At 49.1% G+C, this 72,089-nt stretch overlaps 1 protein-coding gene across 2 annotated transcripts; it reads left to right on the plus strand.

The window, feature by feature from the left end:
• Positions 1-22,481: 22,481 nt before the first annotated feature.
• On the plus strand, positions 22,482-50,518 carry LOC133339574 (eosinophil peroxidase-like). Of its 2 annotated transcripts, none has more exons than XM_061547684.1 (17): positions 22,482-22,604; positions 24,002-24,185; positions 28,334-28,487; positions 30,922-31,088; positions 32,237-32,369; positions 33,558-33,687; positions 35,452-35,667; positions 36,855-37,218; positions 38,207-38,367; positions 39,650-39,908; positions 40,263-40,433; positions 43,568-43,805; positions 44,892-45,097; positions 45,769-45,963; positions 46,530-46,673; positions 48,152-48,245; positions 49,924-50,518. In XM_061547684.1, exons 1-17 carry the CDS (start codon positions 22,542-22,544, stop codon positions 50,000-50,002), a joined length of 2,958 nt encoding a protein of 985 aa, XP_061403668.1. In that variant the 5' UTR covers positions 22,482-22,541; the 3' UTR covers positions 50,003-50,518. The 2 variants fall into 2 exon arrangements, with proteins under 2 accessions (XP_061403668.1, XP_061403669.1); XM_061547685.1 differs by having other exon boundaries at positions 22,501-22,608.
• Positions 50,519-72,089: the final 21,571 nt, after the last annotated feature.

Consider the following 72,089-nt stretch of genomic DNA (forward strand, 5'->3'; position numbering starts at 1 on the left):
CACCCCTCCCCCCATCATCCCCCACCCCTCCCCCCATCATCCCCCACCCCTCCCCCCCATAATCCCCCCCCCACCCCTCCCCCCATCATCCCCCACCCCTCCCCCCATCATCCCCCACCCCTCCCCCCATCATCCCCCACCCCTCCCCCCAATCCCCCCCAACCCCCCCAACCCCCACTTCTACCCCTCCTCTCACTCGCCCCAGATCAGTGAAGGGGCAATTGCCTCAAGGGGCAATTGCCTCAAGGGGACATTTCCTCCAGGGGCAATTGCCCCTATTGCGACAAAAGACGTTTATTACCCACAACCGCCACAATCTGCAGGGCAAATTTTTGAAAACGAAATTTGCATCTTGCGTCTTGAAAGGGGTTTGTCTGTGTGTGTGAGTGTGTGTGAGTGTGTGTGAGTGTGTGTCTGTGTGTGTCTGTGTGTGTGTCTGTGTGTGTCTGTCTGTGTGTGTGTGAGTGTGTGTATGTGTGTGTGTCTGTGTGTGAGTGTGAGTGTGTTTGTGAGTGTGTGTGAGTGTGTGAGTGTTTGTGTGTCTGTGTGTGTGTGTGTGTCTGTGCGTGTGTGTCTGTTTGTGTCTGTGTGTGAGTGTGTTTCTGTGCGTGTGTCTGTGTGTGTATGTGTTTGTGTCTGTTTGTGTGAGTGTGTGTGTGTTTGTGAGTGTGTGAGTGTGTGTGAGTGTGTGTGTGTCTGTGTGTGTGTGTCTGTGTGTGAGTGAGTGTGTGTGTGTCTGCGTGTGTCTGTGTGTGTCTGTGTGAGTGTGTGTGAGTGTGTGTGTCTGTGTGTGTCTGTGTGTGTGAGTGTGTGTGAGTGTGTGTGAGTGTGTGTCTGTGTGAGTGTGTGTGAGTGTGTGTGTGAGTGTCTGTGTGTGAGTGTGTGTGTGTCTGTGTGTGTGAGTGTGTGTGTGAGTGTGTGTGAGTGTGTGTGTGTGTGAGTGTGTGTCTGTGTGTGTGTCTGTGAGTGTGTGTGAGTGTGTGTGTCTGTGTGTGTGTCTGTGTGTGTGTGTGTCTGTGTGTGTGTGTCTGTCTGTGTGTGTGTCTGTGAGTGTGTGTGTCTGTGTGTGTGTGTCTGTGCGTGTATGTCTGTTTGTGTCTGTGTGTGAGTGTGTTTCTGTGCGTGTGTCTGTGTGTGTATGTGTTTGTGTCTGTTTGTGTGAGTGTGTGAGTGTGTGTGAGTGTGTGTGAGTGTGTGTGTGTGTCTGTTTGTGTTTGTGTCTGTGTGTGTTTGTGAGTGTGTGAGTGTGTGTGTGTGTCTGTGTGTGAGAGTGAGTGTGTGTGTGTCTGCGTGTGTCTGTGTGTGTGTGAGTGTGTGTGAGTGTGTGTCTGTGTGTGTGTGAGTGTGTGTGAGTGTGTGAGTGTCTGTGTGTGAGTGTGTGTGTGTCTGTGTGTGAGTGTGTTTATGTGCGTGTGTCTGTGTGTGTGTGTCTGTTTGTGTGTGAGTGTATGTGTATGTCTGTGTGTGTCCGTGTGAGTGTGTCTGTGTGTGTGTCTGTGTGTGTGTTTGCGTGTGTCTGTGTGTGTCTGTGCGTGTCTGTGTCTGTGTGTGTGTCTGTGTGTGTCTGTGCGTGTCTGTGTGTGTGTCTGTGTGTGTGTGTGTGTGTCTGTGTGTGTGTGTGTGTCTGTGTGTGGGCCTGTGTGTGTGTCTGTGTGTCTGTGTCTGTGTGTGTGTGTCTGTGTGTGGGCCTGTGTGTGTCTGCGTGTGTGTGTTTGTGTGTCTGTATGTGTGTCTGTGTGTGTCTGTGTGTGTGTGAGTGGTAGGGTCGTGGTTAGCGCTACGAACCCGGCGACCCGAGTTCGATTCCCGCTCACGGCCACCACCACCAGTGACAGCGATTATCCGAACCGGTCCTGGGCCTTCTCCCCTAGGTCGACTCAGCCTCAAATGAGTAGCTCGTGTAGCGGTGTGGTGTAGTAAAGATCGCCATTGGAGAGACAAAGGCGGCCGGGCGTGGTACTGGCCACTAGGGCTGAACGATTAATCGATTTAAAATCGAAATTGCAATATGAAACTACGCGATTAGCAAATGGCAAAGGCTGCGATTTTTTGCGATTTGAAAAGCCCTATTACTAATTCGAATTGTTTTATTATATTAGTATTACAACTTTACGTATTTAACTTAACAATTGTTCCATATTTGATTGTTCTATTTCGATTAAAGCATTTTAATAAAGACATGTCGTAATCAATTAATATCTTTGAATTTCTCATCCTTTGCATTAGAATATCTAGAGTCGTTCATATGTTGATGGAACCACGTGGCAATGCTTCATCACGTGTTTTAAATCTATTACGCAGTCAATATTGAACCAAATCGCAATCGATCTGTCAGAAACAAAAAAACATCGCAATTTGATATTTCCCTCGGAATCGATAATGATTATTTTACCCTTTTACCTGGCAACAAAACTGACACCTTTTGTACAAGGAGTCATGTTTGCATAGACCACAATACCTGCAGCCATAATGCAAACAAAAAACACAACTCTGATAATGTATGTGCACTGTCCTTGAAGTTGATTGGTCCACACCCGAGACAGCTTTCCTTAGAGCCTAGTCTCACATGGTGTTGGACCAGATGACGCCAAAAGGCGCACAACTCAAAGACAATGCACCATCAGAGCATGAGAGCTCGGGGAAAGCATTTACACCATTGGAACCTCATTTGCCAGTAGCAAAATATGATAATTGTTTTTTTACCCTTCTATCTGGCAACAAAACTGACACCTTTTGTACAAGGAGTCATGTTTGCATAGATCACAATACCTGCAGTCATAATGCAAACAAAAAACACAACTCTGATAATGTATGTGCACTGTCCTTGAAGTTGATTGGTCCACACCCGAGACAGCTTTCCTTAGAGCCTAGTCTCACATGGTGTTGGACCAGATGACGCCAAAAGGCGCACAACTCAAAGACAATGCACCATCAGAGTATGAGAGCTCGGGGTAAAGCATTTACACCATTGGAACCTCATTTGCCAGTAGCAAAATATGATTTATTTTGCATTGTCTTTGAGTTGTGCGCCTTTTGGTGTCATCTGGTCCAACACCATGTGAGACTGGGCTCGAAGAAAAGCTGTCTCGGGTGTGGACCATTCAACTTCAAGGACAGTGCATATCATTATCAGAATTGTTTCTTGTTTGCATTTTGACCGCAGGTATTGAGGCCAATGCAAACATGACTTATTGTAAAAAAAAGTGTCAGTTTTGTTGCCAGATAAAATGGTAAAAAAAAAAACAATTATCATATTTTTTACTGGCAAATGAGGTTCCAATGGTGTAAATGCTTATCCCCGAGCTCTCATACTCTGATGGTGCATTGTCTTTGAGTTGTGCGCCTTTTGGCGTCATCTGGTCCAACACCATGTGAGACTAGGCTCTAAGGAAAGCTGTCTCGGGTGTGGACCAATCAACTTCAAGGACAGTGCACATACATTATCAGAGTTATGTTTTTTGTTTGCATTATGGCTGCAGGTATTGTGGTCTATGCAAACATGACTCCTTGTAAAAAAGAAAAGGTGTCAGTTTTGTTGCCAGATAAAAGGGTAAAAAAAAACAAGTATCATATTTTGCTACTGGCAAATGAGGTTCCCTCCGAATCGTTCAGCCCCACGATGTTGGTAGCTGCCAATCGCGATCAGCACTTGTCCCCCAAAACATCTTCTTGGTTCTTTCGGTAAAATCACGTAGAAGGGAAGTAAATAAAATAATTGTATTTTTATTATTTTATTACTTCCCTTCTACGTGACTTTTCCGAAAGAACCAATAAGATGAATAAATAAAATAATTGTATTTTTATTATTTTATTACTTCCCTTCTACGTGACTTTACCGAAAGAACCAAGAAGATGAATAAATAAAATAATTGTATTTTTATTATTTTATTACTTCCCTTCTACGTGACTTTTCCGAAAGAACCAATAAGATGAATAAATAAAATAATTGTATTTTTATTATTTTATTACTTCCCTTCTACGTGACTTTTCCGAAAGAACCAATAAGATGAATAAATAAAATAATTGTATTTTTATTATTTTATTACTTCCCTTCTACGTGACTTTTCCGAAAGAACCAATAAGATGAATAAATAAAATAATTGTATTTTTATTATTTTATTATTTCCCTTCTACGTGACTTTACCGAAAGAACCAATAAGATGAATAAATAAATAATTGTATTTTTATTATTTTATTATTTCCCTTCTACGTGACTTTACCGAAAGAACCAAGAAGATGAATAAATAAAATAATTGTATTTTTATTATTTTATTATTTCCCTTCTACGTGACTTTACCGAAAGAACCAAGAAGATGAATAAATAAAATAATTGTATTTTTATTATTTTATTATTTCCCTTCTACGTGACTTTACCGAAAGAACCAAGAAGATGAATAAATAAAATAATTGTATTTTTATTATTTTATTACTTCCCTTCTACGTGACTTTACCGAAAGAACCAAGAAGATGAATAAATAAAATAATTGTATTTTATTATTTTATTATTTCCCTTCTACGTGACTTTACCGAAAGAACCAAGAAGATGAATAAATAAAATAATTGTATTTTTATTATTTTATTATTTCCCTTCTACGTGACTTTACCGAAAGAACCAAGAAGATGAATAAATAAAATAATTGTATTTTTATTATTTTATTACTTCCCTTCTACGTGACGACTTTACCGAAAGAACCAAGAAGATGAATCCCTGCTGCAGTCACGAAAGCTTTGAATCGAAATTTAATTACGTTTCATTTTTATTATTTTATTATGTTTAATTTTTATTATTTTATTACTTCCCTTCTACGTGATGACTTTACCGAAAGAACCAAGAAGATCATTGGCACCTTAATCACAACAGACGCTACAGTCCCCAAACTATCTTCATCCTGCACTTGATCCTACGGGCCTACGGAGGCTACACAGGAGTGGGGTAGAGGATTGGGGGGCAACCTTTGTCTGTGTGATGATCTTGGCGAGTTGATTCCACATCTCTGACTGCAGGGCAAGGTCGTAGGGAGGGGGGCAAATCATCCAGAGGGACCCCGCACCCCCTCCCAGAAAAAAAAAAAATCTAAATTTGAAAACAAAATTCCTGCCTGAAATATTTAAAAAATTCACTAACGCATAGGATGGACTATTTATCTTCTTGGTTCTTTCGGTAAAGTCACGTAGAAGGGAAATAATAAAAGAATAAAAATAAAACATAACAAAATAATTGTTTATTTTATAATAATAAAATAATTGTATTATGTTTAAATTGTATTATTTTATTAAAAGATTTGAATAATTTTATTATTTTATTATTTCCCTTCTACGTGATGACTTTAACGAAAGAACCAATAAGATGAATCCCTGCAGTCACGAAAGCTTTACATCGAAATGGACTATGTATTTATTTGTTACAATAATGTCTAATAGTGTGTAATGTATCATTACATTACTCTGTTTGATTTCTTTCTTAACCTTTTCTCGTTTCATTTGTATGTAACGGCAGAGATTAGGGATTCATAAGGTACAACCATAACCACCATCGCATCAACAGAAATCTAGAGACGTGGACACTAACAACAACAACAACAAAAAGGCTCGAAGCTTTCGACATGTGGCTGTATCGAAGAATTCTGAAAATCCCATGGACAGCCAAAACCACCAATACACCGAAAAAACCTAAGAATATGAATCCTTGCAGTCACGAAAGCTTCAAATCTGGCACCAATACACACGTTTTGCAAGATATGGACACTCACAGGCAACTGCTGAAGACCATCATTAGCAGGAAGTGTTACTACCTAGGCCACATTGCCCGAAACGACCAAAAATACCAGCTATTAAAGCAAATCCTGGAAGGAAAAATCGAAGGGAAATAAGTATAACGCGTAAAAACAAAGTTTTTCACTCTAAATCCTTTATATGCGTGGCGGCTAGAGTCCTCTCGTCCTCTGGCTTGAGATGGCTGCCACCTATGGGTCAGATGATTGTCTGCCAGTATTAAGCAATTGGTAATTAAATATTTAATTTGTTTTCCCTAAAAAGTGTAAAATTTTGGAGAAAAAAAATTTCACGAACATTAATTGTCTCGCACAACGAGTCTGTGTGCAAAATGTCAGCTCGATTGGATCACGGGAAGTGGGTTAAAAAACGACCGAAAGATTTGCACGGTCGTAAGCAAGCAAGCAAGCACGCAAGCACGCAAGCACGCAAGCACGCAAGCACGCAAGCAAGTGAACTTAATATAAAGGATTTAAAAAACGACAAGGACCGTCAAAAACGACACGGCTCAGTAACATCAAGACATGGTTACAATTAACAACAGCGGCACATACTCTACACGCCGTGCTAGACCGGGACCAATATCATCGTGAAGTCGCACACGCCGTTAGGCAGCACTCAAGAAGAAGCGATATTACAGTATTGGGGGAGGGAGACATTTTGAGCATATTTGAATATTGGGGGGCAGATGTGCCCCCTCCAATTTATATTACAATTACAGCCTCGCTACAGGGGGTGGGTTTCAAGAGGTCTCGAATTCCCCCCCCCCCCCCCCCCCCCCCATTTGAATGGGATTTCAATTGATCGCTTTAGCGGCCAGAATTTGGGGTAATGGGCATCATCGCCTGCACCCCAATCATCGCCTGCAGCTTTCAACAACCTCAACTCCCCATGCCCCCGAGACTTGGATGAGGTCACGGGCTATTAAGGGGTGCGTGTGGTAAAACGTGGCCGGGTAACACCCGGTTATGACCTTAAAAAAAGTTTATTGTATAGGGGTCACACACACACACAGATATCTATATAAAAGGTTTTTTTAGGATTAGTCGAATGCAAATTTGTCGATGGACGCCGTCACCAGCGCCAGACACGTCAGGGTTTTTCACACGAGCCGAACACGCGAGCCCCCGATTGAGTTATCAGTTGCAAAGTTCGGCAACGCACCGGTTTGCGACAGTGAAACTCACTACGACATTTTCAACGATTTGCCTAAAATTATTTGGCCGGATAACGCGACGTTTTTTTTTTATTTCAGCCTATCGACATGGCTTGACCGATAGACCCAAAGAATATGAATTCCTGCAGACACAAAGCCTTGAAGTCAACATTTATTCACTTGATTTTTTCACCAGGTAAGGCCCCATTATTGAGCTGCAACGCAGCAATTTTTTTTCTTCCCAGAAGCCACCTGGCCCATCACAAGTGTAGCCTGGCTATTAAGCTGGGTGAGTGTACTGGCAGTCTATAATGTAGACTGTAGCCTGGTTATTTAGCTGGGTGAGTGTACTGACAGTCTATAGTGTAGACTGTAGCCTGGTTATTGACCTGGGTGAGTGTACTAACAGTCTATAATATAGACTGTAGCCTGGTTATTAAGCTGGGTGAGTGTACTGACAGTCTATAATGCAGACTGTAGCCTGGTTATTAACCTCGGTGAGTGTACTGTCAGTCTATAATGTAGACTGTAGCCTGGTTATTAAGCTGGGTGAGTGTACTGTCAGTCTATAATGTAGACTGTAGCCTGGTTATTAACCTCGGTGAGTGTACTGTCAGTCTATAATGTAGACTGTAGCCTGGTTATTAAGCTGGGTGAGTGTACTGGCAGTCTATAATGTAGACTGTGGCCTGGTTATTAAGCTGGGTGAGTGTACTGACAGTCTATAATGTAGACTGTAGCCTGGTTATTGAGCTGGGTGAGTGTACTGACAGTCTATAATGTAGACTGTAGCCTGGTTATTAAGCTGGGTGAGTGGTACTGGCAATCTATAATGTAGACTGTAGCCTGGTTATGCAGGTGAGTGAGTGTACTGCCAGTCTATAATGTAGACTGTAGCCTGATTATTAAGCTGGGTGAGTGTACTGGCAGTCTATAATGTAGACTGTAGCCTGGTTATTAAGCTGGGTGAGTGTACTGACAGTCTATAATGTAGACTGTAGCCTGGTTATTAACTTGGGTGAGTGTACTGGCAGTCTATAATGTAGACTGTAGCCGGGTTATTAAGCTGGGTGAGTGTACTGTCAGTCTATAATGTAGACTGTAGCCTGGTTATTAACCTCGGTGAGTGTACTGTCAGTCTATAATGTAGACTGTAGCCTGGTTATTAAGCTGGGTGAGTGTACTGGCAGTCTATAATGTAGACTGTAGCCTGGTTATTTAGCTGGGTGAGTGTACTGACAGTCTATAGTGTAGACTGTAGCCTGGTTATTGACCTGGGTGAGTGTACTAACAGTCTATAATATAGACTGTAGCCTGGTTATTAAGCTGGGTGAGTGTACTGACAGTCTATAATGCAGACTGTAGCCTGGTTATTAACCTCGGTGAGTGTACTGTCAGTCTATAATGTAGACTGTAGCCTGGTTATTAAGCTGGGTGAGTGTACTGTCAGTCTATAATGTAGACTGTAGCCTGGTTATTAACCTCGGTGAGTGTACTGTCAGTCTATAATGTAGACTGTAGCCTGGTTATTAAGCTGGGTGAGTGTACTGGCAGTCTATAATGTAGACTGTGGCCTGGTTATTAAGCTGGGTGAGTGTACTGACAGTCTATAATGTAGACTGTAGCCTGGTTATTGAGCTGGGTGAGTGTACTGACAGTCTATAATGTAGACTGTAGCCTGGTTATTAAGCTGGGTGAGTGGTACTGGCAATCTATAATGTAGACTGTAGCCTGGTTATGCAGGTGAGTGAGTGTACTGCCAGTCTATAATGTAGACTGTAGCCTGATTATTAAGCTGGGTGAGTGTACTGGCAGTCTATAATGTAGACTGTAGCCTGGTTATTTAGCTGGGTGAGTGTACTGACAGTCTATAGTGTAGACTGTAGCCTGGTTATTGACCTGGGTGAGTGTACTAACAGTCTATAATATAGACTGTAGCCTGGTTATTAAGCTGGGTGAGTGTACTGACAGTCTATAATGCAGACTGTAGCCTGGTTATTAACCTCGGTGAGTGTACTGTCAGTCTATAATGTAGACTGTAGCCTGGTTATTAAGCTGGGTGAGTGTACTGTCAGTCTATAATGTAGACTGTAGCCTGGTTATTAACCTCGGTGAGTGTACTGTCAGTCTATAATGTAGACTGTAGCCTGGTTATTAAGCTGGGTGAGTGTACTGGCAGTCTATAATGTAGACTGTGGCCTGGTTATTAAGCTGGGTGAGTGTACTGACAGTCTATAATGTAGACTGTAGCCTGGTTATTGAGCTGGGTGAGTGTACTGACAGTCTATAATGTAGACTGTAGCCTGGTTATTAAGCTGGGTGAGTGGTACTGGCAATCTATAATGTAGACTGTAGCCTGGTTATGCAGGTGAGTGAGTGTACTGCCAGTCTATAATGTAGACTGTAGCCTGATTATTAAGCTGGGTGAGTGTACTGGCAGTCTATAATGTAGACTGTAGCCTGGTTATTAAGCTGGGTGAGTGTACTGACAGTCTATAATGTAGACTGTAGCCTGGTTATTAACTTGGGTGAGTGTACTGGCAGTCTATAATGTAGACTGTAGCCGGGTTATTAAGCTGGGTGAGTGTACTGACAGTCTATAATGTAGACTGTAGCCTGATTATTAAGCTGGGTGAGTGTACTGACAGTCTATAATGTAGACTGTGGCCTGGTTATTAAGCTGGGTGAGTGTACTGACAGTCTATAATGTAGACTGTAGCCTGGTTATTAAGCTGGGTGAGTGGTACTGGCAATCTATAATGTAGACTGTAGCCTGGTTATGCAGGTGAGTGAGTGTACTGGCAGTCTATAATGTAGACTGTAGCCTGGTTATTAACCTCGGTGAGTGTACTGTCAGTCTATAATGTAGACTGTAGCCTGGTTATTAAGCTGGGTGAGTGTACTGATAGTCGATAATGTAGACTGTAGCCAGGTTATTAACCTCGGTGAGTGTACTGTGAGTCTATAATGTAGACTGTAGCCTGGTTATTAAGCTGGGTGAGTGTACTGACAGTCTATAATGTAGACTGTAGCCTGGTTATTAACATCGGTGAGTGTACTGTCAGTCTATAATGTAGACTGTAGCCTGGTTATTAAGCTGGGTGAGTGTACTGATAGTCGATAATGTAGACTGTAGCCTGGTTATTAACCTCGGTGAGTGTACTGTGAGTCTATAATGTAGACTGTAGCCTGGTTATTAAGCTGGGTGAGTGTACTGATAGTCGATAATGTAGACTGTAGCCTGGTTCTTACGCTGGGTGAGTGTACTGGTAGTCTATAATGTAGACTGTAGCCTGGTTATTAAGCTGGGTGAGTGTACTGACAGTCTATAATGTAGGCTGTAGCCTGGTTATTAACCTCGGTGAGTGTACTGTCAGTCTATAATGTAGACTGTAGCCTGGTTATTAAGCTGGGTGAGTGTACTGATAGTCGATAATGTAGACTGTAGCCTGGTTATTACGCTGGGTGAGTGTACTGGTAGTCTATAATGTAGACTGTAGCCTGGTTATTAAGCTGGGTGAGTGTACTGACAGTCTATAATGTAGACTGTAGCCTGGTTATTAACCTCGGTGAGTGTACTGTCAGTCTATAATGTAGACTGTAGCCTGGTTATTAAGCTGGGTGAGTGTACTGATAGTCGATAATGTAGACTGTAGCCTGGTTATTAACCTCGGTGAGTGTACTGTCAGTCTATAATGTAGACTGTAGCCTGGTTATTAAGCTGGGTGAGTGTACTGATAGTCGATAATGTAGACTGTAGCCTGGTTATTACGCTGGGTGAGTGTACTGGTAGTCTATAATGTAGACTGTAGCCTGGTTATTGACCTGGGTGAGTGTACTGACAGTCTATAATGTAGACTGTAGCCTGGTTATTAACCTCGGTGAGTGTACTGACAGTCTATAGTGTAGACTCTAGCCTGGTTATTAACTTGGGTTAGTGTACTGTCAGTCTATAATGTAGACTGTAGCCTGGTTATTACGCTGGGTGAGTGTACTGACAGTCTATAATGTAGACTCTAGCCTGGTTATTAACTTGGGTTAGTGTACTGGCAGTCTATAATGTAGACTGTAGCCTGGTTATTACGCTGGGTGAGTGTACTGACAGTCTATAGTGTAGACTCTAGCCTGGTTATTAACTTGGGTTAGTGTACTGGCAGTCTATAATGTAGACTGTAGCCTGGTTATTAACTTGGGTTAGTGTACTGGCAGTCTATAATGTAGACTGTAGCCTGGTTATTAACTTGGGTGAGTGTACTGTCAGTCTATAATGTAGACTGTAGCCTGGTTATTAAGCTGGGTGAGTGGTACTGGCAATCTATAATGTAGACTGTAGCCTGGTTATGCAGGTGAGTGAGTGTACTGGCAGTCTATAATGTAGACTGTAGCCTGGTTCTTTCAGTAATTAAAATATAGCTACACAGTTCAGAGGAGTCTTGCCTGGTTGAAATAAAAACACTCAACGTAGTTTTAGCTTAGTAGCTTACGTATCTCTCTGTGTGTCTATGACCTTCAATAACAAGTTACCGCCACCATCATCATCATCACGCTGAACAGTTGTGTTGTTGTTACTACTTCAGCTGTATTATTTTTATTGCAGCCGCAAAAAACACCAACATGTCATCGTGAAATTTCGGTCACAGTTCCTATGATCGCTTTTACGTTGCTTTTATGGCTTTATTTTTGGTGATTTCGAAAACGTTTTTTTTGTTTGCCCATGTTTTGTTTGTTGTAGTACGGTGTTAGACTGATGGCTTTATTCTAAGTTGCCTTGTGGTTATTGTTGTTGTCATAGGGGTTTACCCTTTTATTCTGACTGCAAAATGCATTTTGACTGTTTGTGTTGTGGTTATTGCAAACATGATCCCTTGTATAAAGGTGTCAGTTTTGGTGCCAGATAAAAGGGTAAAACCCTATTAGCTATTACTATATTATGCTACTGGCAAAGGAGGTCTCATAATGTTGTTGTTTGACTTGCATCCCACTGGGGATTTTTACACACAACGTTGGTGTGCGGTGCTTTTTTTCTGGAAGACTTTGAGGTTTTTTTCCTGGATTTTTCTGTTTGTGCGAAGTCATTTTAAGATAATAATTGGTTTTTTTATCCTTCTATCTGGCAAAAAAACTGACACATTTTTTATAAGGAGTCATGTTTGCATAGACCACAATACCTGCAGTCATAATGCAAACAAAAAACACAACTCTGATAATGTATGTGCACTGTCCTTGAAGTTGATTGGTCCACACCCGAGACAGCTTTCCTTAGAGCCTAGTCTCACATGGTGTTGGACCAGATGACGCCAAAAGGCGCACAACTCAAAGACAATGCACCATCAGAGTATGAGAGCTCGGGGTGAAGCATTTACACCATTGGAACCTCAGTTGCCAGTAAAAAAATATGATAATTGGTTTTTTACCCTTCTATCTGGTAACAAGATGTTTTCTTGTTCATGTTTTTAAATCCTTTATATTAAGTTCACTTGCTTGCGTGCTTGCGTGCTTGCTTGCTTGCATACGACCGTGCAAATCTTTCGGTCGTTTTTTAACCCACTTCCCGTGATCCAATCGAGCTGACATTTTTCACACAGACTCGTTGTGCGAGACAATAAAACATTTTTTTACACTGTTTAGGGAAAACAAATTAAATATTTAATTACCAATTGCTTAATGGTGCCAGCCATTCATCTGACCCATAGGTGGCAGCCATCTCAAGCCAGAGGACGAGAGGACTCTAGCCGCCACGCATATAAAGGATTTATAGTGAAAAACTTTGTTTTTACGGGTTATACCTATTTAAATCCTTTATATTAAGTTCACTTGCTTGCTTGCTTGCTTAGGACCGTGCAAATCTTTCGGTCGTGTTTTAACCCACTTCCCGTGATCCAATCGAGCTGACATTTTGCACACAGACTCGTTGTGCGAGACAATTAATGTTCGTGAAATTTTTTTCCAAAATTTTTCACTTTTTAGGGGAAAAAAAATTTCACTAACACAATCATATATTTTTCCTAAACACGGAAAATTATTCAAGAAAACAACAAAAATGTACAATATAAACAATCATACAAAACTGAAAACCTTATAATCCTTATATACGACTTTCCTTATATTTAATTTAAAATATCAATGTGATAAAAATGAAACTCTTACTGAAGAAAAACAGAAATGAATAATAAAAAAAAAACCGATGCCACGCATATAAAGGATTTATAGTGAAAAACTTTGTTTTTACGGGTTACTTTTTTTGTTTGTTGCGGTTGCACCCGATTCAAGAGCCGCATGGCACACAGGGCTATCTATAAACCCCACCTGACTGATCACACTCCTCCAAAAAATGACAAACAGAAAGGTTCTATCTTCTTGGTTCTTTCGGTAAAGTCACGTAGAAGGGAAATAATTAAAGAATAAAAATAAAACATAATAAAATAATTTCCACGACGTTTCGGCCACAACGCAAGCAGCCGTCCTCAGGTGATGAACAGGTCTGTCGGACAGACCTGTTCATCACCTGAGGACAGACCTGTTCATCACCTGAGGACGGCTGCTAGCGCTGTGGCCGAAACGTCGTCAGAATTGTATTTTATTAGACAAAAACTGATGCCAGATTTGGAATCGGCACCCAAAATTACATTAAAACCAATGGAAATCACTTATGCCAGAAAAAGTGTGTTGACCAGTATAACAGAGGTCGCAACCGGGTACCCGATACCCGTACCCTACCCGATACCCGTACCCTACCCGATACCCGGCTACCCGTACCCGGCCGGGTACGGGTACCCGTTTGCGACCCTGGTGCGGCCGGGTACGGGTACGGGTAGGCCGTGAGTCACTGGTGAGTCACCGTTTGTCGCTTATTTCGGGTAGGGTACGGGTATCGGGTAGGGTACGGGTATCGGGTAGGGTATGGGTATCGGGTAGGGTACGGGTATCGGGTAGGGTATGGGTATCGGGTAGGGCACGGGTACGGGTAGGGTACGGGTACGGGTAGGGTACGGGTATCGGGTAGGGTACAGGTATCGGGTAGGGTACGGGTATCGGGTAGGGTACGGGTACGGGTAGGGTACGGGTATCGGGTAGGGTACGGGTATCGGGTAGGGTACGGGTACCCGTTTGCGACCCTGGTGCGGCCGGGTACGGGTACGGGTAGGCCGTGAGTCACTGGTAAGTCACCGTTTGTCACTCATTTCCCAACGTCTTGTCTCTTCTCACAATTCAAGTTCCTAGAATCAACCCACCCGCGCCTGCAACATGGCTTCATCCCAGAGGTCGCAATCGGGTACCCGATACCCGTACCCGGCAGGGTACGGGTGTAGGGTACGGCCGGGTACGGGCACCCATTTGCGACCCTGGTGCGGCCGGTTACGGGTACGGGTATGGAATCAAAACCCGTTTGCGACCTCTGCAGTGTAATAAAGTGTTAAGATTTTCTTTTTAAAGCTAAACAAAAATGTTGACACTCCATGTGTTGAGAATTTGCCACGATGACCACATAGAAGCGGGGGTGGGGGGGGGGCTCTGGAAGGAGCCCTGTGGGGAGATCCCAGGGCGAGTGGGACCTTTTGAAACCATTAAAAGCTATAGTCCCATAAAAAAAAGTGTTAAAACTGATTTTGAAGCTTCAAAAACAATGTTGACGCTCCATGCTGAGAATTTGCGACGATGACCACGACTTTTCAAAGCCATTGACATTGAATTAGTACTCGTTGGTGCTGTCGTCAAGTAGATATAAAATAAATGTGATAATAAAATTCGACGTTTCGATGGCGACACAAGCAACCGTCATCGGTGAAACAGCAGAGAATTGTGTCAAGATGTTCACACCGCAAACATAAACTTTATTGACCCGCAGAGACTCACAGAGACTCATAGATACCCATAGAGACCCATAGACTCATGTAGACTCATAGACCTGCAGAGACTCACAGAGACTTATAGATACCCATAGAGACCCATAGACTCATGTAGACTCATAGACCCACAGAGACTCACAGAGACTCATATATACCCGTAGAGACCCATAGACTCATGTAGACTCATCGAGCTGCAGAGACTCACAGAGACTCATAGATACCCATAGAGACTCACATAGACTCATAGATACCCATAGAGACTCACAGAGACTCATAGATACCCATAGAGACCCATAGAGACTCACAGAGACTCATTGAGACCCACAAAGACTCACAGAGACTCATATACGTATACCCATACAGACCTGCAGAGACTCACAGAGACTCATATATATCCACAGAGACCCACAGAGACTCATATATACCCATAGAGACTCACATAGACTCATAGATACCCATAGAGACCCATAGACTTATGTAGACTCATAGAGCTGCAGAGACTCACAGAGACTCATAGATACCCATAGAGACCCATAGACTCATGTAGACTCATAGAGCTGCAGAGACTCACAGAGACTCATAGATACCCACAGAGACTCACAGAGACTCATAGATACCCACAGAAACTCACAGAGACTCATAGAAACCCATAGAGACCCATAGACTCATGTAGACTCATAGAACTGCAGAGACTCACAGAGACTCATAGATACCCACAGAGACTCACATAGACTCATAGATACCCATAGAGACTCACAGAGACTCATAGATACTCACAGAAACTCACAGAGACTCATAGATACCCACAGAGACTCACATAGACTCATAGATACCCACAGAGACCCATAGACTCATATATACCCATAGAGACCTGCAGAGACTCACAGAGACTCATAGATACCCACAGAGACTCACAGAGACTCATATATACCCATAGAGACCTGCAGAGTCTCACAGAGACTCATAGATACCCATAGAGACCCATAGACTCATGTAGACTCATAGAGCTGCAGAGACTCACAGAGACTCATAGATACCCACAGAGACTCACAGAGACTCATAGATACCCACAGAGACTCACAGAGACTCACAGAGACTCATAGATACCCACAGAGATCCATAGGTGGTACGTGGGTGGTAGGTGGGTGGGTAGGTGGGTAGGTGGGTGGGTGGTAGGTGGGTGGTAGGTAAGTGGGTAGGTGGGTGGGTAGGCAGGTGTGTGGGTGGGTAAGTGGGTGGGTGGTAGGTGAGTGGGTGGGTAGGTGGGTGGGTGTGTGGGTGGGTAGGTGGGTGGGTAGGTGGGTAGGTAGGTGGGTGTGTGGGTAGGTGGGTGGGTAAGTGGGTGGTAGGTGGGTGTTTGTGTAGGTAGGTAGGTGGGTAGGAGGGTGGGTTGGTAGGTGGGTGGGTGGTAGGTGGGTGTGTGGGTACGTTGGTAGGTGGGTGGGTAGGTGGGTGCATTGGTAGGTGGGTGGGTGGTAGGTGGGTGTGTGGGTAGGTGGGTGGGTGAGTGAGTGAGTGGGTGGGTGGGTAGGTGGGTGTGTGGGTAGGTGGGTGGGTAGGAGGGTGGGTGGGTAGGTGGTGGGTGGTAGGTGGGTGGGTAGGTGTGTGGGTAGGTGGGTGCTAGGTGGGTGGGTAGGTGGGTGGGTAGTTAGGTGGGTGGGTGGGTAGGTGGGTGGTAGGTGGGTGGGTAGGTGGGTGGGTGGGTAGGTGGGTAGGTAGGTGTGTGGGTAGGTGGGTGGGTAGGTGTGTGGGTGGGTAGGTAGGTGGGTGGGTAGGTAGGGTAGGTAGGTGGGTAGGTAGGTAGGTGGGTGGTAGGTGAGTGTGTGGGTAGGTAGGTGGGTGGGTAGGTAGGTGGGTGGGTGGTAGGTGTGTGGGTGGTAGGTGGGTGGGTGGGTAGGTGGGTGGGTGGGTAGGTCCGTAGGTGGGTGGGTAGGTGGGTGGGTAGGTATGTGGGTGGGTAGGTAGGTGGGTGGGTGGGTAGGTGTGTTGTAGGTGGGTGGGTAGGTGGGTGGGTGGGTAGGTGGGTGGGTGGTAGGTAGGTGGGTATGTGGGTGGGTAGGTGGGTGGGTGGGTCGGTAGGTGGGTAGGTGGGTGGGTAGGTAGGTAGGTGGGTGGGTGGGTAGGTAGGTGTGTGGGTGGGTGGTAGGTGGGTAGGTGGGTAGGTAGGTGGGTTGGTGGTAGGTAGGTGGGTGGGTAGGTGGGTGGGTAGGTAGGTGTGTGGGTAGGTGGGTAGGTGGGTAGGTAGGTGGGTGGTAGGTGGGTGGCCTTCATGTGCGGTGCTGCTTACCGGCTAACAGCCCCTTGCCCCACAAAGACCCTCAAGGCTACACGGGGGAGCTTTGCATGTGCCCTTCATAGTTGCTGCTGCTGCTGCTGCTACTCACCCAGATATATAAAAAAAATCAAACAAAATAAAACCCATCTAGCCTGTTACATCTCTTCTGTGTGTTTACATGAACTCAGCAATTTTTTTTGTATTGTAACCAGGAATGTGAAATGATTCGTGATGGATTTTTTAAAAAAATTATTTATCCGAAGCCGGCGCCTGGTCATGCGACAAATGTTGTCAGATCAGCGACGACTTCTAATGCCACCGTGTGGACGCAGAGTGACCCACAGAGACACACAGAGACACGTAGAGATACACACAGACACATAGAGACACCTAGAGATACATAGAGATACATAGAGATACATAGAGACACACGGAGACACGTAGAGATACATAGAAACACGTAGAGATACATAGAGATACATAGAGACACCTAGAGATACATAGAGATACATAGAGACACACAGAGACACGTAGAGATACACAGAGACACATAGAGACACACGGAGACACATAGAGATACATAGAAACACACGGATACACATAGAGATACACAGAGACACGTAGAGATACATAGAGACACACGCAGATACACGGAGATACACGGAGATACACAGAGACATACTGAGACCCACAGAGACTCACAGAGACTCACAGAGACACACTGTGGTGGTGGTGGAGGTGGTGGTGATGGTGGTGGTGGGGGTGATGGGGGTGGTGATGGTGGTGATGGTCGTGGTGGGGGTGGTGGTGGTGGTGGTGATGGGGGTGGTGATGGTTGTGATGGTGGTGGTGGGGGTGATGGGGGTGGTGGTGGGGGTGGTGGTGGTGGTGGGGGTGGTGGTGGGGGTGATGGGGGTGGTGATGGTGGTGATGGTCGTGGTGGGGGTGGTGGTGGTGGTGGTGATGGGGGTGGTGATGGTTGTGATGGTGGTGGTGGGGGTGATGGGGGTGGTGGTGGGGGTGGTGGTGGTGGTGGGGGTGGTGGTGGGGGTGATGGGGGTGGTGATGGTGGTGGTGGTGGAGGTGGTGGGGGTGGTGGTGGTGGTGGGTGTGGTGATGGTGGTGGTGGTGGAGATGTGGCTAGTGGTGATGTTAAGGCTACACGGGGGATCTTTTTCTCGTCTAAGTGTTGGTGTGTACCTGTTGTTTGTGTGTCTGTTTGTTTTTAGGGAGACAAAGGCGGCCGGGCGTGGTGGTGCTGGCCACCCACCCCCCTCTGTCAGTGCCACAGTGCCGGTAGCCTTCATAGGTAGCGCTGCTACACGCTAACAGCACTTGCCCCTGCAGCCTGGTACGGGCTACACGGGGGATCTTTGTCTTGTTTGTGTGTGTCTGTGTGTGTCTGGGTGTCTGTGTCTGCGTGTGTGTGTGTCTGTGTGTGTGTCTGTGTGTGTGTGTCTGTGTGTGTGTCTGTGTGTGTCTCTGTGTCTGTGTGTGTGTGTCTGTGTGTGTGTCTGTTTGTCTGTGTGTGTGTGTCTGTGTGTCTCTCTGTGTCTGTGTGTCTGTGTGTGTCTGTGTCTATGTGTCTGTGTGTGGGGGGGTGAAGGTCTGTGTGGTGGCGGTGTGGGTAGAGAGGGGGGTTCCACATTTCGCAAGAGTACCCCAACACACACAAGCGCGAACACACACACAAAGACACACACACAGACATACACACACAGACACACACACACACAAACACACAGACACGCACACAGACACACAAAGACACACAGACATACACACACAAACACACACAGACACACACAAACACACACAAACACACACAGACACACACACAAACAGACACATACACACACAGACACACACAGACACACAAAGACACACACACAGACATACACATACAGACACACACAGACACGCACAAACACACACAAACACACAAAGACACACATACAGACACACACAAACACACACAAACACACAGACACGCACACAGACACACAAAGACACACACACAAACACACACAGACACACACACAGACACACACACAAACACACACACACAGACACACACACAGACATACACACACAGACACACAAAGACACACACACAGACACACACAGACACACAATCACACACAAACACACAGACACGCACACAGACACACAAAGACACACACACAGACATACACACAAACACACACAGACACACACAAACACACACAAAGACACACACACAGACATACACACACAGACACACAATCACACACAAACACACAGACACGCACACAGACACACAAAGACACACACACAGACATACACACACAAACACACACAGACACACACAAACACACACAGACATACACACACAGACACACAAACACACACAGACACACACAGACACACAAAGACACACACAGACATACACACACAGACACACGAACACACACAAACACACAGACACGCACACAGACACACAAAGACACACACACAGACAGACACACACAAACACACACAAACACACGGACATACACACACAAACACACAAACATACACACACAAACACACAAACACACACACACAAACACACAAACACACAGACACACACACACAAACATTCTCACAACGAACAAGATGACATCCTGAAGAGCCATAGAAACTCACCTCCCTCCCTCCCCCACGTGTTTCTCATCTCAAAGAGAATTTGCTCGCCACTTGAAAGGATTTGGACACCCCCCGCTCCTCTCACCTGGGTGCGTGCGGGTGGGGGTCCAGGATGTTCCATACAGGTGATTCCCCCATAAAGACAAAGGGTCACCCTGCAGCCGGTATAGCCTCTGACTTGCAATGGGTCAAGTGTTGTGGTCGGTAGCGACTTCGATTTGGTGAAAAGTTTATTTTTTATTTTTTTATTCTCCCAACGGATATTGCCGTCGGCGATCTGCTTCGCGATTAAAGCGATTGAAGACAAACTTCAGTTCAATATCGATTATGTTGTGTGATGGAGCATTAGTACGTGACGCCAGCTAAATTTGAACCGCTCTTTCATATTCTAATGCAAGGATGTGAACTTGGAGGGTGTGAATTGCTTCCGAAGTGCACTTATGAAAATGTTTTAATCGAAACCGAACAATCGGACATAGAACAATTGTTAACTCTAGATGTGAAGATTTCGTGACTGCAAGGATTCATATTCCTAGGTTTTTTCGGTGAAGTCACCAGGTAGGTAAAATATTAAAATTAATAAAAGTAAAAAAAAATCACGACGTTTCGGAGGCAACACAAGCTTCCGTCTTCAGGTGGAACCGTCACAGCCACGACAGCTGTATCAAGTGAATGAAAGATTGCAAGAGCTACCACTCCGTTATTATTATTATACCATTATATATTTTTTAATTTGAATGTTTTACCTACACGGTGACTTTACCGAAACAATTGTTAAGTTGATTAAATGAAGTTATAACAATAATTTAATAAAACATTTACAATAAGAAAGTAACACGGCTTTTGAAATCGCAAAAAAACTCGCAGCCTTTGTGATTTGCTAATCGCGTTGTTTCAAATTGCGATTATTCGATTTGAAATCGATGAATTAAAACGATTAATCGATTTGAAATCGATTAAATCGTTCAGCCCTACTTCGAAGGCACGCACAGAGGGCGAGTTTGTCTCCCCACACAGCACACCGACAACACACACACGGACACACACACAGACACACACACAGACACACACACACACTGACACACATACATAGACACATACACAGACATACACACACTGACACACATACACAGACACACACACAGACACACACACTGACACACTGACACACACAGACATACAGAAACACACACAGACAACACACACACAGACACACACACACAACACACACAGACAACACACACACAGACACACATACACAACACACACAGACAACACACACAGACACACATACACAGACACACAGACACACACACACTGACACACTGACACACACAGACATACAGACACACACACACTGACACACACCTACACACATATACAGACACACAACAACAACCGCCATTCGCCACTAAGTGGCGGTGACGTCACCACGATGCTTGTGCCAGGCCAAGTGCACCTTGAGGCCACGTGAAGTGTCGAAAGCCCGCTGGCAGGAGGTCACGGGGCAGACCCAGGTGCCACTGGTCGACTGACCGAGATGACCGAGATGACTGGCTGATGCACCACCTGTGCCCCCTACTGTGCCAACTTGCTGTGCTTTAGCCACCCGGCGCTCCGCTCGTTGTTGTGAGCGTCGCTCCTCCGCCCTCCGTTGTTGTTGGAGGGCGACTGCCTCCAACTGCCCAGTAGCGTCCTTCACGAGCCTCCTCCACTGAGGCCGATCTTGACACCGCTGGTACCAGTCATCGGCAAGTCCACTCAGCTCCACGTCCTCCTGTACCACATCGCTCCATCTCTTCTCCAGCCCGTGCCGCGCCCGTCTAGCCCCCTCGATCCTGCCGAACAAAAGCTGTTTAGGCATGCGGTGGCTGGGCATGCGGGCTACATGACCCAGCCAACGCAGCCTTGCCTGCCGGAGAAGCTCACCGACGGGACTTTGCCCAGATATTTCAAGGAATTGTGAGCACCTCACTGATTCGGAGTGAGATATCTGCTGTTAAACCGGAGCCGGTCATGAGCACACTGCCCAGGTATGGGAAACTCTCCACTCTCTCCACAACTGCCCCATCACCGATTGGGAGTTGTGGGGGTGGAGTGTCCGATGGTACAAAATACCCAGGCAGGTGCTTCGTTTTGGTGGGGCTGATGGTAAGGCCCCACCTCTTAGTGGCATGCTCCAGTTTCAGCAGCAGTGCCTCCAACTCCTCCTCTGAGTGAGCAGAAATGGACCAGATCATCGGCATACATAACGTGGTTGAGCAATAGGGAGCCATCCCTTGACCGTACCCGGGCATCGATCAGCGTCCCATTGTATCTGTACCAGATGGAAATTCCTCCGGTACAGCTATTGAAGGCTTCACGAACTACGCGGTCAAAATAAATGTTAAATAATGTGGGAGCCAGAGGACATCCCTGTCGCACCCCAAGGTGTACAGGAAATTGCTCTGACTCCCGGCCACGTAGTTTTACCCGGGCCCGCTCACCATCATAAAGGTCCTTAATGATCGTGAGCAGAGGGTCAGGGACTCCGAAAGCACAAAGAACAACCCAGAGCCCAGACCTATTGATGACTTCATAGGCCTTGACCAGGTCAATAAAGCAGAGATGTAGGTCTTGTGGGAAATCCCTACACCTTTGCTGTAGCAGACGGACATAAAATACGCCCACACACACACACCCACACGCCTACACACGTACACACACACATACACAAATACACGCCCACACACACACACCTACACACACACACACACGCCAATATATACACACACACACCTTCACACACACACGCCCACACACACGTGTGTAAAGTCGTCTATAAATGCGAAGTTTTTGCCAGAGGTTTCAAACACGGCCAGTGGAGACCTGGCGAGAGACACGAAAAGTGAGTGAGTGTTTCAACATGGACCACCATCATCATCATTGTTGTTACCATCACCATCATCACCATCATCACCATCACCATCATTGTTACCATCATCATCACCATCATCATCACACCATAATCGTCATCATTGTTAACATCATCATCACCATAATCATCATTGTTACCATCATCACAATCATCGTTACCATCATCACCATCATCACCATCATCATTGTTACCATCATCACCATCATCACCATCATCATCACAGCCACCATCATCACCATCATCATCACCATCATTATCATCACCGCAACCATTATCATTGTTACCATCATCACTACCATCATCATCACCGCAACCATCATCATTGTTACCACCATCACCACCATCACCACCATCATCACCACCATCACCACCATTATTACCATCACCACGACAACCACCATCATCACTACCACCACCATTACCACCATCATCACTAACATCATCATCACCAACACCACCATCATCATCACCGCAACCATCATCATTGTTACCACCATCACCACCACCACCATCACCACCGTCATTACCACGACAACCACCATCATCACCATCACCACCATCACCACCACCACCATCATCACCACCGCCGTCACTGTGTGTGCCACAAAGCCTGTAGCCTTCATGTGTGCTGCTACTCGCTAACAGCACTTGCCCCAAACGTTCGCTCGGGCTACACGGGAGAACTTTGTTTTTCTGTGTGTCTTCGGGGGGAGCGGTGGCGCAGTGGTTAGCGCCGAACTGCGCTGGGTGAGTGAGTGGTTGAGTGAGTGGGTGAGTGAGTGAGTGGGTGAGTGGGCAAGTGAGTGGGTGTTTGTGTGAGTGGGTGAGTGAGTGGGTGAGTGAATGAGTGGGTGGTTGAGTGAGTAGGTGATTGAGTGGGTGAGTGAGTGGTTGAGTGAGTGGGTGAGTGGGTGAGTGAGTGAGTGGGTGAGTGAGTGGGTGTTTGTGTGAGTGGGTGAGTGAGTGGGTGAGTGAATGAGTGGGTGGTTGAGTGAGTAGGTGAGTGAGTAGGTGAGTGAGTAGGTGAGTGAGTGGTTGAGTAAATGGTTGAGTGAGTAAGTGGGTGAGTCAGAGAGTGGGTGAGTGAGTGAGTGGGTGAGTCAGAGAGTGGGTGAGTGGGTGAGTGAGTGGGTGAGTGAGTGGGTGAGTGAGTGGGTGAGTGAATGAGTGCGTGGTTGAGTGGGTGGTTGAGTGGGTGGTTGAGTGAGTAGGTGAGTGAGTAGGTGAGTGAGTAGGCGAGTGAGTGGTTGAGTGAGTGAGTGGGTGAGTTTAATGAGCGGGCAGGCGAGGCGCGCGCAAGGAGTGGTGGTGCAGCGGTTAACACCGGTGACGATGATCTTGAACCGGTCCTGGGGTCCTCTCGCTAGGTCGACTCAACGACTCGAACTCTTCCTGCAAGAACCGGTAGTTATCTTCACGTGACAGCGAGGATGCAGCACCATCAACACCATCACCACCATCGCCATCACCATCATCTGCTGAGGCTGCTGATGGTGATGCTGACGGTGGTTCTCATGGCCACGGAAATCGTCGGTTCATCTCAAATACGAGGTGAGCGCAGATTCCGTGGACACACACAACAACACACACACACACAACCACACACACAACCACACAATCACACATACAATCACACACACACAGACACACACACAACTACATACACACACAATCACATACACAATCACACACAATCACATACACAATCACATACACAATCACATACACAATCACACACAATCACATACACACAACCACACACACACACAATCACATACACAATCACACACAATCACATACACAATCACATACACAATCACATAACACAATCACACACAATCACATACACAATCACATACACAATCACACACAATCACATACACAATCAATTACACAATGACATACACAACCACAACACACACAATCACACACACACTCACATACACAATCACACACACTCACACACACAACCACACACACAACCACACACACAATCACACACACACACAATCACCCCCCCCACACACACACAATCACCCCCCCCCCCACACACACACACACAATCACCCCCCCCACCCTCTCGCCCCCCATGCCCGCGGGCCCAGGGCAGACGGCCAAGCCCTGCGTGAGCACGCAGCCTCGCTGATGTTGTCAGCCGAGACGATGTCACGACGTAATATTACATTAACTTTTGAACTTTAAACTTTCGTGACTGCAGCAATTCATATTCTGCGATTCTTTCCGTCAAGACACGTGGATTGAAAATGCAATGAAATAAATTAAAAAGAGATTTTTTTACATATATATATTATTTTTATTATCACGTCTATATAAAATGAAAGAAAACTTTTTATCAAAATTATATCTATTTTTTAAATATATATTCTGATTATCACTTAGAAAATAAAATAAATAAAATGCTAAAAATAATATCTCTTTTTAAATACGTAATTTTCCTTATCACTTGGAAAATAAAAGATAAAAAATGATAAAAAATATATCTATTTTCAAATATATAATTTAGATTATCACTTAGATATACAATAAAATAAAATAATAATAAAAATAATATTTTTTTAAATATGTCATTTTTATTATCACTTAGAAAATAAAAGAAATAAAATGATAAAAAATAACAACATCTATTTTCAAATATATACATTTTATTATCGCTTAGAAAATAAAAGAAACAAAATACTAGAAATATCTATTTTTAATATATATAATTTTGATTATCACTTAAAAAATAAAAGAAATAAAATAAAAATAATATTATATCTATTTTAAAATATATATTTTTGATTTTCACTTAGATACACAATAAAGAAAATAATGAAAAAAATAATATAATTTTTTTACATATCTAATTTTGATTATTACTTAGATATAAAAAAAACTAATATATATTTCAATATATCTAATTTTGATCATCACTTAGAAAAAAAAAACAATAATATAATTTTTTTTACATATCTAATTTTAATTATCACTTAGATATTAAAAAAAAATAAAACAAAATATTTTTTAATATACATAATTTCATTATCACTTAGATAAAAAATACAAACCTAACACGACTAATAGAAATTAAACGATTAATTCGTTATGTATCTTTGTTTTTACCGAATTCTCTGCAGTCACGAAAGTTTTGAGTGGAAATTTACAATCGATTACTTTGGCGATGTTCATCGATTACTTTGCCAATGTTCATTGAATACTGGCGTGCTCAAGAATGACGAATCCGAAAGTAGATTTGATTACGCAGAATAATCTAGAAGAGAAATAGTATAGCATAGTAATTATATAGATTGGTAACAATATAGAATAGTATCATTGTCGTTGTTGTTGTTCACACAGAGAGCCATAGACTCATCACACAGAGAGCCATAGACTCACCACACAGAGAGCCATAGACTCATCACACAGAGAGCCATAGACTCACCACACAGAGAGCCATAGACTCATCACACAGAGAGCCATAGACTCACCACACAGAGAGCCATAGACTCATCACACAGAGACCCATAGACTCATCACACAGAGAGCCATAGACTCATCACACAGAGAGCCATAGACTCACCACACAGAGAGCCATAGACTCATCACACAGAGAGCCATAGACTCACCACACAGAGAGCCATAGACTCATCACACAGAGACCCATAGACTCACCACACAGAGAGTCATAGACTCATCACACAGAGAGCCATAAACTCACCACACAGAGAGCCATAGACTCATCACACAGAGAGCCATAGACTCACCACACAGAGAGCCATAGACTAATCACACAGAGACCCATAGACTCATCACATAGAGAGTCATAGACTCATCACACAGAGAGCCATAGACTCATCACACAGAGACCCATAGACTCACCACACAGAGAGTCATAGACTCATCACACAGAGAGCCATAGACTCATCACACAGAGAGCCATAGACTCATCACACAGAGACCCATAGACTCACCACACAGAGAGTCATAGACTCATCACACAGAGAGCCATAGACTCATCACACAGAGAGCCATAGACTCACCACACAGAGACCCATAGACTCATCACACAGAGAGTCATAGACTCATCACACAGAGAGCCATAGACTCACCACACAGAGACCCATAGACTAATAACACAGAGAGCCATAGACTCATCACACAGAGAGCCATAGACTCATCACACAGAGACCCATAGACTAATCACACAGAGAGCCATAGACTCATCACACAGAGAGCCATAGACTCATCACACAGAGACCCATAGACTCACCACACAGAGAGCCATAGACTCACCACACAGAGACCCATAGACTCATCACACAGAGAGCCATAGACTCACCACACTACACCACACTACACCACACTACACTCACACCACACCACACTCACACCACACCACACTCACACCACACCACACTCACACCACACCACACTCACACCACACCACACTCACACCACACCACACTCACACCAGAGATCCACAGACTCATCACACAGAGATCCATAGACTCTAAAGAAAGCTGTCTCTGGTGTGGACCAATCAGTTTCAAAGACAATGCCATTTATTTTGAGAGCATGTTTTTTGTTTGCATTCTGACCACAAGTTATTGTGCTTAATGCAGACATGATTCCTCGTAAAAAAAAATTCAGTTTGGTGTTTTAACATCGTAACAGAGCTGTTTATTGCCAGACAGAAGAGGAAAATCGATTCTCGACCCCCAATACCGCCCCATCGATCATCTCCAGACACACAGACAAAGATCCCCCATATAGCCTTAGCAGACTGTAGGGGCAAGTGCTGTTGGCGAGCACCTATGAAAGCCAGCACCACGCCCGACCGCCTTTGTCTCCCCAGCGGCGATGTTTACACACCGCTACACCAGGTACTCATTTGAGGCTGAGTCGACCTAGGGGATGCCCAGGATCGGTTCAGATAATCGTCACCGGTGGTGTTGGCCGTGAGCGGGAATTGAGCGCAGCGTAGCGCTAACCACTACACCCACCGCTCCCCCTAGAGACACAAACAACAACAACCGCCATTCGCCACTAAGTGGCGGTGACGTCACCACGACGCTTGTGCCAGGCCATGTGCACTTTGAGGCCACGTGAAGTGTCGAACGCCCGCTGGCAGGAGGTCACGGGGCAGACCCAGCAGGTGCCACGGGTCGACTGACCGAGATGACCGAGATGACTGGCTGATGCACCACCTGTGCCCCCTACTGTGCCAACTTGCTGTGCTTTAACCACCCGGCGCTCCGCTCGTTGTTGTGAGCGTCACTCCTCCGCCCTCCGTTGTTGTTGGAGGGCGACTGCCTCCAACTGCCCAGTAGCAGCGTCCTTCACGAGCCTCCTCCACAGAGGCCGACTGACCGAGATGACCGAGATGACTGGCTGATGCACCACCTGTGCCCCCTACTGTGCCAACTTGCTGTGCTTTAGCCACCCGGCACTCCGCTCGTTGTTGTGAGCGTTGCTCCTCCGCCCTCCGTTGTTGTTGGAGGGCGACTGCCTCCAACTGCCCAGTAGCAGCGTCCTTCACGAGCCTCCTCCACAGAGGCCGACTGACCGAGATGACCGAGATGACTGGCTGATGCACCACCTGTGCCCCCTACTGTGTCAACTTGCTGTGAGACAGACACACAGACACACACACACACAGAGAGATGGGACGCTGTCGAACTCTGACCGTGTCTCCCCAGGGCTGGAGGAGGTAGAGGATGTGGAGGTGCAGGATGAGGTGCAGGAGGAGATGGGGCATCGGAGTCACAGCCAGGCAAACGAGCGTCTCCTCCGCTCCGTGCTGCACGAGGCGATGGCTACGGTCAACGGAGCCTACAAATACTCACGTGACAGGTATGGTGTGAGTGTGGTGTGGTGTGAGTGTGGTGTGAGTGTAGTGTTGTGTGGTGTAGTGTGGCGTGGTGTAGCGCACAGACTGTAACAACTACAGGGGCGTCTCACTCCTCAGTGTGCCGGGAAAGGTCCTGGCAAGGAAATTTAAATTAATAACAAATAAAATAATAAAATCATGATTTTTAAAATCATGATTTTTAAAATCATGATTTTTATTATTTTTTTATTAATTTTAATTTCATTTTTTACCTACGTGACTTTACCGAAAGAACTAAGAGTATGAATCCTTGCAGTCACGAAAGCTTCAAATATAGAATTATTAAACATCGCCTTGCCAGGCACGCTGAGGAGGGGCTTGCGGAGCCCCAATGCTGTTTCAGGAAAGGGTGGTCCTGCACGGATGCCATATTTTATGTCCGTCTGCTACAGCAGAGGTGTAGAGAATTCCAACAAGACCTGCATCTCTGCTTTATTGACCTGGTCAAGGCCTATGATACCATCAGTAGGCCTGGGCTATGGGTTGTTCTTCATGCTTTCGGAGTCCATGACCCTCTGCACACGATCATTAAGGACCTTCATGATGGTGAACGAGCCCAGGTAAAACTACGTGGCCGGGAGTAAGAACCATTCCCTGTACACCTTAGAGTGCGACAGGGATGTCCTCTGGCACCCACATTATTTAACATCCATTTCGGCCACGTAGTTCGTGAAGCCTTCAATAGCTGTACATATACAATGGGAGGCTGATCGATGCCCGGGTGCGGTCCAGGGATGGCTCCCTATTGGTCAACCACGTTATGTATGCCGATGATCTGGTAATTGCTGCTCACTCAGAGGAGGAGTTGGAGGCACTGCTGCTGAACCTGGAGCTTGCCACTAAGCGGTAGGGCCTTACTATCAGCCCCACCAAAACTAAGCATCTGCCTGGGCATTTTGTACCATCGGGCACTCCACCCCCACAACTTCCAATTGATGATGGGGCAGTTGTGGAGAGAGTGGAGAGTTTCCCATACCTGGGCAGTGTGTGTCTAAGAGAGAGAGAGAGAGATGCGCACTCATCCCTAGGGTGCGGTATGTACACAATGTGTGAAATGCAGGCTGGGGAGGGAGATTGATGTGTGAGGCTCAGGGCGTCGTGAACTGCGGTGATTTATCGTCGTATTCTTGTGTAAAACTTTGTTTGACTTTAGTAGACAAAGCCACCACCGCCACCACTACTACCACCACCACCGCCACCGCCACCACCACCTCCACCACCACCACCACCACCAAATAACCACCATGCCCACGAGCACCACCCAACACCACAACTACCACCACCATCCCCACGACCACCACCATCCCCAACACCATCCCCACCACCCACCCCACTCACTCACTCACCCACCAACCCACCAACCCACCCACCACCACCCCCACCACCACCCACTCACCCACCCACCACCACCCACCCACCCATCCACCCACCACCCCACCAACCCACCCACTCACCCACCCACTGACCCACTCACCCACTCACCCACCCACCCACCCAACCACCACCCACCCAACCCACCCACCCACTCACCCACCCACCCACCCACCACCCACCCACTCAATCCACCACCAACCCACCCACCACCCCAACACCACCCACCCAACCCACCCACCCATTGCCTCTGCCCCCCACCACCCACCCAACCCACCCACCCATTGCCTCTGCCCCCCACCACCCCACCACTCAACGCACCCAACCCACCCACCCATTGCCTCTGCCCCCCACCACCCCACCACCACCCACCCATTGCCTCTGCCCCCACCACCACCCACCCCACCCATCCACCCACTCACCCACCCACTACCCCACCACCACCCATCTACCCATTCACCCACCCACCACCACCCACCCATTGCCTCTGCCCCCCCACCACCCACCCAACCCACCCACCCATTGCCTCTGCCCCCCACCCACCCAACCCACCCACCTATTGCCTCTGCCCCCCACCACCCACCCACCCACCCCACCCACGCATTGCCTCTGCCCCCCACCCACCCAACCCACCCACCCATTGCCTCTGCCCCCCACCCACCCACCCAACCCACCCATTGCCTCTGCCCCCCACCACCACCCACCCAACCCACCCACTCACCCACCCACTACCCCACCACCACCCACCTAACCCACCCACCCATTGCCTCTGCCCCCCACCACCACCCACCCAACCCACCCACCCATTTCCTCTGCCCCCCACCCACCCAACCCACTCACCCACCCACTCACCCACTCACCCACTCACCCACCCACCACCACCCCACCACCCACCCAACCCACCCACTCACCCACAACCCCACCCACCCACCCACTCACTCACCCACCCACTACCCCACCACCACCCACCACCCACCCAACCCACCCACCCATTACCTCTGCCCCCCACCCCCACCACCCCCCCAGAGTGAAGAGCCGCCTGGCGACCCGCGACGCGTCCCCCTCGGACCTTCTGGCCTTCTTCAAGCAGCCGGCGGGCGCCACCCGCACGGCCGTGAGAGCCGCCGAGGCTCTTGACGTCACCCTGAGCCTCCTACTCCCACGTCGCGCCAGGAGGGACCTCCACGGCACCGGTAGGGGGGAGGGGGTGGGGGTGGGGGGGGAGGGGAGGGGGTGGGGGTGGGGGGAGGGGGTGGGGGGGGGGGAGGGGGAGGGGGGAGGGGTGGGGGTGGGGGGGGGTGGGGGCGGGGGAGGGCAGGGGAGATGGGAGGGGGGAGGGAAGGGGGTGGGGGTGGGTGAGGGGGTCGGGGGTGGGGGGAGCGGGGAGAGAGGGAGAGGGGAAGGGGGGAGGGGAAGGGGGTGGGGGGAGGGAGGGGGAGGGGGAGGGGGTCGGGGGAGGGTGGAGGGGGTGGGGGAGGGGGAGGAAGGGGGTGGGGGGAGAGGGGAGGGAAGGGTGGGGGAGGGGGTGGGGGAGGGGGTTGGGGGGAGGGAGGGAGGGGGAGGTGGGGAGGGGGGCTCTATCCGCTGCTGGCTGAATGCATCACGGCATATACTAATAATAATTTTACAACTGGTCAACACACTTTTTCTGGCATAAGGTTTATTCCACACAGTTTTAAGGTAATTTTGGGGTGCCGATTCCAAATCTGGCATCAGTTTTTGTCCATCACATCAGGTTTTTTGAGATATCAAATATTGTATTTTCAATAAAAGCTGCAGAAGAAAAATATTAAATAAATGTGGATATCTACATAAAATTATATTATAAACACACTATCCTAAAAACACAGCACCGTATTTTAACACTAAAGCAGTCACTGACTCGCAACAACTTGCAATCATAAGTGACAGAGTTAATTTCGGGTAAAATCAATGAAAATGGGGTATGCCGACAGCATAAAAATGAGATGTGATGGAGCAAATCTGAGATCAGATTTGGAATCAGCACCCTGAAATTAGTCTAGAACAGCTGCAAAAGTCCAGGCCAGAAAAAAATGTTTTTGTTGTTGTTGACCAGTGTTATCATTAGCTTGAGGAGGAGCGTTTAGCCTGTAGCGGTTGTTTCCAATCGATGTCTCCGTTGGTCTTCCCCTATCGCCGCAGACTTCCTGAGTCCCCAGGACCTGGCCACGATAGAGCGCGTCACCGGCACATTGATGCTAATCACAGTGCATCACGGCGTATAGTAATACTGATCATTATTATTAGTACGAGTAGCAGCGTTAGCCTGTAGCGGTTGCTTCTAATCGATGTCTCCGTTGGTCTTCCCCTATCGCCGCAGACTTCCTGAGTGCCCAGGACCTGGCCACGATAGAGCGCGTCACCGGCTGTGGTGCTCAGCTACAGATACCGCGATGCTCCTCCGATTGCTTCAGCGACAAATACCAGGCACACAACTCGGAGTGCAACAACCGGTAACATCAACATCAATATCAACATCAATATCAACATCATCAACATCATCAACAACATCATCATCAACATCATCAACACCGTCAACATCACCATCATCAACATCATCAACATCACTATCATCACCATCAACATCACCATCAACACCATCATCAACAACATCATCAACACCACCATCAACATCAATATCACCGTCATCAACATCATCAAGATCAACATCAATATCAACGTAAACATCACCATCAATATCATCATCAACATCACCATCATCAACATCACCATCATCAACATCACCATCATCAACATCACCATCAACATCATCATCATCAACATCACCGTCATCAACATCATCAACACCATCATCATCATCAACATCACCATCATCAACATCACCACCAACACCACCATCATCAACATCACCATCATCAACAACATCATCAACACCACCATCAACATCATCAACATCACCGTCATCAACATCATCAACATCACCATCAATATCAACATCACCATCATCAACATCACCATCACCGTCATCAACATCATCAACGTCACCATCAATATCATCATCAACATCAACATCATAAACATCACCATGGTGGTCACAAACGCCATGAAGAGAAAGGGCCAATCAAAAGTGTCCCTCCTCCCACCACGGCACTGCCCGTCACAGCGTTGCCCGTCCGGCACCACGAGGAGGTAGTCGGTTGTTTTTTGCCGGACTACCATCACACCACCATCTCTCTATTGTTCGTCCATCAAAGTTGATGATGACCAAGGCACGTTTGTCATTATGTTGGGTTTTGATGAGTGCGCAGATGGCTGAAGAGGCCAATCCGAGCCCGGAATTCCCTGTGGCACACTGGACAGGTCAGGGAGGATGTAGAGCTCTGAGGTGCAGCCACACATCCTTCCTTGGTAGATTTGAGCTGCTGCCTCTTCAAGATGGCACAGGAGCGTCTCCTACTCTCACAGAGGATTGCACCGTCCTGTACTTTTCTTCTTCAGGCAGGTCGGTCCTGTGCTAGGGATTCCCAGCTTTTAAGGTCGAATCCAAAGCTCTTCAAGGAAGCTTTCAGGGTCTGTGAAGGTAGACACAGACAAAGGTCCCCCGTGTAGCCTCTAGCAGACTGTAGGGGCAAGTGCAGCACCACCATCATCACCATCACCCCCCCCCCTCCACCCCGTAGAGGCAACCCGCGTCTGGGTGCTGCCAACGTGGGTTTCGTGCGGTGGCTCCCGGCGGAGTATGACGACAACGCCTCGCTGCCACGCGGCTGGGACGAGGAGAAGCTCCACAACGGATACAAGCTGCCCCCGGTCAGTCGACAGCGCACAAAGATAAAGATCCCCCGTGTAGCCTTAACGGACTGTAGGGGCAAGTGCTGTTAGCGAGCGCCTATCAAGGTTGGAACGGTACACGAGGGGGTGGGTGGCCAGCACCACGCCCGACCGCCTTTGTCTCCCCAGTGGCGATGTTTACTACATACCGCACCAGGTACTCGTTTGAGGCAGAGTCGACCTAGGGGAGGCCCGGGACCGGTTCAGATAATCGTCACTGGTGTTGGCCGTGAGCGGGAATCGAACCCGGGTCTCCAGGTTCGTAGCGCAGCGCAGCGCTAACTACTACACTACCGCTCCCCAGCGCACACACGCCTATACACACACACACCTACACACACACACGTACACACACTCACCTACACACACACACACGCCTATACACACACACACACCTACACACACACACACGCCTATACACACACACACACCTACACACACACACCTACACACACACACGCACACACACGTACACACACTCACCTACACACACACTCACCTACGCACACACACACGCCTATACACACACCTACACACACACGCCTATATACACCCCTACACACACACACCTACACGCACGCACACACACACCTACACGCACACACACGCACACACACTCACCTACACACACACGCCTATACACACAGACACGCCTACACACACACGCACACACACATCTACACGCACACACACTCACCTACACACACACGCCTACACACACACACGCGAACACACGCACATTCACCTACACACATACACATGCACACTCACGTACACACACACACACGCTCGCACACACACACCTACACACACACGCACCCACACACACAGCCCCAAATGAGTTACCTGGTCAGTGTAGTGAACATCGCCACTGGGGGAGAGACAAAGGCGGCCGGGCGTGGTGCTGGCCACCCACCCCCTCTGTGTGTGCCACAGTGCCGGCAGCCTTCATAGGTGCTGCTCGCTCACAGCCACTTGCCCCTACAGCCCTGTCAGAGGCTACACGGGGGACCTTTGTCTGTGTCTACCTTCACAGACACTGCTGCTGCGACTCGCTACCACCAACAGCACTTGCCCCTACAGCCTGCTAGAGGCTACACGGGGGACCTTTGTCTTTGTTTCATGCGCACCTTTGTGAGACGTTGGGTCAACGTTGGTCCTCCCCCCCCCCCCCCACATCTCCCTACCCTTCCTCCCACCCTCCCTCCCTTCTTTCCCTGCACACCAACCCACACCGCACCCACACCGATCACACCCACACACTACACCAACACACCACACACCACCCACATCACACCACACCACTCCCAACCACACCACACCAACCACACCACCCACCCCACACCACAACACCACCCACTCCACACCCACACACCAACCACAACACCACACCACCCACACCACACAACACACACCAACCCACACCCCACACCTACACCACTCACACCACCCACTCCACCCCACACCCAACCGCACAACCACACCCACCATACCCACAACCCCACCACACACCACCCCACAACACCACACCCCACCACCCCACACCACCCCCCACCACACCACACACACCAACACCAACACCCACACACCACCCACACCCCACCATCCACACCACCCACCCACCATCCCACCAACCCCACCTACACCACCCACACAACCCCACCACACCCACCCCACCACCCCACCACCTACCCCACAACCCCACCCCACCACCACCCCACCACCCCCCACCACCACCAACAGGTCCGCGTGGTGTCCAACGAGATCGTGCGCCTGGTGGCGGGCGACGCTTCGTCGCGAGCCGACGAGGCGTCTCTGTCGCACGCCTTCGTGCAGTGGGGCCAGTGGACGGCTCACGACACAGACCTCACCCCGCAGAGCCCCAGCCTCCGCACCTTCGCCGGGGGGCTCGACTGTGCCACCTCGTGCGACCGCCGGGAGCCATGCTTCCCCATCAAGGTGGGGGCGAACGTCGGGCGAACGTTGAGGCAACGTTGGGGGAACGTTGAGGCGACGTCGGGCGGACGGGCGACGTTCAAACGGACGTCGTTGGGTGACGCTGGACGATTTGTTGATGGGGGGGGGAGGTTGAGGCTAGGTTGGTTCTGAAGGTTGGGCGGACGTTGGGGCGACGTTGGGGGAACGTTGGGCGAACGTTGGGCGAACGTCGGAGCAACGTTGGGGCGACGATTGGCGAACGATGGGCGAACATTGAGGTGACGTTGGGCGGACGTTTGGGCAACGTTGCGGCGACGATTGGCGAACGATGGGCGAATATTGAGGCAACGTTAGCGAACGTTGAGCGAACGTTGAGGCAACATTGGGTGAACGTTGAGCGAACATTGAGGCAACGTTGGGCGAACGTTGGGGCGACGTTGGGGCGACATTGGGGCGACAATTAGCGAACGTTGAGCGAACGTTGAGGCAACGTTGGGCGAACGTCAGAGCAACGATGGGGCAACAATTGGCGAACGATGGGTTAATGTTGAGCGAACATTGAGGCAACGTTGGGCGAACGTTGGGCGACGTTGGGGCGACGTTGGGGCGAATGATGGGTGAACGTTGGTATGCAATTGGAACCTTTGGAAGGAAGAACGCGGTTGGATCCTCTGGTAGCCATTGGGCCAATGTCTACGTGAGGGTGGAACTGCTGGTTCAACGTCCCTCGCTCTCCACCAAACTCACAGCGTCTTCTGTCTTCACCCACCCACCACCACCACCTCCTCAACACCACCACCGCTACACCACCACCGCTACACAACCACCACCACCACACTACCATCTCCTCACCACCACCGCTCCACCACCACCGCTCCACCTCCACCTCCACCACCACCACCACTACCCCACCACCGCTACACCACCACCACCGCTCCACTACCACCGCTCCACCACCGCTCCACCACCGCTACACCACCACCACCGCTCCACCACCACCACCACTACCACACCACGTCCTCAACACCACCACCGCTCCACCTCCACCACCACCACCGCTCCACCTCCACCACCACCACCACCCCACCACCACCACCACCACACCACCACCACCACCTCACCACCACCACACCACCACCATCACCACCCACCACCACCCTACCACCACCACCGCCCCCCCACTCTCCCACCCCCCCCAAAAACCACAGGTCCCAGCCAACGACACGCGCATCAACAACACGGTGGACGCCTGCCTCCCCTTCTTTCGCTCGTCGCCCGTTTGCGGCACGGGCGACCGGGCCGCCGTCTTCGGCCTCGCCGGGAACGTGGGAAGTCGACGTCGTGAGCAGCTCAACGGCCTCACGTCCTTCGTGGACGCCGGGCAGGTATACGGCAGCAGCCGAGCCGTGGCCCTGACCCTTCGGGGGGCGGACGGGGAGTTGCGGGTGAACGGCAACTACTCGGACGGAGCGTTCAGCCTCCTGCCCTTCGTGGAGGGCACGGGGGTCAGCGCCTGCGCGCTGAATCGCGACAACGCGCTCGTCGGAGAGGGGGTGCCGTGCTTTCTTGCTGGTGGGTTGTGGTTGGTGGTGGGGGGGTGGGTGGTTGGGGGAGAGTGGGGTGGGGGGGGGTGGGGAGGGTGGGGTGGGGGTGGGGGAGGGGGGGGGGTCGGGTTGGGGGGGTGTGTGGTGTGGGTGGAGTGGGGTTGAGTGGTGGTGTGGGTGGTGGGGGATAGGGTGGTGTGGGTGGTGGGGAGTGGTGGGGGGTTGTGGGGGGTTGTGGGGGGGTTGTGGGGGGGTAGGGTGGTGTGGTAGTAGTTAGTGTGGTGGAGTGGTGGTGTGGGTGGTGGGAGGTGGTGGGGGGTGATGTGGTGTGGTGGAGTGGTGGGGGTAGGGTGGTGTGGTGGTGGTGGGGTAATGGTAGGATGGTGTTGGTGTAGTAGTGTGGTGGTGGTGGTGTGGTGGTGGAGTGGTGTTGGGATGGTGGTGTGGTGGTGGTGGTGTGGTGGTGGTGGAGTGGTGTTGGGATGGTGGTGGCGTTGGGATGGTGGTGCTGATTGATGCTCGCTGCTGCCCTACGATGAAGATGCCTGCTGACGACGATGATGATGACGACGATGATGAAGACGACGATGCTGCCGATGTTGCTGATGATGACGATGCTACTGCTGATGACGATGCCGATGATGACGATCATGCCTGCGATGATGACGACGATGATGATGATGATGACGATGATGATGCCGATGATGATGCCGATGATGACGACGATGATGACGATGCCGATGATGATGATGATGACGATGCCGATGACGACGATCATGCCTGAGATGATGACGATGCTGCTGCCGATGATGATGCCGATGATGATGATGCCGATGATGATGACGATGATGATGATGACGATGATGATGGCGATGATGATGATGACGATGCTGCTGCCGATGATGATGCCGATGACGACGATGATGACGATGATGACTACGATGATGATGCCGATGATGACGATGCTGACGATGATGATGCCGATGATGACGATGCCTACGACGGTTCCGCTGCAGGCGAGGTTCGCACCAACGAGAACAACGCCCTGTTGGCGTTCCACGCCGTGTTCCTTCGCGAGCACAACCGAGTGGCCCGCGCCCTGCGGGAACTCAACCCCCACTGGGGGAGCGACTCCGTCTACTACGAGACGCGCAGGATTGTCGCCTCCTACATGCAGGTAAGGGGGGGGGGGCTGAGTGACTGGGGGGCTGAGTGACTCAGAGACCGGGGGGCTGAGTGACTGAGTGACTGGGGGACTGGGGGCTGAGTGACTCAGAGACTGGGGGGCTGAGTGACTGGGGGCTGAGTGACTCAGTGACTGGGGGGCTGAGTGACTGGGGGGCTGAGTGACTGGGGGGCTGAGTGACTGGGGAGCTGAGTGACTGGGGAGCTGAGTGACTGGGGGGCTGAGTGACTGGGGGGCTGAGTGACTGAGTGTCTGGGGGACAGACTGGCGGACTGATTCACTGGGGGACTGAGTGACTGGGGGACTGGGTGAATGGGGGGCTGAGTGACTCAGAGACTGGGGGGCTGAGTGACTGGGGGACTGAGTGGGGACTGGGTGACTGGGGGGCTGAGTGACTCAGAGACTGGGGGACTGGTTGACTGGGGGGCTGAGTGACTCAGAGACTGGGGGGCTGAGTGACTGAGTGACTGAGTGTCTGTGGGACGGACTGGGTGGCTGATTCACTGGGGGACTGAGTGGGGGACTGGGTGACTGGGGGGCTGAGTGACTCAGAGACTGGGGGGCTGAGTGACTGAGTGACTGGGTGTCTGTGGGACGGACTGGGTGGCTGATTCACTGAGGGACTGAGTGGGGGACTGAGTGACTGGGGGCTGAGTGACTCAGAGACTGGGGGACTGAGTGACTGAAGCGACGTTTTGCCCCGGACGTCGCCCCGGACGTTGACTCAACATCAACCACCCCCCCCCCACCCTTCCCCCCACCATCAACCCCCCACCACCACCCCCCCACCACCTCACCACCACCACTCCACCACCGCTCCATCATCACCACCTCACCACCACCACTCCACCACTATCCACCACCCCCACCACCACCACCATCACCACCACCCCACCACCACCACCACCACTCCCCCACTACCACCCCCACCATCACCACCCACCCCACCACCCCACCACCACTCCCCCACCACCACCCCACCACCAATATCACCAACCTCCCACCACCACCACTCCACCACCACTCCCACCACCACTACCACCACCCCACCACCACCAACACCCCCATCACCCCCCCCACCACCACCACCACCACCACCCCCACCACCTCACCACCACCACCCCACCACCACCACCACCACCACTCCACCACCACCACCCACCACCACCTCACCACCACCACCACTCCACCACCACTCCATCACCACCACCACCACCCCACCACAACTAACCACCACCACCCCCACCCCCCCACCACCACCACCAACTCGCAGGTCATCACGTGGCGCGACTACGTGCCCCGGGTGATCGGACCGGCCGCGGCGAGCACCTGGCTGGGGCCGTACTCCGGCTACAACTCCAGCGCCGACCCCCGCATCTCCAACGTCTTCGCGACGGCGGCCTTCCGCTTCGGACACGTGACCGTGCAGCCGGTGCTTCGGCGGCTCGGCGAGGACTACCAGGAGCACCCCCGCTACCCCAACCTCGCCCTGCACCAGGCCTTCCTGGCGCCCTGGAGGATCGTCGAGGAAGGTAACGGTGGCGTGCGTGTGCGTGTGTGCTTGTGCTTGTGATGGGCACATGTGTGTGTGTGTGGGGAGCGGTAGTGTAAGTGGTTAGCGCTGCGCTATGAACCCGCAGGCTGTATGGGAGATTCTTTGTTTTTTGTTGCGTGTCTGTCAGTGTCGTATGTGTGCATGTGCGCGTGTGCGTGTGTGCGTTTCCCGCGCGCGGCCAACAACACCGAACCGGCCCTGGGCCTCCCCTAGGTCGACTCAGCTTCAAATGATCTACCTTCGTTGCCCGTGGTGTGCGGCAAAACTCGTGCGCCCTTCCAGACTTCACCAGGAGTATACTCCCCCTCGTCCTCCTCTTCCTCGTCCGCAGGCGGAGTGGACCCGGTCCTGCGGGGCCTCATCGGCAGTCCGGCCAAGCAGAACGCCCTCTACGAGATGATGCCCGACGAGCTGAGGGAGAAGCTCTTCGCTCTGACGAGACGCCTGGCCCTCGACCTCGCCTCTCTCAACATGCAGCGCGGCCGAGACCACGGACTGCCTGGTCAGTCAGCCCTCCGTCCGTCCGTCTGTCTGGCCTGCTGTCTGGCCTGCTGTCTGGCCTGCTGTCTGTCTGTCTGTCTGGCGTGATGTCTGTCTGTCTGGCCTGCTGTCTGGCCTGCTGTCTGGCCTGCTGTCTGTCTGTCTGTCTGGCGTGCTGTCTGTCTGTCTGTCTGGCCTGCTGTCTGGCCTGCTGTCTGGCCTGCTGTCTGTCTGGCGTGCTGTCTGTCTGTCTGTCTGGCCTGCTGTCTGTGTGGCCTGCTATGTGCCTCTCCTACTGTTCGTCTGGACTGCTGTCTGTCCATCTGTCTGGCCTGCTGTCTGTCTGTCTGGCCTTCTATCTGTCTGGCCTAGTGTCCGTCGGTCTGGCTGTCTGTCTGTCTGGCCTAGTGTCTGTCTGGCCTGCTGTCTGTCTGTCTAGCCTGCTGTTTGTCTGTCTGGCCTTGTGTCCGTCTGTCTGGCCTGCTGTCTGTATGTCTGTCTGACCTGCTGTCTGTCTGTCTGTCTGGCCTAGTGTCCGTTTGTCTGGCCTGTTGTTTGTCTGGCCTAGTGTCCGTCTGTCTGGCCTGTTGTTTGTCTGGCCTAGTGTCTGTGTGGCTTGCTGTGTGCGTGCCTCTCCAGCTGTTCGTCTGGCCTGCTGTCTGTCTGGCCTTGTGTCCGTTTTTCCTACTGTCTGTCTCTCCATCTGCCCGGCTGTCTGTCCTGCTGTCCGGGTGGTTCTGGATGGGAGCTATGGGCTGGTAACCCCTCCACTTGCAACCTAAATACCACTAAACTACGTGGAAAAAAACGAACTAAGCTTGTGCCGGAGGCCCCGGGGGGACAGGCGTCTATGACGTCTCTTGGCCAAACCCCATTTGGCGGAGCCAAGAGATTGAATCTTTACCCTCGGGGCTCCTCCAGAAACAACAAAAAGCCACTTCGTGTGGCCACGTGGAATGTTCAAACGCTCACTGCGGAGGAGAGGCTGCCACTCCTCTGTCGGGAGCTGAACCGGTACCGCCTGGATCTCTGTGGTATTCAGGAGGTCTGGCTCTTGTTCCAGTCACCATGAGGGTTGGACAGTTCTCTACTCGGGGTCTGAGACTGCCAAACAACAGGGAGTGGCTCTTCTTTTGAACAAAAGAATGAAGGGGGTGTGGGAGAATGGCGGTGACGTGTCAAAATGTCAAAAGCTCTGAGCCCCAGGTGACTGTTGGCTTGCCTTCCCATCAATCAGGGGCGAGGAGTGGTCGTGGTTACTTATGTCCCCACCGAAGGCTAACAGCAGTGGAGGGATGCAGGCAAGGCCGATGAGTCAGATGTCTTCTATGACCTCCTGTCACAGGTGCTGGCTAAAGTGGCCACTCGGGACAGAGTCATCTTGTTGAGTGACTTCAATGCCCGAGTTGGTCATGATGCTGGCACCTGGGCAGGAGTGATTGGAAGGCATGGGCCAGATCAGCTCAATAACATCGGAAGGAAGCTGCTGGACTTGGGCTTGTAATTACCAACACGCTGTTCCAGCATCGCATCTATGCAAGGTCATGCCGGGCAGAGATAATCTCCCAAGTGAACTGCGGAGGGAGGATGGCGTTTGTGCACAGACTGCCCTACACGACATCATAACAACAGTCTGGGCCACTGGACGGGTTCCACAGGATTGTAACAACTACAGGGGCATCTCGCTTTTCAGTATACCAGGAAAGGTCCTGGCAAGGATTATTCAACATCGCCTTGCCAGGCACGCTGAGGAGAGGCTTGCGGAGCCCAAATGTGGTTTCAGGAAAGGGCGGTCCTGCACAGACGCCATATTTTCTCTCCGTCAGCTACATCAGAGGTGTTGGGAATTTCAACAGGACCTCCATCTCTGCTCTATTGACCTGGTCAAGGCCTATGATACCATCAGTAGGCCTGGGCTCTGAGTTGTTCTTCGTACTTTCGGAGTCCCTGGTTCTCTGCTCACAATCATTAAGGACCTTCATGATGGTGGACGGGCCTGAGTAAAACTACGTGGCCGGGAATCAGAGCCATTCCCTGTACACCTTGGAGGAGCAACAGGGATGTCTACTGACTCCCACATTATTTAACACGGAGTTTGTGAACCATTCCATAGCTCTATTGGAGGAATTTAAATCTGGTACAGATGAAATGGGAGGCTGATCGATGCCTGGGTGCATCGAGGGATGGCTCCCTATGGTTCAACCACATTACGTATGCTGATGATCTGCTTATTGCTGCTCACTCTGAGGACGAGTTGAAGGTGCTGCTGCTGAACCTGGAGCTTGCCACTAAGAGGTGGGGCCTTAGCGTCAGCCCCTCCAAACTCAGCACCTGCCAGGGTATTTTGTACCATCGGACACTCCACCCCCACAACTCCCAATTGGTGATGGGGCAGTTGTGGAGAGAGTGAAGAGTTTCCCATACCTGGGCAGTGTGCTCATGACCGGCTCTAGTTGGAGAGCAGAGGTCACACTCCGAATCAGTCGAGTGGCATTATCTTTTCATCATTTGCGTAACGCTGTGTGGAAGCCACCTGAAATGTCGCTCCACACGAAGCTTCGGGTCTTCTCGGCCACGGTCATGCACTCCCTTCTCTACGCTTGCCAAACGTGAACCCCACTAATCGAACATCTTTGCTGGTTAGTAACATTCAGGCTGGCCTGCCTACGATCCATCCTGGGTTTAACCATTCAACTTCAAGGACAGTGCATAGATTATCAGAGTTATGTTTTTTGTTTGCATTATGGCTGCAGGTATTGTGGTTTATGCAAACATGACTCCTTGTAAAAAAAGGTGTCAGTTTTGTTGCCAAATAGAAGGGTAAAAAAACAATTATCGATGTTGGTGATGTTATTGGTCGTGAGTGGGAATGGAACTCGGATCATTGCTAACCGCTGTCCCACCGCTCCCACCCCACCTTTGCCCACCCACTGCTCTCCCCACCACCACCACCACTCCAGGCTACAACGCTTGACGTAGCTTTTGCGAGCTCCAAAGGCGTCAGCGCGTAACAATCAGCGACGTGGCCACTCAGATCTTAGCGGTGGCGGTGGCTGAGATTGGAACTCGATGCATTGCTAACCGCTGTCCCACCGCTCCCACCCTACCTTTGCCCACCCACTGCTCTCCCCACCACCCCCACCACCGCCACTCCAGGCTACAACTCTTGGCGTAGCTTCTGCGGGCTCCCCGTGCTGCAGACTCAGGCCGAGTTGGCGGCGGCGTGGAACAGCAGCGAGGTGGCAGGCCGCGTGTTGGCGCTGTACGGCAGCGCCGATAACGTGGACGTGTGGCTGGCGGGACTCCTGGAGGTGCCGGTGCCGGGGGGACGAGTGGGGCCGCTGTTCTCATGCCTCCTGGCACGACAGTTCGCGCTCATACGCGACGGAGACCGGTGGGTGGGTGGGTGTGGTGTGTGGGGGTGTGGGTGGGTGGGTGGGTGTGTGGGTGAGTGGGTGGGTGGGTGTGTGGGTGAGTGGGTGAGTCGGTGAGTGGGTGAGTGGGTGAGTGAGTGAGTGAGTGTGGGGGACGAGTGGGGCCGCTGTTCTCCTGCCTCCTGGCGCGACAGTTCGCGCTCATACGCGACGGAGATCGGTGGGTGGGTGGGTGGGTGTGGTGTGTGGGGGTGTGGGTGGGTGGGTGAGTCGGTGAGTGGGTGGGTGGGTGAGTGGGTGAGTGGGTGGGTGGGTGAGTGGGTGTGGGTGAGTGGGTGGGTGGGTGGGTGAGTGGGTGGGTGGGTGTGTGGGTGTGGGTGGGTGCGTGAGTGGGTGGGTGGGTGTGTGGGTGGGTGTGTGGGTGATTGGGTGTGGGTGGGTGTGTGTGTGGGTTAGTGGTTGTGTAGGTGTGTGCGTGAGTGGGTGTGGGGTGTGGGTGAGTGGGTATGGGTGGCAGTGGTGATGACGGTGACGGTGGTGGTGGTGATGAAGATGGTTGTGGTGGTGATGATGTTGGTGGTGGTGATGACGGTGATGTTGGTGGTGGTGATGGTGGTGGTGATGTTGGTGATGATGTTGGTGGTGGTGATGTTGGTGATGATGTTGGTGGTGGTGATGACGGTGACGGTGGTGGTGGTGATGAAGATGGCTGTGGTGGTGATGATGTTGGTGGTGGTGATGATGATGGTGGTGATGATGTTGGTGGTGGTGATGTTGGTGGTGATGGTGGTGGTGGTGATGGTGGTGGTGATGGTGGCTGTGGTGGTGATGATGGTGGTGGTGATGAAGATGGCTGTGGTGGTGATGGTGTCTGTGGTGGTGATGACGGTGGCGGTGGTGATGGTGGTGGTGATGATGGTGGTGGTGATGATGGTGGTGATGAAGATGGCTGTGGTGGTGATGACGGTGGCGGTGGTGATGTTGGTGGTGATGATGTTGATGGTGGTGATGTTGGTGGTGATGATGATGATGACAGTGGCGGTGATGATGATGATGATGATGTCGATGACCGTGACGGTGACGGTGGCGCTGAACCCCGGCTGCAGGTTTTGGCACGAACGCGAGGGCCTCTTCACCCCGGCGCAAGTCGCCGAGCTACGCAACGTCAGCCTCTCACGTCTCATCTGCGGCAACAGCGGCGTCCGCAAGGTGCCCCTGGAGGCCTTCCTATACCAGCCGTACCCCCAGGGGTTCGTCGACTGCCAGGAGCTGCCCCCGATCAACCTCCTGCCGTGGAAGGAGGAGACGCAGAGTGAGGACAAAGCCTCGGAGACACCGCACCACCAACAGCATTACTGCGCTACCACCAATACGCTACCACGACCACCACGGCACCACCATCACGGCGCTAGCATGCTACCACCATGCTACTACCACCACCACGCTACCACCACTACGCTACCACGCTACCACCACCACCACGCTACCACCACGCCACTACCACCACCACCACGGCACCACCACCACGGCACCACCAGGCCACTACCACCACGCCACTACCACCACGCCACCACCAATAGAGACCCACAGAGACTCGTATATAGCCATAGAGACACACAGAGAAACCCATACTGATAGAGACCAATAGAGACCCACTACTACCACTACTACTACTATACTATTACCACTACTACCACTACTACTATACTACTACTACCATTACTACTACTACTACCACCACTACTACTACTACCACTACTACTACCACCACTACTACTATACTACTACTACACTACTACCACTACTACTACTATACTATTACCACTACTACTATACCACTGCACTACTACCACTACTACTACCACCACCACCATTACCACTACTACTACCACTGCTGCTGCAACTGACCCTGGTGTGTGTGTCTGTGTGTCTGTGTGTGTCTGTGTGTGTGTGTCTGTGTGTGTCTCTGTGTGCGTGTCCTAGATACTCCATGCGGTCCGGTGCCCTCCGTGCCCAACTCACACTTTTCCATGTGTGGTGGCGGTGGTGGCGGTGGTGTCGGTGGTGTCACCCGCGTGTTGGCGGTGCGCTACGAGTGCCGAGACGGCTTCGACATCGTCGGCGCGGACACCATCAGCTGTGTGGGCAACTCCTGGGGGGATGCACCCAGGTGTCGTGGTGAGTGATGAGTGGTGGTGGTGGTGGTGATGGTGGTGATGGTGGAGTTGGTGGTAGAGGCGGTGGCGATGGTGGTGGTGGAGTAGGTGGCGGCGGTGGCGGTGGTGGCGGTTAATGTGGAGGTGGTGGCGGTTGTGGTGATGGCGGTGGTGGAGGTGGTGGTGGAGGTGGTGATGGTGGTGTTGGAGGTGGTGGTGGCGGTTGTGAAGGTGGCGGTGGTGGCGGTGGATGTGGAGGTGGTGTTGGTCGTGGTGGTGGCGGAGGTGGTGGTGGTGGTGGAAGTAGTGTAGTTGGTGGTAGAGGCGGTGGTGGCGGTGGTGGTGAAGGCTGCCTGTCTGTCCCCCTGTCTCTCTGTCTGTCTGTCTCTCTGTCTGTCTGCCTCTCTGTCTCTCTGTCCCCCTGTCTCTCTGTCCCCCTGTCTGTCTGCCTGTCTCTCTCTCTGTCTCTCTGTCTCACTGTCTCTCTGTCCCCCTGTCCCCCTGCCTGTCTCTCTCTCTGTCCACCTGTCTCTCTGTCTCACTGTCTCTCTGTCTCTCTGTTCCCCTGTCTGTCTGCGCCACCGCCAGCGATTGATCCGTGCGCGGGGACCCCGCCGCCGTGCGCCTCCGAGCCCAACTCGGCCTGCCTGCCCACGGCGGAAGCCAGCGGCGGCCACCGCTGCGTCTGCCTCGCCGGGTTCCAGCCCGGAACGTCGGGACGGGGATGCGTCGGTGAGGGGGACGCGGCGAGAGGGGCAGAGAGACACAGAGAGAGAGAGAGAGACAGAGACAGAGAGACAGAGAGAGACAGAGAGAGACAGAGAGACAGAGAAACAGAGAGAGGCAGAGAGACACAGAGAGACAGAGAAACAGAGAGAGGCAGAGAGACACAGAGAGGGAGACAGAGAGAGGGAGAGAGAGACAGAGAGACAGAGAGACAGAGAGAGACAGAGAGAGAAATGTAGAGAGACAGAGAGAGGGAGAGACAGAGAGAGAGAGACAGAGACAGAGAGACAGAGAGAGACAGAGAGAGAAATGTAGAGAGACAGAGAGAGGGAGAGACAGAGAGAGAGAGACAGAGAGAGAGAGGCAGAGAGAGAGAGAGGGACAGAGAGACAGAGAGAGACAGAGAGAGGGACAGAGAGACAGAGAGAGACAGAGAGAGGGAGAGAGACAGAGAGAGAGACAGAGAGAGAGAGAGACAGACATAGAGAGACAGAGAGAGAGAGACAGAGAGAGAAATGTAGAGAGACAGAGAGAGGGAGAGAGACAGAGAGAGAGACAGAGAGAGAGAGGCAGAGAGAGAGAGAGGGACAGAGAGACAGAGAGAGACAGAGAGAGGACAGAGAGACAGAGAGAGACAGAGAGAGGGAGAGAGACAGAGAGAGAGACAGAGAGAGAGAGAGACAGACATAGAGAGACAGAGAGAGAGAGACAGAGAGAGAGAGAGACAGAGAGAGAGAGACGTAGAAAGAGACAGAGAGAGGGAGAGAGAGAGAGACATAGACTCACACAGAGAGACAGAGACACACAGAGACTCACATAGAGAGACATAGACTTACACAGAGAGACAGAGACAGAGAGAGACAGAGAGAGGGAGAGAGACAGAGAGAGACAGAGAGAGTGAGAGACATAGACTCACATAGAGGGACATAAACTCACACAGAGAGACAGAGACTCACACAGAGAGACACAGACTCACACAGAGAGACAAAGACACAGACTCACACAGAGAGACACAGACTCACAGAGAGAGAGACACAGACTCACACAGAAAGACACAGACTCACAGAGAGACACAGACTCACACAGAGAGACATAAACCCACACAGAGAGACTCACACAGAGAGACACAGACTCACACAGAGACACAGACTCACACAGAGAGACACAGACTCACACAGAGAGACTCACACAGAGAGACATAGATTCACACAGACAGATACAAACTCACACAGAGAGACTCACACAGAGAGACACAGACTCACACAGAGAGACAAAGACACAGACTCACACAGAGAGACATAAACTCACACAGAGAGACTCACACAGAGAGACAGAGACTCACACAGAGAGACACAGACACACAGAGACTCACACAGAGAGACACAGACTCACACAGAGAGACACAGACTCACACAGAGAGACTCACACAGCTACCCACCCCGTCACGTGACTCACCCCCCCCCCCCCCCCCACTATGCGCGCAGTGACCCCAGATGCCTCCAGCGGCCTACTCATCACCACTGTGGTCATCAGCGCCGTGGCGCTAGCCTCCATCTTGGCCGTGGGCATCGCCATCTGGTGAGCGGGCGGCATGGGTCAGAGGTCGCAAACGGGTTTTGATTCCTTACCCGTACCCGTACCCGCCGCACCAGGGTAGCAAACAGGTACCCGTACCCAGCCGTACCCGTACCCTACCCGTACCCGGCCGGGTACGGGTAGGGTACGGGTATCGGGTACCCGATTGCGACCTCTGGGATGAAGCCATGTTGCAGGCGCGGGTGGGTTGATTCTAGGAACTGGCATTGTGAGAAGAGACAAGACGTTGGGAAATGAGTGACAAACGGTGACTCACCAGTGACTCACGGCCTACCCGTACCCGTACCCGGCAACACCAGGGTCGCAAACGGGTAGGGTATGGGTATCGGGTAGGGTACGGGTATCGGGTAGGGTACGGGTATCGGGTAGGGTACGGGTATCGGGTAGGGTACGGGTATCGGGTAGGGTACGGGTATTGGGTAGGGTACGGGTATCGGGTAGGGTACGGGTATCGGGTAGGGTACGGGTATCGGGTAGGGTACAGGTATCGGGTAGGGTACGGGTATCAGGTAGGGTACGGGTATTGGGTAGGGTACGGGTATCGGGTAGGGTACGGGTAGGGTACGGGTATCGGGTAGGGTACGGGTAGGGTACGGGTATCGGGTAGGGTACGGGTATCAGGTAGGGTGCGGGTATCGGGTAGGGTACGGGTATCAGGTAGGGTACGGGTATCGGGTAGGGTACGGGTATCGGGTAGGGTACGGGTATCGGGTAGGGTACGGGTATCGGGTAGGGTGCGGGTATCAGGTAGGGTACGGGTATCGGGTAGGGTACGGGTATCAGGTAGGGTACGGGTATCGGGTAGGGTACGGGTATCGGGTAGGGTACGGGTATCAGGTAGGGTACGGGTATCGGGTAGGGTACAGGTATCGGGTAGGGTACGGGTATCGGGTAGGGTACGGGTAGGGTACGGGTATTGGGTAGGGTACGGGTATCGGGTAGGGTACGGGTATCGGGTAGGGTACGGGTATCGGGTAGGGTACGGGTATCAGGTAGGGTGCGGGTATCGGGTAGGGTACGGGTATCGGGTACCCGGTTGCGACCTCTGGCGTGGGTTCCCCCACGTCGCGAGGCCGACGTTCGCCCGACGTCGCGGGCTGACGTTGGGCGAACGTTGGGTCGACGTCGGAAACTACACTTCTATATACTACCATACACTACTGTACACCACTACTATACACTGCACTATACACTACATTATACACTACACTACTATACACTTCACTTCTATATACTACACTACCATACACTACACTACTACACTAGTATACACTACACACTACTATACACCACTACTATACACTACACTATACACTACACTATACACTACACTACTATACACTACACTATACACTACACTATACACTACACTATACACTACACTATACACTACACTATACACTACTATACACTACACTATACACTACACTATACACTATACACTGCACTACTATACACTACACTATACACTACACTACTATACGCTACACTACTATACGCTACACTACTATACACTACACTATACACTACACTACTACACTACACTACTATACACTACACCACAATGCTACATTGAGGACTAATTTCTTGAGAACTGCTTTGTGTACGTATACGTAACGCACTGTGTGTGTGTCTGTCTGTCTCTCTCTCTCAACCACAGCACGTACCTCAAGCGCATGAAGAGGACCCTGCTGGCCAAAGAGTCGAATGTTTACGGCAACAAATACGCAACCACGTGATCCACGGTCGTTCGACGTCTCGCTCGGTCGATCGGTTAGTCGATCAATCGCTCGATCGATTGATCGCTCGCTCGCTCGCTCGCTCGGTCTGACTGAGATGACTGGCTTCCTGATGTGGGGTTTGACATAGAGGGTTCTAGATTTGAAGCTTTCGTGACTGCAAGGATTCATACTCTTCGGTTTTTTCGGTAAAGTCACGTAGGGAAATAAATAAATATTTCATGAAAATAAATCAATTAAATCACGACGTTTCGGAGGCAACACAAGCTTCCTTCATCAGGTGTAAAAGGCAGAGCAAAATAACTAGTGAGTTAATTGATTTATTTTCATTTTATTTTTTTACCTACGTGACTTTACCGAAAAAACCTAAGAGTATAGAGGGTTCTTTTGAGCTTGTACCACGACAGATCAATTTGGATGGAAGTCGAAAGGAGCTGTGTATTTTTGTATAATTGTATAAAATAATATAAATGTATACTCCTGATTTGTTTAAAAAAAATAAAATTCTTAAATTAATATGAGCCGTGGACCGCCTGTTCTTCATTGGGTTACGACTCGCATTGAGGTCAAGTTTCAGCTGTTTGGGAATGTGAGTGAATGAGTGGGTGGGTGAGTGAGTGGGTGAGTGTGTGAGTGAATGAGTGGGTGGGTGAGTCAGTGGGTGAGCGTGTGAACAGGTGAGGAAGTGAATGTGTGAGTTGGTCAGTGAGCGAGAGAGTGGGTGAGTAAGTGGATGACTGAGTGGGTGAGTGAGGGAGTGGGTGAGTAAGTGGGTGAGTGAGATGTGTCCGTGAGCGAATGAATGGATCAGCGAGTGAGTGGGTGCGTAAGAGGGTGAATGAGTCGGTGTGTGAGTGGGTGAGTGGGTGATTGCGTGTGTGAGTGGATGAGTGGGTGTGTGAGTGGGTGATTGAATGTGTGAGTGAGTGTGTGGGTGTGTGAGTGGATCAGTGAGTAGGTGAGTGAGTGGGTGGGTGAGTATGTGAGTGAATGAGTGGGTGAGTGAGTGGGTGGGTGGGTGTGTGAGTGGATCAATGAGTATATGAGTGAGTGGGTGAGTGAGTGGGTGAGTGAGTGTGTGAGTGAGTTAATGAGTGGGTGAGTGGGTGGGTGGGTGTGTGAGTGGATCAGTGAGTAGGTGAGTGAGTGGGTGAGTGAGTGGGTGTGTGAGCGGGAGAGTGGGTGATTGAGTGTGTGAGTGAGTGAGTGGGTGTGTGAGTGGATCAGTGAGTAGGTGAGTGAGTGGGTGGGTGAGTATGTGAGTGAATGAGTGGGTGAGTGAGTGGGTGGGTGTGTGAGTGGATCAATGAGTATATGAGTGAGTGGGTGAGTGAGTGTGTGAGTGAGTGTGTGGGTGAGTGAGTGGGTGGGTGTGTGAGTGGATCAGTGAGTGGGTGAGTGAGTGGGTGGGTGAGTGTGTGAGTGAGTGAATGCGTGGGTGAGTGAGTGGGTGGGTGTGTGAGTGAATCAGTGAGTAGGTGAGTGTGTGGATGAGTAGAGAAGGGATCGTATGGCGATGCCCTCCCTTTTCTCCAATTGCCAAAGGTGGACAAACCTAATTAAACATCTTTACCGGTTAAAAACATTTAGCCTAACCTGTCTACGATCCATCCTGGGTTTAGGCTCCAGGCCGAATTATGTGAGTAGAGTGAGAAGAGAGGCAGGAGAGTGCGTGGAGTGAAGTGAGATGAGACACAGGGTAGTGCGTGGAGGGGGAGGAGAGTGAGATGAGAGGGAGAAGCAGGATAGTGCGTGGAGTGGAGTGAGATGAGAGGCAGGAGAGTGTGTGGAGGGGAGTGAGATGAGTTGGAGAGACAGGGGAGTGCGTGGAGGGGAGTGAGATGAGAGGGAGAGACAGGGGAGTTTGTGGAGTGGAGTGGAGTGAGATGAGAGGGGAGAGACAGGAGAGTGCGTAGAGGGGAGTGGAGTGAAATGAGAGGGGGGGGAGAGTGCGTGGAGTGGAGTGAGATGAGAGAGACAGGGGAGTGCCTGTAGGGGTGTTCCCTTTTTCACTTTTAATCTCGATTGAGTTTCTGGTTGAGCTGAGAACGGTCGCGGAATCTGTGGCGGGGTCTTGTCTTTTTGGTTGCAGCCTTCTCGTGAGAAAATAAAGTCCCATTTTAACCCCTAACCCAAAACCAAAACAACCGCATACACTCAAAAACATCCTGAACTAGAGAACGGTGGGTTACGAGAAATGTAGCTTTCTTTCAACAATCACTCTTCTTTTTAAAATCCTTTATATTAAGTTTGCTTGCTTGCTTGCTTACTACCTTGCAAATCTTTCGGTCGTTTTTAACCCACTTCCCGTGATCCAATCGAGCTGACATTTTGCACACAGACTCGTTGTGCGTGACAATTAATGTTCGTGAAAAAACATTTCCACAATTTTACACTTTTTAGGACAAAAATATTATATTTAATTACCAATTGCTTAATGGTGGCAGGCAATCATCTGACCCATAGGTGGCAGCCATCTCAAGGCAGAGGACGAGAGGACTCTAGCCGCCACGCATATAAAGGATTTATAGTGAAAAACTTTGTTTTTACGGGTTAATTTTTTGCACGTGATGTTTTCCAAGGCTTAAATATATCTAGACTCATCTACTTACGAACATTCGACTTACGCACTTTCAGAGATGCGAACAAACCTCTACGTATGTCTAGTTGCAGCTGTTCGGATCTAGAGTCGTAAGTTCAACCGCCGCGCAATAGATGGCGGTGGTGGCATCGACAACCGCACAACGTGAAGACACCAGTGGCATCGACATCTGCAGGAGATTGTTCAACTTTTAAAGCCATTCCTCGTGTTTAGTGTACATGCCGTACGACATGTTTGGAAGCGACAGGAGTCATCGGCAGAGGTCGCAACCGGGTACCCGATACCCGTACCCTACCCGATACCCGGCTACCCGTACCCGGCCGAGTACGGGTAGCCGTTTGCGACCCTGGTGCGGCCGGGTACGGGTAGCCGGGTAGACCGTGAGTCACTGGTGAGTCACCGTTCGTCACTCATTTCCCAACGTCTTGTCTCTTCTCACAATTCAATTCACCTGTATTATGAGAACTACAATATACACAACATACAACACACTATACCATACACTACACACTACACTACACACCTATATACACTAATTTACAACTGTTAAGAAGCTTCTTCTTGGTTCTTTCGGTAAAGTCGCGTAGAAGGGAAATAATAAAATAATAAAAATAAAACATAATAAAAATAATTCTCACGACGTTTCGGCCACAACGCAAGCAGCCGTCCTCAGACGAAGAACAGGTCTGAATTCAGAAAGACAGCGTCTGAATTCTGAATTCTAAATTCAGACACTGTCTTTCCGACAGGAAATGTTGACTACCTCGCTTGGTATGCAGGAGGTCGTTGGTTTGATACCGACCTTAACGCCATGGTGGCTAGGAGATGTTGACTACCTCGCCCGGAATTCATGAGGTCGTGTGGGTCAATCCCGACCCTGAAGCCTGTTGTATATTTGGAGTTTGCATTCTCTCTCTATCCCCATGGTGAGCTGTTGACTACCTCGCCTGGTTTGCAGGAGGTCGTGGGTTGGTTCCCGACCCAAACGCCATGGTGACTAGGATATGTTGACTACCCCGCCTGGTATACAGGAGGTCGTGTGTTCGATCATGACACTGATGATGCCAACACCACGCCCGGCCGTTTTTGTCTCCCTATTAGCAATGATTACGCACCGCACCAGGTACTTATTTGAGGCTGAGTCGACCTAGCGGAGGCCCATGACCGGCTCAGATAATCGTCAATGGTGCTGTTGGCCGTGAACGGGAATCAAACCCGGGTCTTTGCCGGGTTTTGTAGCGCAGCGTAGCGCTAACCGCTGCTACACTGCGGTGTGTAAACCACTCACACACACAGGCGGGCATCTCACGCCGCTAACTTCACCTTTCCTGACGAAAGTGAGTCATAGAAAGCACACAGAATGCGTGTGCACAGTCTGACACGTGTGAAAGTTTTAGTTCGTGATTTTTTTCTGTTTTGCCTGCCATCAGCACCGTCCTCCATCAATATTGTGACAGAGGAACCCATCAAGTCACTTCACCACCGGCCCCCTCACCTGAACACCCGCCCGCTAACCCACCCGCTCACCTGACCACAGGCCCACTCACCCACCCGCTCACCTGACCACTCGCCCGCTCACCCACCCACTCACCTGACCACCCGCCCGCTAACCTGACCACTTGCCCGCTCACCCACCCAACCACACACTCACCTGACTACCCACCCACCCACTCACCTGACCACCCACCCACTCACCTGACCACTCGCCCGCTCACCACCCACCCACCCACACACTCACCTGACTACCCACCCACCCACTCACCTGACCACCCACCCACTCACCAGACCACCCGCCCGCTCACCTTACCACTCGCCCGCTCAACCACCCACCCACTCACCTGACCACCCACCCACCCACTCACCTCACCACCCACCCGCTCACCTTACCACTCGCCCACTCACCCACCCACACACTCACCTGACTACCCACCCACCCACTCACCTGACCACCCAACCACTCACCTAACCACTCGCCCTCTCACCCACCCACCCACACACTCACCTGACCACCCACACACTCACCTGACCACTCGTACGCTCACCTGACCACTCGCCCGCTCACCCACACACTCACCTGACCACCCACCCACCCAATCACCTGACCACCCACCCACTCACCTGACCACTCGCCCGCTCACCCACCCACCCACTCGACCACTCGCCCGCTCACCCACCCACTCACCTGACCACCCACCCACTCACCTGACTACCCACCCACTCAAATGATCACCCACCCACTCACCTGACCACTCGCGTGCTCACCCACCCACCCACCCACCTGACCAACCATCCGCCCACCCACCCACGCACTTGACGCAGCTGCTATATTAACGGCGCCCAGACTCGATCGCTCTCCGCTGCGCGCTGTGTCTCGGAGCGACGAGGTGTCCTACGGTCCGCCGGGCTTCTGAAATCCGTCAAATGAGCGAAGGTGCTTCGCTTCTTAAGCGGCGCAGCAGAGCGAGCGAGGAGTGACACCATGGGTCGCCGTGCTTTGCTGGATCCTGTCTTAGAGACGCTGCTGCTGCTGCTGCTTCTGCCTCTCAGGTGAGAGACCCAGGTCAATGCCATCTGCATGGTGTTTTGTTTAACAAGTTCAAACAAATTTCAGTATAAGGGCCCCGCTGAGCTGCTGTGTAGATATTTTTTACAGAAGCACCGACCTGGCCACCAAAGATGATAGCAGCTCAGCCAAGTAGCTGATTTCATCGTCGTGTGGCAATTACAGACGCATGGAGATCCATGGAGATGCGTCTCTACGCGGGCGCGCCTCTAATCAGCGTGGAAGCCATTGCCCATCTCGTGGGCACTTCGCCACCCGTCGTTCTCCCCTTTGTTCTTTTCATTGACTACCAATCAAACTTTTAATTGATAAGAAGGTTCCCTGCTGTTGACCTCATGGGCTGTCACGATGGGTTTAGAGCACCCAGGTTAATTACAGGAACCGATCCACTTATGTACACCACCATTGAGGTCCTTGAGATCTTCTTGTCTCCTACGTTCTTACTTGCCCGAGGTCAAGGCTCCCTTCCTGGGGGTGTTCAGGCTTTTGCCAGTGCAGCTCCAAGACAATGGGGCGCGTTGCCTCTGACAATAAGGCAATTTGAATCTTTATAGATATTAAAATCGGCCTTTAAAATGGACTTCCCCCCCTCCCCCCAATAGTTTTGGTCGTTTCTTACTGGCTCTGTCTTATTTCCCTGCTTCTCGTACACGGTGCATTGGGATCCCTGTGTAACGAAGAACGAAGCAGCACGCTCTTGCTTTGCCAAGAACCCTTATTGTAGACATGAACAACTATCTTTAGGCCTGAACTTCACTCATCTTTTCTCCAACCGCCCGTCTCTTCGAGACCACTTTCCCAAAGGTTCACTCACCCTCTCTCCCTCAGCCAATCACCATCCTCCTCCAATGGTTGACAATCGTAACCCCCCCCCCCACCAACAGTCAACTGCTCGTTTCCTGTCTTTTACGTACACATTTCTTGTCCATTCAATTTAATTCTCTGACCCGAACCAATCCTCTATTAGGCCTCGCTGCACCAATCAAAGGCTTCGATACAACTTCCTTACTGTCCGTTTGCACGTGCACCCTGCCAGGTGAGTGGTCTGTTGTTTTTTTGGTCTTTGATGAAATGCGTCTTGCAAGTGTAAATTATTATTGTACCTCTCTCGAGCCTTCTCTATCATTGCAGCTGCGGACAGCAGAATGATGAGTTGCTGGAGTGCCAGGCGGTGAAAGGCATAGACGATATCTTGGAAGACTTCACGCATTACAACAAGATGGAACGGCCCACCAACCAAGGTCGGTACGAGAAGAGTGACGAGGGAAAGGCGTGGCACTGCAACTGCCTATCCTCCAACTAGAGAGGGCGCTCTAAGAGTATTAAGGTCTACTCCTCTTCCACACTGGCTAGATCTTGGACAATTGTATTTTATAACCCTTTGCCGTTCCGATGACGTCTGTAGTATGTAGGGTAATATGTAGTGTATGTATGTGTGTAGAACGTCTTCTTGGTTCTTTCGGTAAAGTCACGTAGAAGGGAAATAATGAAATAATAAAACATAATAAAATAATTCTCACGACGTTTCGGCCACAATGCAAGCAGCCGTCCTCAGGTGAAGAACAGGTCTGTCGGATAAACAGCGTGCATGCTTGTCGATGGTGTAATTTTTGGGGGGATCGGAAACATATGTGTTTTCATCTTGGTTTTTACTTTTTTGTTTACTTTTTACATTAATCTACAGGTGAGCCCACCGTCGTGAACGTCAGCATGACTGTCACGAACATCGCCTCCATCGATGTCACAAATATGGCGAGTATTTCAAGGGCACACACACACACACGAGGGTATAATTTTTGTCATGCGGAAAATGCAATTATGCGGCGGGAGGGGAAAGCGGTGGGCATGTCAAATTTTTGGCAGGGATTGTTATTTTTTAAAACATACTCTGATAATATATGCCAAAAGGCATCCTCTGGTCTAACACCGTTTAAGAGGAGGCTCTAAAGAAAGCTGTCTCTGGTGTGGACCAATCAGTTTCAAAGACAATGCCATTTATTATCAGAGTATGTTTTTTGTTTGCATTCTTTCCGACAGACCTGTTCTTCACCTAAGGACGGCTGCTTGCGTTGTGGCCGAAACGTCGTGAGAATTGTATTTTATGATGTTGTTATTTTTATTATTTTATTATTTCCCTTCTACGTGTCTTTACCGAAAGAACCAAGAAGATGAATTCCTGCAGTCACGAAAGCTTTAAATGGAAATCTCAAAACCTGTTTTGTTGCCAGAAAAGAGGGGAAAACCTATTCTCATCATTCCCCCATTTCATCCCATGCTGTCCTTTCCTCATCCCTTCCATCCACACCCCCACCCCCTCTGCAAATCTCCCCCCCCCCCCCGTTCCCCATTGCCCCAATGAACAGGACTTCAAAATGACCATCTTCCTGGTGCGCCAATGGCGCGACAGCCGCCTTAAACTCCGCAAGGAGGCGCAGCTACGAGAAGATCACATTGACATGCCCGACGAAGTGGTGAGCCTCCTGTGGAGGCCCAGCGTCTTCTTCGACAACGAGAAGGACTCGGTGGTGCACTCCGTGACGGCGCCCAACAGCATGCTGAAGATCTACAACGACAGCAGAGTCCTGTTCTCCATGAGGTCAACGCACACACACGCACACAGCAGTTTCGCCTTTGTAGCGTCTGAGGCTATTGGGAATTCGCCGTTGGAGCATCTGAGGTAATTGTGAATTCTCAAATGGAGCGTCTGATGCTATCAGGAATTCCCCTTTGGAACATTTGAGGCCATCGAGAATTCCCAATTGGAGTATCTGAGGCCTTTGGGAATTTCTCGTTGGAACATTTGGGGCCACTGGAATTTCCCTTTAAAGTATCTGAGGCAATTGGGAATTCCCCTTTGGAGTATCTGAGGCATTGGGAATTTCCCTTTGGACCATCTGAGGTCACTGGGATTTTCCCTTTGGACCATCTGAGGCCATCGAGAATTCCCAATTGGAGTATCTAAGAAAATTGGGAATTCCCTTTTGGAGTATCTGAGGCCATCGGAAATTCCCCTTTGGAGCATTTGAGGCAGTCTGGAATTCCCCTTTGGATCATCTCAGGCCATATGTTTATTTTCAGTGTCATCACGGAGTGCCTTTAGCCGGGGTTAGAACTCACCAAGACCAGCGGTAGCGGGAGCTCAGGTTTCCATCTCAACTGAGACCTCACCACAGAAATGTTCACTTTAGGCCATCGCTAAGACCCGGATTTGGAGTTGCAGCATCTCCTCCAACCTCATCCTTCACCCGTGCCTTGCAAGTGTACAGTTGAATGCACTTGACAGCACAGTATATAATGCTTACCGTCGTTATGATCAAGCAATCTTTTTTTATTAGTGATTATTGTAATGTGAGGATATATCCGGGTTGCTGATGGATCACACCTCGTTACGATGATTCGCTCTGCCGGCCCTGGCCCATAGCCAATGGGGGGAAGTCTAGGGGCGTGGCCCTGATGTAATGGGAAGGTAACATCTGTAAGTAGAGGATTGGTTCTGCTGGCTTTAGCCACAGCCAATGGGGGGACGAGTCAGGGGCGTGGTCCCGGGAGCCTACGATAGAGTCTAGAAAATTCCATGGAGGTTAACCAGGATTGGTGGAAAGGTACCACGTGACCCGGGTATTAAAAGGGGTGGAGACGAACAACACGTGGTCAGATCTGGAACGAACGGAGGGTGAGGCCACGCTGGAGCGAGGTCCAGGCTGCCACGTGGTCCAGGCTGCCACGTGGTCCAGGCTGCCCACGTGGTCCAGGCTGCCCACGTGGTCCAGGCTGCCACGTGGTCCAGGCTGCCACGTGGTCCAGGCTGCCACGTGGCCGCGCGTGTCTCTCTCTCTCTATCCCTCTCACGCTGTCTGTCAGCAGCGTGAAGGAGTGTTGTAAAGAAAGACAAATAAAGACCGGATTCCAGAAGTCGTTTCCACGACCTTTATTACATTATTATTAGCATTATTACCGATATCACAATGAAGCGCCGATATATGGTTTATCATGGAAAATAAATAACGCATCCCGATATATGCAATGGTGCCAATTCGATTAGCGCTCACTTCTCCAGGAACATCGGCATCTTGAGCCCTAGGCGAGGTCTTCCCGTGTGGTTTGTTTTGTTTGTAGCTTTACTGGTTTCAATCTCTCGACGTGGCCAGCAACGGAGAGTCGTCTGATGTGACCCACGTGAAACGAGGCGGGGTGATCAAAGTAATTCAATCATATTATAGACCTCATGAAAAAGACACGATGCAAGCCTCGAGTTCTTGCTACCTCTGACGGTAACCAGTTTCCGCTCTGGCCCGTGGACTTATGAAGAAGAGCCACTCCCCTGTTGGGAGTGTGATGATGATGCCATGAGCCGGAACCAATTCCATTGGCTTGCCTCGATTCCTCGGATACTGAGGTGACATTGATCCAGTTCCTGACAAGCAGTGGCAGCCCCTTCTTCCCCACCCATCCTGATATTTCACATGGCCACAGTCGTTCATTTTTATGCATCTCTAACTAGTGGGTCTATCACGTGACCCAACTGGCAGCAAGCAGGTATTGTCACCCGGACTTAGTTGGTGAATAGCAAGTCGTTTCATCCTTGTTGTGGTGTCTCACCGTGAGTGTCTACGATGCTGATCTGTATGCGTGTCCAAATGTGTTTCTTGTTTTAGAATCACGCTGACCCTCAGCTGTCCCATGGACCTCAAAGAGTTCCCTTGGGATATCCAATTGTGCCCCTTGACCATCACCAGTGGTAAGACGTAAGTGTGAAAGCCAGGGGTTAAGGCCATGATTAAGTGTCAGCGGATAATGAGTCGGATGTCTAGGTCAGAAGGTCATGCAGAGGCATAGCTAGGGGGGGGGTAGGGGGGCTTACAACGTCACATTATAACTTATTGCGGCGGGCGCGGCAGCCTGAGACTACTGCACAAATCTACACCTCAACCTAAAAGTTTATATATCCCGCCACACACGGCCTACATGTCATGTAATTACATTTTGGTATGTGATTAAACGGGGGGGGGGGGGGGGGGGCGCCATTTTATAGTTCGTCCCCGGGTGCAAAATATCCTAGCTACGCCACTAAGGTCATGGGTCAGAATTCAAGCCTAGCTGGGGATTCCTCCCGCATTGTAAACGATAAGCCACAGTGTTGAGCTCTCATTTGTGGTCAGGTAGCTTCTGAAAATAAGTTCCTACTTCAGTGGGTTTTGCCCGGTGGCTTGTGGATGGTTTAGCTTCACCTGTAATGTGTTTGGGTTATTTGATTTTCTTTCCTGTACTTTGCACTCCTATCGTGTTTTTGTACTGTTTGTTGTTGTAACCTTCTTACCACATGTGCCTACTGGACATCTGTGAAACATAGCTTCAGAGCTCTTCGGATTCCTCCTGCAGTATAAATAACTATTACAAAATGGCCTCTAACCCCTCCCTCTCTCTCCGCCCCCTCTCTCTATTTAAGGCCTCGACACAGAGGCATGGTTTCTCTGTGTGCCTGTGTTTGTTCTCTCTCCATGTATCTCTGTGATATCTGTCTGCTTATATGTCTGTCTATATGGCTCTGGTTCTGTGTTTTAACTCTCTCAAATTTAGCATTCTCAGGAAGAACGTAATCAACCAGGTAGGGTTTAACACGTAGGCTTTCGCGACCAATATTATTCATAATCAACGTTTTTGGGTTTAGATCGCGTTATTTATAAATGTGTCGTAACCCTCCACCACCCGACACGGCCAATCAGTAAAAAAGTGTCACGTTGACAAAAGACAAATTAGTTCACTGCTTTAGCCCACCGGTGTGTTGAAGCGCGAAACCACAACATTTACAATTTGAGTACGACGTTTCGCTGGCCATTCTGGCGAATTGCCCGATGATGCTGGATGCAATTACCAGCGAAACGTCGTACTCAAATTGTAAATGTTGTGGTTTCGCGCTTCAACACACCGGTGGGCTAAAGCAGTGAACTAATTTGTCTTTTATCAACGTGACACTTTTTTACTGATTGGCCGTGTCGGGTGGTGGAGGGTTACGACACATTTATAAATAACGCGATCTAAACCCAAAAACGTTGATTATGAACCAGGTAGGGTGTTGACTGTTATGTTATCCGACTCTCTGTTGTATTACATTACATTTCTAAGTATAGTAGATTTGTGTTTCTATTTCATTTATACCTGATGATGATTGCTTGTGTTGCAATCAAAACGTCGTATGCTAGTATTTAATTTATTATTTTATCTTTATACGTGACTTTACCGAAAGAACCAAAGAGTAAAATGGCCCGTAATTGTTGGGATATTTATGGCACCAAATGTATCATGGGAGCACTGCCTTCCTGTCGCTTGTGGGCACATCTTTTCCCTGCTGTTTGAATTTGTCTTCCCACCTGCACACATTCTGTCCGTGTGTCTCATGGACTTTCTCATCATGTCGAGAACGCGATCGATTTGAATGACAAACTGCGTTGCGGTAACCATAATGATTTTACGGTCACCCCATCTGTCCTGTCACTCCTAATGTGATCTCTCTCTCGTGTTGCATGTGGCGGTGCCGGGTCCCAGCCAGCTACACGGCAAACGAAATGTTTCTGCAATGGGACCACAAAGAGGGAGGCATCATTCACAAGGACATCAAGAACCTCCAGTTTGAATTAGAAAATATCATATTGTCCGACAACTGTACCAACTCTGAAATCATGGGTATACCTTACCTCGAAGCCTAAATATAATCCTAACCGCTCCCTAAATAAATGAACCAGGATTTTACCAAGCAGGCCAAGGGCATGACGGATCAATTCCAGCAAGCTGGTGCGAGCAGGGCCGTATTCATCTTCTTGGTTCTTTCGGTAAAGTCACGTGGAAGGGAAATAATAAAATAATTCTCATGACGTTTCGGCCACAACGCAAGCAGCTGTCCTCAGGTGAAGAACATGTCTGTCGATAAGACAGTCATTTTTTTTTAGACTCTGTCTTATCGACAGACATGTTCTTCACCTGAGGACAGCTGGTTGCGTTGTGGCCGAAACGTCGTGAGAATTATTTTATTATGTTTTATTTTTATTATTTTATTACTTCCCTTCTACGTGACTTTACCGAAAGGACCAAGAAGATGAATCCCTGCAGTCACGAAAGCTTTACATCGAAATTCAGGGCCGTATTATCCAGTAGCCACTGTGCCTAGGGCCTACGACATCTTTTTTGGCCGCATTTTTTGTTGTTCGTATGATAAAACAAAAACGGCAACCAAGATATATTCTTGAATACATATATTTATGTGGCTACTCGCTGCAATTTATTTGCAGTGGTAACTAGTCATCTACTCGTTGTTAGTGAGGCTCATTACACCTAAAGTAACATTAAACACTCATTAAGTTTCAACGAAAGCAAAGCAACACGGCATTTGCCGTGCGGGTGTCCCGTCAGAACATTGAATTTGTAATCGATACATATGGACGGCATCCTTTTAAAGCTGTCATCCGATATGATCATCATAGTAATAAAACAAGTTGAATAAATTTTAGTTATATTTCTAGGCTTGCCTTGTTTTTTTCCAATCTTTTCAATCTAAATCTGCTACCTGCGGCACACAGAATGGCTCCAATCGAATGAGGGCACAGGCTAAATATTGAACCGTATCAGTAGCGACCTCTGTCCAGCGGCTGGACGAAGGAGACGTGAAAGAAGCGGAGTGATAGTGACGGTAGTGACATGGGCAGCAGTATCAACTGGAGAAAGTGATCACTGAAGGCCTACGAAACAGAAGTGCCTGGGGCCTACAAGAACTTTAATCTGGCCATGGGTACGAGTGGACTCCATCGATAACTCTATTGCCACGAATGTGTGAAATCTCGTGTATGTTGTGTTTTGTTCCTTAGCGTGAAAAGTGCAAAATATGATTGTGGCATACGACTTAGATAAGTTAAATGCACGGTTAAAATGTCAATTACGTCTGATTCGGAAGAGAAGTGGGTAATGGGTGAATGGGAATGTGCATCGCGTTTGTGTAGCACTTATAAACATATCACACGTAGAGTCCTTTGTAGGGTCTATCGCTAACTTTAAGTCTAAACTCTTACCCGTCCTCTCCCAAGGAAACTTTTCGTGCCTGCACGCCGATTTCAAGCTGCGTCGGACAATATCTTCCTCCGAAAATCAAATGCTCAATTCGAGTTTCCTCATCTCCTTACTGTCCTGCTTTTCGTTCCTGATCCCCATCGACAACGCGCCGGCCCGCGTCTCCATCGGCGTCGCCACCACCATCTCGATGGCCACGCAGTGTGCCAGCGCTCACGCCAACATGCCCAAGGTGCTCCGTCAGCCCCCAGAGTGGACTTCTTTTTACACGCCATTGGAACCTCCTTTGCCAGTAGCAAAATATGATAAGTTTTTTTACCCTTTTATCTGGCAACAAAACTGACACATTTGTTTTTTACAAGGAGTCATGTTTGCATTGACCACAATACCTGCAGTCGGAATGCAAACAAAAAACACAACTCTGATAATGTATGCACTGTCCTTTAAATTGATTGGTCCACACCCGAGACAGCTTTCCTTAGAGCCTAGTCTCACATGGTGTTGGACCAGATTACGCCAAAATGCGTCAGTTTTGTTGCCAGAAAAAAGGGTAAAAAAAACTATTATCAACTTATTTTTACACGCTTTCATTTAACTCACTCTGTCTGTTGTTGTCGTTGTTGTTGTATCCTCAAATCTTGTAACTCAATTTTAACCCACTTCGCAATGTGGTATCGACTGCAAACTTGGTATACTTATGTCATACTGATGACAATACTATATTCTTTCATAAAAAATATGTATTTTTAAACATTATTTATTATGTTATGTTTCGGCTTGGGTCTAATTGTTTACGCTCAACTGACGTTGGCTGTAAATCACCACAGACCCTTACGTTATGGCAAGCTTTGCGGCCACTTCCTGGAGTCGTGGAGTTCTGCCATTACTAGTACGTTTCATAAAAGCGTGTTTAAAAAAAAAGAAAATTTTAATATTACTTATTTACCATTCACGACATATGAATAACTTTCCGTAATCTGTAGGGGTGTCAATTCACCTCCAGTCTATCAAAAACAACAACGTTGTGAATGAACCACAAAGTTTCTGATGCAATGTTTTTACATTTCAGTAGCAAATTGCACAACATTCAACACTTACAATCAACATCTCGTTCATACAACGGTGACCAGGAGACACCACAAAATACTGCGCTGATAAATCCCCTGTAAATGGAATTGAGAAACACGTGTTTTTTTATTCAATTAAACATTACATTCTCAGAATCAATATCACATATATGTTGCACACTCGAAATGAAGGACGTGGGCAGGTGCTCAAAGTCGAGGGCAAACACATTTATTGTGGTCAATCTGTAAGATGCAACAGCACGTGTGTCACACACAGCAATTATTCAACCGAGTCGCCATTAACCACGTGACTGGTGTACAAGTGCGGTTAATCAATCAAAGTTTCTCTTAAACCCAATTCTACTACTGATAACCCATCTTTGTCTTTGAGTAATGTGACACATGTAACTATATCTTTATTAGCACAATCATATTAATCAACAACCAATTCAAATGTATTATAATCTCTATAAATAACTATCTTAATATGTATGTATGTATCTCAAAAATCTCTAAGGTACTTCCCGACAAGGTAGAAAGATTAAATTTGGTATATAGGTCGTTTTTAGGACACAAACAGCAACAATCTGAAAAGCCGAGATTTTTCATTTTAAGGCCTCGAAATCTTTATTTAAAGTGCGCCATAGACTTGTTTGTGCACGTGGTGTCATTGATAAACCAGCTCATGGTCTTTTTCATTTGACAGCGTTAAACAGCAAATTTATAGATATTTTGGATTCAAGCGGGTTTGAACGAAAAAAATGCGCATGTTATGATGTTCAAATCTGAATGATTCGAAATCGATAAACAACAGGAGAGCTTCCCCTCATAGACTATTAAGTCCATTCCATTTTTGTTCTTTGTGTAGTAGGTTCCAGGACACTTGGACGACGTAGTGGGAGGCACACTTATTTATTAACCACAATGTATATTACAGGCCGAGATATACGACACTCGAAGGGGTATCGGCCCCTTCACCCGTCTAACAGGGAGATCACACAATCTGTCACGGCTAGCCTACTCCTAGGTCCTCCACTACAGGGCTAGGGGAGGCTAGCTGACCCAGCTCTGGTTAAGCTGGGATTATGGCACCCTGAGTCCCCAGACCGGCTCTTACAAGAACATCGGCTCTGGGCTCTCGGGGCCACGCCACTGGCTTGCCCTGGTCGGTCCTGAGAAGGACAGCGATCCACGGGAGTCCCAGGGCCTATCTAGCAGGTCTTCTTGCTTCGCTGGTTTAAGCTGAACACTGAACCCCGAGCCCTCCGGCTCACCGCCTTATATAGCAACTCCCCCACTGAGGGGTGGGGCCGTGGGGGATCCCAGCGCCGTGTTAGCCCCCCAGGCTAAACAGTGCGGACGTGGATGTAAGCATCTCTTGGCGTAAGGGCATAACCACGCCCAGTGTGTTTGTTTGCCCTCCTGTAACACCTCTACATTAGTAATAAAAAAAAGAACGCAATCTTTAATTTGAACTGTTTCCGATGGGCGTGCGTCTTTAAATATAAGAAGTTGAATCAAGTTAACAATTGATTTTTTTTTAGTTAGTGTCAGATTATAGATAAAAAAATTTGTAAAAAAAAATCACATCAGGTAAATTTTTATATTGATTAAAAACTTGCGTGGCAAAGACAGGCTTTATGAACTAATCTAATAGTATTTACCATGTGTATGAATTTTACGTTATACAGCTAGGCTCTAACCACACGTGGCTCATCCGTCTCTGACTGAGCCAGCTCTGAACAGTGCCTCTGAACATGAATAGCGAACACGGTATGAACGGGTCCAATCACGATGCATCCACGTGTTTGTAACGCACACGTGGATATTTCACCCTAACACGTGTCATAGAGCGGCAAGATGCGGTACAAAACTCTCACTTGGCACCTCTGGACTGCAACACACTGCTGAGTGCACAATCACACTTGAGATTCATTATAGGTTATCCCACACCAGCAACACCGGTAACGATTGAAATGAAAAATAACAGATCACCCTTCGATGTCGATTACACATATGTCACTGTGTGTGTACCCGCGTGCAGGTTCCGTACATGACATCCATGGATTTTTGGTTGAACTTTTGCTTCTGTTTCATCATCATCGTCTTCATAGTTAGCATTCTGCAGATTTTTTGTTGCGGAATCAAGAACATGTTGACACAAAGAGAAGTAGGGACACCAACAACTACTCAACCGAAGTCACCACCGACACAAGATGTAAGGATCAACTTGTGTAGTCAAAAAGCACGTATTATGTCGCGGCATCCATGTCACAAGCAAAGTCAGCAATTGATATTATCTGTCCCTTCGATCAGCTCATTGGCCTGAACATATTACCGTTTGCAAGATTATAAGTAACTATGGACTGTGCACCATATCGTACACCGCTGTAATCTGTGCTCCAGAAACATATCAGCAGTCTCCCTTCTGCGTGATACATTGGTGCAATACAGCAGGACTCCTGCTGTATAGCCGCCACTGCCAACCTTGTTATGTGGGTGGTGGTGGTGATGTTGCACGTAGTCTATTAATCTAGCACTGGAGGCAGCAGCGAGTGTTGATGGATCTGACAAATGTTGTGAAACTCCCCGTGGCTGTCGATCAGGAGCCATGCACCGGCTTGTCAGAAAGCGGTACAGCAAAAATGTGGACTTCACCTCTTTGGCCTTTCTCCTGGTGCTCTGACTTTCACTTATACATGACTCATGGATTGGCCGATAACACTTTCATATACGGAGGACCATAGAGCTCCTGCGATGTTTTTAAAGCGCCAACTTGCCACAAGGCTGCTACTTTTCCCTTCCTGGTCATCTGTGGTTCATTATCGCGTCCCTGGGTCGTCCGCTTTCTAACCCTAATCCTGACTCGCCAGGAGAAAGTGGTACAGGAAATACGTGGACTCCACCTATTCCATAATGTATGGGATAAGAGTTGGTGGCGGTCATCGTTTGAGCTTCGGGGGTGGTGAGGTTTTACGAAGGGGATTGGGAGGTCAAGTCGGGTTGGTTGAGAAGGGTCGAGAAGGGCCCGACAAAGTATAAAGAGCCTGGCTAGTGGCCCCTTGCTTAGCAGTGGCTGAGGCAGCCCTGTTTCAAAGTGTGTACATGTGAGTTCGGGACCACGCAAGAGTATAGATAGGCATGAATGCGTGCGCTCGTTTCTTACTTCTTGCAAACCGTTTTAGAGGAAGTCGTTAAGGTCACACACAGTGGTGTTGTTGACGAATGTTATTTGAGGTTTCTCTGGTAACGGGAAAATCAATGACTTCAACAGGGACAAGGGACTTCCTCTCAATCGGCCTCAGTGGCCACGACAGACTCTAGTGATGACATATCGACTTCACCGGGCGTTGCCCAACCGGTAAGTTGCGTGGCTTGCAGTGCATCCATAGGAAGGCTACAAACCAACCTGCAGCCCAATTAATTAGCTGTGGATTGTGGCCATGCAAACCCAAATCTGCCTTATGTTCACGAACACGGTCCGAGAGATGTAGTTGATTAGTTTGTAGATGCCGGGATGTTGCATGTCAGGAATCTTGTCCTTCACATATGGGATCAGGTCATGGATTTTATGCACTGTGTTAAATCGGACCTGGATCTTGTGTTTGTTCAAGTTTTTGGAAATCTTTTTGGTTTTCCCTGCTATGTAAGGTAGGGTGATGGTTTTGATTGAATCTTCACATGGCTCCTTCCTCACGGTTGGGGTGATAGCTTTGCAGATTCAGTAGTACAGAATCTTCATTCGCCTTGAGAGCTTGGTGTACGTGTTTGAGTTCACTGGTTCAGTGTTCATGGTCGGAGAAACATTGAGCTCTATGGTGTAGCATTTTGATGACGGAATTCTTCTGGGATGGATGGGGGTGGGAATCAGGTTTTAGGTAAGCGTCAGTATGGGTTGCTTTCCTGTAGACAGAATGGCTCATTGAGCCATCTGCTCTCTTTTTGATTAAGACATCCAAGACAGGTAGCATGCCATCCTTTTCTACCTCCATGGTGAATTTGATTGCTGGGTGTATGGAATTGATGTGGTTGAGGAATTGTTTCAGAGCCGATCGGCTATGTGGCCATCCACGTACCTCTTCCACAAGGACGGGTGTAGAGTGGATATCCGTGAAAATGTTGGACACAACCGGAGATAATGGAGACCTATTGGGGTGACTTCAGATTGTTTGTAGAATGTTTCACTCCCGGTGAAGTATGTATTGGTGAGGCAGTGTCTCACAAGGGCTGGTACATCAGCATTCAATCCTTGTTGGACCAAATCTTCAATTATTGCAATGGTACCGGGTACAGGGATTTTGGTAAAAAAGTAAACTACATCGAAACTAACGAGAAAATCACCTGGGGACAGTGAGATGTCTTTAATTGACGATACCACGTGAGCTGAGTTAAGAACAGAAGTGAAGCATAGATTGCTAAGAAGATATTTACGTGCCACATTCTCCAAAGAAGGGCCGTCACCTGCTATGTTTATGTTCTTGTAAGGCCACGTGCAGGGGTGTTATTGATGGATGTGCTGAGGTTATCTCTGTAAAGTGAGAGTCAATGCCCCCACAGGAACAACGCGAGCCAGCAGACACTCCGGGCCCTGGTGGAAACAATGAGCAAGATCCCATGATCCCAGGGCAACGTCAATCGGTAAGTGCGCGGCTTCCAGTGCATCCTGGCAGCCCATGAATGGAGAGTTCAATGAAAGGTCATATAGTTTCTCGCCATGCAACCCAAACTCTGGACCTAATTCTAAACCCATAGAGACACACGGGCAGGATGCATATAGATCCATGAAAAGAAAACATAGAGATCCATAGGCACATTCAAGACAAGCCACAGTAGTGTGATTGTGGCCATGGAATCCAACTATGTACCGCACAGTAAGCCCACTGTAGCCTGCACTCTTTTATTGTATGCTTAGCAAAACCAATACAAACTCTCTCTTCTGAAGCCTTCTCGTCGTGACGAGTAGACCTCGACATTGGCGTCTAGTTCATAAATGGAGTGCCATACACAAGAATAGAATGGGATATAAATGATCATAGCCAATTGATGATTACCCATTGATGACATCACAGTGACCGTCACAATCAACGCCATAACCACTCGTTCCTCGGGGCCTAGATATTAATAAGGGCACGGCAAACATCACTGACGAATAAATTTCGATTTAAAGCTTTCGTGACTGCAGGGATTCATCTTCTTGGTTCTTTCGGTAAAGTCACGTTACCGAAAGAACCAAGAAGATCACTGACGAATGTTCAATTACATTCTTCACCTTTTGTGACACCCTCACTTCTGACAGTATATATAGCATGGAAGGTACGATTAGGAATATGATTGAAACCCATTAATTCTCCCCTCCCTCTCGCTCAAGGAAGTATTTCAAATACAATCTGTCCTCATTTTAAGTGGTTGTTGCATTCCTTGAGTACACCGTGTTATGGAAACATCGCGTTATAATTAATTATATAATATAGGGTAAAGCACAGTCCACGATAACATTTAAGATGCGTTCGCATGCTGAACAAAGAGTGAGGCGCGTGGGTAGCTTTTAGAAACATCCAGTAGCATCAACCGGTAAGTTGTGTTGCTTGCAGTGCATCCCTAGGAAGGCTACGAACCAGCCTGCAGCCCAATTCATGGGCTGTCGATTGTGGCAAACCCAAAACTGCGGACCACGTGGCAAAGCAACGTGGTCTGTACTCGTTCAGCGGACAAGGAACACCAAAAACTTGATGAGCTCTCCTCCCCCAATGACCCTCCTGGAAATTACGTCACGTTCTGACACCGTTCTCCTACTGGACATCTGTGACAAAAGAGCTTCATAGCTCATCGAATTTCTCCAGGACAAATAAAGATTCTAATTATGATAACCGCTATCCCCGCCCCCTCCTCTGTCTGTGACCCTCCCACCCAACCTCTCCACACCAGGATTGTTGCAAGAGGATCAAATGCATCATAAAATATATAATATCACCAATCATCGATTTAATGATTTTCATCAGCAATGTTTTCATCAAATATGAAATGTGGATTAGCCTGTTATGTTTTGTCGCGTCTATAATTGCATTTTTTATAAAAAAGAAACAAATTCTAGTTAATATGGATTGACCCAAATAATTCCGTGTTTCATCGAATCACTGGCCCAATTAGAAGTCATCCCATCACTTCTCTAATTAGCGATTATCAATGACTTGTCCAATTAGCGATTATCGAATCACCTGTCTAGTTAGAGATCATCAATCGTCGAGTTAGCGATTATCCAATTACTTGTCCAATTAGTGAGTATCCAATCATTGTCTATCGATTATCAATCACTTGTCCAATTAGAGATTACCTAATCACTTGTCCAATTAGCGATCATCAATCACTTGACCAATTATTGATGATCAGATAAATTGTCCAATTGATGATCAAATTACTTGTCTAATTATCGATGATCAAATCACCTGTCTAATTAACGATGATCAACAAACTTGTTAAAAATTCACAATCATCGAATCACTTTTGTTTTTTTTCGGTAAAGTCACGTAGGTAAAAAATACATTAAATAAAAATAAATTAAATTACGACGTTTCGGAGGCAACACAAGCTTCCATCTTCAGGTGGCACCATCACAGCAAAATTACTGTATCAAGTAGAGAGAACTCTAAGAGACACGAGACTACATACAGGTTAAGGGGGGGGAGGAGCCAGGATGGGCCGTGGGGGAGGGTTAAATTAAGCCTCCTTTTGTTATGCTGCAGGGGGTTAAGGGAGGGCGCCGTGTGTAGGTGATGGTAAGTGGTTAAAAAAGGGGGGTTACCCATAACCAAGAGGCAGTATTTGAGCTGACAAACTGGTTGCCTTGCAGTATACTGCAGTAAACTATAAAGCTGCTAAAGTTTAACTTAGGTTTAACTTGGGTAACAAATGGGGCTAATCAAGCTGGGAATAGAAAACTAGAAGAAATATGAATGGCTGTACAATTATAAGGCAGCTAAAGTTTGACTTGGTTGATGACATCTTTCCAATGATTGCTCAATATGAAACCATCCTCTCGGTTGAAGTTGTGTCTGTGTTTGTATATCTGGATAGCTTCATGGACACATCTCTGTTAGTATCCGGGAGGTTTGCACAGTACTTTGGTATCGGAGAAAACATATCATGAGAACCCGCTGTGTTGAAATAAATCTGATTTGTGCTCGCGAATTTGGTCAGAAATATGTCGTTTCGTCTCCCCGATATAGCAGTCACCGATATAGCAGTCGTGATTTAATTTATTTGTCTTTTCTTTTTTACCTACGTGACTTTACCGAAAAAAACATAGAGTATGGACCCTTGCAGTCACGAAAACTTCAAATCTAGAATCAAATCACTTGTCCAACTAGCAAGAATCCAATAACTCCCTTACAATTAGCGATTATCAATCACTTGTCAAATTAGCGATCATCAATCACTTGTTCCATTAGCGACTGATCATGAAAATCTTCTACCGTGGGATATGCACATTTTTACGTTTAACATGCGGCACAGGGAGGCTTATGGATGGCCGTCAGAATGGAGGGAAAGAAGAAGACGTTCTAAACGGTACAGGACAACAATTGGCAAACGAGAAAGCACAAGGCGGTACAAGAAAGGCAGTGCACAAGACTTGACAGTGCACAAAGGAATATCGCAAAATACACAAAGACATACAGGCCGAGATGTGACCAAATGGTGAACATGGAATGGACGTGCAAGTCCTCTATTTACGTTGGGAATGCATCCCTGTAAAACATAACATTAGGCTGAAACAACGTAAATAAGAACAAATGTTATTGTTGA

The sequence above is a fragment of the Lethenteron reissneri genome, unplaced genomic scaffold (genome assembly GCF_015708825.2).
Source record: "Lethenteron reissneri isolate LAM-NWPU_2019-01 unplaced genomic scaffold, ASM1570882v1 scaffold_1915, whole genome shotgun sequence".
In the NCBI taxonomy this organism is placed as follows: Eukaryota; Metazoa; Chordata; class Hyperoartia; order Petromyzontiformes; family Petromyzontidae; genus Lethenteron; species Lethenteron reissneri.

Coding starts and splice junctions, on each gene's coding strand:
- LOC133339574 (XM_061547684.1), top strand. CDS start 22,542: ATGCGAAGTTTTTGCCAGAGGTTTCAAACACGGCCAGTGGAGACCTGG. Junction 33,688..35,451: donor ACGGATACAAGCTGCCCCCG/GTCAGTCGACAG, acceptor CACCACCAACAG/GTCCGCGTGGTGTCCAACGA. Junction 35,668..36,854: donor AGCCATGCTTCCCCATCAAG/GTGGGGGCGAAC, acceptor CAAAAACCACAG/GTCCCAGCCAACGACACGCG.